The sequence below is a fragment of the Amborella trichopoda genome, chromosome 7 (genome assembly GCF_054954075.1).
Source record: "Amborella trichopoda isolate Santa Cruz 75 chromosome 7, AtrichopodaSantaCruz75HAP2 v2.0, whole genome shotgun sequence".
In the NCBI taxonomy this organism is placed as follows: Eukaryota; Viridiplantae; Streptophyta; class Magnoliopsida; order Amborellales; family Amborellaceae; genus Amborella; species Amborella trichopoda.
In genome coordinates, this window is record NC_142342.1 from 29,910,824 (window position 1) to 29,972,500 (window position 61,677).

Genomic DNA, 61,677 nt, shown 5'->3' on the forward strand with positions numbered 1-61,677 from the left:
AAATATCTTATATAATATTTTATATTATATATAATATATTTATTAATATAATATAATAAATAATAATATAAATATTATATACATAATATATAAATATCTTATATTATACTTTATAGTTTATATAATATATATTATACATTTATTATATTATATAATATTTATATTATTATATTATATATAATATAATAAATAATAATATAAATATTATATACATAATATACAAATATCTTATATTATCCTATATATTATATATAATATATAAATATCTTATATTATATTATAATAAATATTACATTATATGTTATATATAATACAAATATATATTAATAAAATATGTTATATTATATATTATATTATGTTATATATGTTATATATTTATATTTATAAGATTAATATGTATACGTTATCGAACACAGTAGTTAGAACTTTCTTAACATTCCAGTAGGTAATCAAACACAATACCCAAAACTTATTTAAACCTTCCAAAACAAAACATTTCACTTTTGAAAAGATATCTTTCAAAAAAACGAACGTGCCCTTAGTGAGAGAAATTATCGCTCTCAAGGCTCTCTTTCAAGATGGTGGTTTAGATGTGAAATAAAGGTGGGAGAGCAACAAGTGATGTAGGCCAGAAGAGCTAGTCTAGAAAAGTTGTTTGATTGGGTTTTGTTGAGGATTAAAGAGATAACTTTATGTCCTAAATTATATGATGTATGTAACTCTCATCAGTATAATGGATTTCAATATGATATACCGTGGATGTATCCCTTTAAGATGAACTACATAGATCTTTATATTCTTGTTTTATGTGTTTTTTTATTAGTTCCCATACTCGTATTACGTATGCATTCTCGTTAATTTTGTTCCTAGGTAGTTATGTACATAATCTTGGTGGGCTTTTGATGTTAGGGGTTGTTGTTTCTATCTATAAGAGGATGTTTTGAAACTTAACACAATGTCACAAGAGAATTTTTTTCTTTGTCAATAAATATGATATTGAATCTTTGGATGATTCGATTGTAAGTAGATATTGGAAATGGAAAATGAATATTTAGCTTTCTCAGTTTTTTTTGGCTTTTAATGGTTTTAGCTCACGGAGTTCTCAATGTAGAGCTCTAAGGTTATGAGTAAAGAGCGTGTATGCTATGCTTACATTTCAGATTACTCCTTAGGGTCAAAGAGGTAGTCAAGAATTTGAAGTTTAGAAATCCACTTAAGAATCACCAAATGGTTAGTTTTGAAAATTACAAGATAGATTTTAAGTTGTAGAAAGATATGTTGCTATGGTAGGAGGAGATTGTTTATTTGCTCCATGTAGACACCCCCACTCAATTTTGGCTAAAGCGAATTCCGAGGAATATGCAACTCTAAACCCTCGCGACCTCTAGCATAGTAAACTGTAGGACACACTCAACTGTAGTCCACACTAAACCATAGTCCAGCATAGAATATTTCATAGATATTCTAAAAATATTTCCAAATATCCAAGTTAGGAGAAAATAACCCAAATTAGACATGTCCAAGTGTGTATGTGGGAGAGAGATATTATTTCCAACTAACTGTAAACAAAATATCCCGATTTGATTTTGACCTAAAATCTCAAAAAACAAGAAAGCATGAAACAAAATTTGCCGATCAGGTTTGAAAACAACCAACCTTACAGATGGTCCAGATTTAATTCGGGACATTGCCCTCTTGTTTTAGGATGGTTTTTGCTTATAAATATGTCATTTTCAGTCATATTTGGGTTCTCTTCCAGAGCTAGCCCTAACTCTAGTTCCGCAATTTTACAAACTTAAACCCTAGACTTAGGCATCCAAATCTTAGATCTAGTACCTCAGTTCGAGTGGCCATTAAACCAAATCTCAATAAACTACATAATCCCTTAAGAGAGGAACATTTCTCCTAAACTTCTAAGCACTAAATGCAAATTCCAAGGTACAACTCTCCTTTGGAATTAAACAAATACTAGAATTGCAAATCACAAAGGTGAAAGGAAAATTCCTAGATACAACTCTCCCTTGGAATTAAATAAATACTAGAATTGCAAATCACAAAGGTGAAAGGAGTAAGGACTCAATACTTCATCTGATTTGGACCGCAACTCTGGGTGCCAGCCTTAAGGGTCCGACTTCCATGCATTTTTCTTTCTTCTGTATATTTTCTTTAGTTTCTTATTTTTTTCTTTCATCTATATCTAAATCCTTCTAAAAACCATTCCTATTGTTTTTCTATGATTTCTAAAGTTTCTTTACGATTTTACACAAATCTAAGCGGGCCGATGATTTGTTAAGAATAGGTCTTTCAAGCTAATTTCTTTATAAATATAATTTAACATAACCAACTCTCTCTACCCATATTTTAATTGACAAGTTTGGACAAATATTGGAATGGGAGAGACCTCGAGTCTATCTCCACTTAAGATTTGCATGTAAATGGTTTGGAGCCCACCATGGGGTACCTCGAGCTTATATTTGTGCAAAAATGGGGTAAAAAAACAACCCTTGGACTACACCCCCGGGCAATCAGCTTTTTGACAGATCGATAACAACGCTGTCTGAAAAGACAATCAGAGACCCCAGAACTCCCTAGGAGGAACCAAATTGTGTTTGGCTCTTGCCTACTAATAGTGGCATACTGCCTTGCTGAAGCAGAGGCCTCAATGCCACATAATATGCCACTGGCAGAAAGAGTCTTGAAAAATCTTGTGAACTCTGTCCCACCCATATCTTAGTTTCCCCTTTCGACTCCCCTTCTTTTTAGTTACTAAAACTCAAATTTAAAACGAAAGATGTTTTGATGCATTGCATCCCTATCAAAATGATTGAAACCTCACCTCAAAACTCACGAAAAGAAATTTTAAAAGAAATTTTCTCGAACTTTTAAAGAAATTTTCCATTAACTAAGCTCAAACTTTAAAGAAATTTTCTCGAACTTCGTAGCACATCCAAGCTATTAAACTTTACATCAGATGGTTGTAAGTAATTGTGACCGCCTTGTATCAAAGATAAATAGTCTCATTATATACAATCTCTTTTCTAAAAACCCCTAAAACCGACAATTAAGTCACAAGAGACACCTAGCTATTTAGAGTGGGGATGGTTGGGAATCATATAGCCTCACGGTAACAACCCCTCCACTAATACTTTCTCTAAGAGCACCTCATACACTATAAGGCTCCATAGCACTCCCACAAAGGTAGAGTGGTAACTGACATGGGCTTGTCTAAACCAAACAACATTCCAGCTTTTCTATACGTAGCAAGCCCACCTTAAAATGTCTGCCCATTGAACTTATGACAAATTTTCCTATATATTTTATGTGGTGATTGCCTAGATTAGATTAACCCCCATGTCACACGGCAGGGTGAGGGAGAGATCCGGCTCGTGCGCTGAGTGCATGGCCTCATCCCCGTCTTATTCCAATGCATCAAGCCATTGACCCTCGAGGTACCAAGCCTCTATGACCCATGATACAATGGTCGATCATCCCTGTCTTCAAGTCAACATCAGTGCCACTTAGGAACTATGGATCACCAAATTAACATGGCCCAATGCATAAAACCAAGAATGAGCCACTAGCTTGGTCAGTCTAGTCGAGCAGAGGTGCTAACCTTACTACTATCAGCTAGCTCGAGTTGGGTTAACCATGATGGTCAACCATCGTCCAACAACTCCAATCCAACTCCTCCCACCAGCCCTTGCACCAATTGAACCTACAACCATCAAACAACGACTTACTTCAGAGCTCTAGTTCATCACATCAAACCCATAGGCACCATTGCAGTCTTACTGGCTGTTCTCAAACCTCACTTAGTGAGAGCCTTGTCCTATGTGCTAATCTCCATGGCTTAGCAATTCAGGGTTGCATTACTCGAACAACAAAGGACAAATTAATTCAACTCAACAATCTCATATGACAACAATCAACATATCCAGTCCAATCAGTGTTAGGTGATTACGTTGTGGGGTCCAGCCCCATAAGAAGCGAAAAAAAAAAAAACCCACAAAAAGGGCTAGAGAGAGAGAGAGAGAGGTTTTAAAGAGAGAACATAGAGGGTGTTTTAAAAGACAAAAACAAAGGGGTTTTTTTTTTGGAGACACCATTTGCAAACAAAGATAAGGTTCTTTGAAGGCTCTTGGAGAGAAGAAAGTGTAGGTTTGTAGCAAGGTTTTCATCACCGTTTCAGAGCATTTTGGAGGCCATTTTTGCTATCTCTCATGCTCAACACTCAACTAAAAAATCGGAACACTTGGTGTACTCTCCGATTGTGTCTCCAAGCCATTGGAAGACCATTGTTTTCGGGCTTTTTGAGGTGGGAAAGCGATGATCTTGTTGGTGCTTATGAGGCAACTTTGTATCTTCCCCAAGTTATTGTTGTTCTCTCATTTGATTGTAAGCCTCAAGGTTTGGAAAAAAACTTGATCAAAAGCTATATTGTAACCCTCATTTGATTTTAGTGGATTCCTTTCTCGGATTTGCCCCGTGGTTTTTCCCTTCACATTGAAGAGTTTTCGACATTAAATCTGTGTTGTGATTGTGCTTGGCGGAATTTTTTCTTTTTATGATTTGTGATTTCTACATTTCTTAGCACTTAGCAAATTGCCCATTTTCTGTATTTGAACAAACATACATTGTAGAATATGTTTTTATCTTTGATTCATACATAAAAGGGAAAGGCATTGCTTCCCAACAATTGGTATCAGAGCATTTGCACATTAAGTGTTTGTTTTTGTTCGTGTGTGAATAAAAGATAGAGGCAAATACCTCTACACAGATGATTAGTTTGAATGGGGGTAATTGGTCAATTTGGAATGCCAATATGGAGGACATTCTCTATTCAAGAGACCTCTATTTGCCAATTGAGGGGATAGAGAATAAACTGGAAACCATCACCGATGATGATTGGAAGAGGTTAGACCGAAAAGGAATTGCTTGCATCCAACGATGGTTGGATGATACCGTGTTCCACCATGTATCAATGGAAACTTATGCAATTTCCTTGTGGAAGAAATTGCATGATTTGTATGAGAGAAATACGGCTGGAAATAAGGCATTTTTAATTAGAAAACTTGTAAACGTGAAGTTTAAGAAAAATGTGTCGGTTGCTGAGCACTTGAATGAAATACAAAGCATTGTAAATCAGTTGGCGGCTATGAAGATAGTGCTAAATGATGAGCTGCAAGTACTGTTGTTGTTGAGCTCATTGCCTGACACTTGAGAGACCCTTGTTGTATCCCTTAGCAACTCAGCACCCAATGGGATTGTTACCATGAGCAGAGTTACAAGTAGTTTGTTGAATAAAGAAGTGAGAAGAAAATCTTTAGATTCCTCCCACTCACACGCATTAGTAACTGAAGAATGGGAGAGACCGAAGAAAAGAGAAAATCATAACCGAAGCAAATCAAAAGGGAGATCCAAGTCGAGAAAATGAGTGACGTGTTACTATTGCAATAAGCCCGAACATATGAAGAAGGAGTGTCGAAAGTTCAAAAGAGATCAAAAAGAAGGAAAATATGGTGATGGAAACAAAGAACATCAAGAAACCACTGTAGCTGCCTCCGGTGATGTGATAATCTTCTCGATGTGTGGTGAAGGTTGTATTAGTGCAGCATGTGATGATTCAAATTGGGTGATTGATTCAGGAGCATCCTTCCATGCTACTTCACATAGAGATTTCTTTACCATGTACAAGTCGAGAGACTTTGGTTCGATAACGATGTGAAATAATGGAGTATCTAAAATTATTGGAATGGGTGATGTTTGAATTACTACTAATACCGGCTACAAGTTGATCCTCAAGGATGTGAGACATGTTCCAGACCTTAGATTGAATATCATCTCAACATGAATGCTTGATGATGAAGGGTATGAGTCATGATTCGGCAATGGAGTGTGAAAGTTGAAAAAGGGCTTTCTTATTGTGGCAAGAAGCATGAATGTTGCTCTCTCTACAAAACCGGAGCCCAGTTATCCAAAGGTGAGGTGGTGTCTTTGAAGAATCTCTATCGGACTTGTGGCATCAACGACTTGGTCACATGAGTGAGAAAGGTTTGGAGATTTTGGTGAAGAGAATTCTATTCCAAGTCTCAAAGGTACGTCCTTAACCCCTTGTGATAATTGTTTAATAGAAAAACATCATAAAGTTTCCTTTTCACATGCTAAAACTAAACGGGATACTGAAATACTTGATTTAGTTTACTCTGATGTATGTGGCCCTATGACTGTAAAAACTCTTGGTGGTGCTTTGTATTTTATCACTTTCATTGATGATGCATTCAGGAAAGTTTAGAACTTTGCTATGAAGAGCAAAGATCAAGTATTTGAAATTTTTCAAAAGTTCCATGTCATGGTTGAAAGACAAGCATCAAAGTCATTGAAATGCCTTCGTACAGATAATGGTGGAGAGTATACCTCAAGGAAGTTTGAGGACTATTGTACCAAGCATGGCATACAACATGAGAAAACGGTTCCCTCCACACCACAAGATAATGGCGTTGTAGTTTGAATGAATCATACCATAATAAAAAGGGTTAGAAGCATACTTTCCTCAACTAAGTTATTAAATGAGTTTTGGGGTGAAGCTATGAATACGACATGCTACTTGATATGAGTATGGGTTGAAGCAAGCGCCACGACAATGGTACAAAAAGTTTGACTATTTTAGGATGAGTCATGGTTTTATTAGAACCACTGCAGACCACTATGTTTATCTTAGAAAGTATTCTGAGTCTTCCTTTATTATTCTCGTGTTATATGTTGATGATATGCTTATCGTGGTCAAGATGCAAATTTGATTGACAGGTTGAAGAAAGAATTGAATGTCGTTTTTGACGTAGGGAGTTTGATGTACGCTATGGTGTGTACAGCGCCTGACATAGCATATGCTACCAGTGTAGTTAGCAGATACTTGGCAAATCTAGGCAAGTAACATTAGGAAGCTGTAAAATGGATTCTAAGGTATCTAAAATGCACATATAAAGTTTGTCTATGTTTTGGAAAGTCATCACCCTTGGTGGAAGGCTATACAGATGCGGATACGGCAAGAGATTTTGATAGAAGAAAGTCTACTTCAGGCTACTTGTCTATTTTTGTAAGAGGAGCTATTTCTTGGCAATCAAAGTTGCAAAAATGTGTTGCACTCTCGACTACAGAGGCAGAGTATATTGCTGCCACAGGAGCCTGTAAGGAGATGCTATGGTTATGGAGTTAGGTTTGAAACAAAGGAGCATGTAGTTAGATGTGACTATCAAAGCGTCATTGATCTGAGCAAGAATGCTACATTGAGGTGTGGTACCATTGGATTTGAGATGTCTTAGAAAATGGGTTGATGAAGATTTACAAAATTCATACTGATCGGAATCCGTCAGACATAATGACAAAGACAATGCCAAAGGAGAAGCATGAGCAATGCAGAACTTTGGCAAGCATGGGTGCCATGTGAGCATCTAGTATGGCGGAGCCCTCCTCATGGGTCTGGAGGGGGAGTTTGTTAGGAGATTACCTTGTGGGGTTCAACCCCATAAGAAGTGAAAAAAAAAAAAACCAACAAAAAAGGGCTAGAGAGGCAGAGAGAGGTTTTTAGAGAGAGAACATAGAGAGTGTTTTAAAAGACAAAAAAAAAAAGGGTTTTTTTTTGAGACACCATTTGCAAGCAAAGATAGGGTTTTTTTAAGGCTCTTGGAGAGAAAAAAGTGTAGGTTTGTAACGAGGTTTCCATCACCATTTTGGGCCATTCCAGAGGTCATTTTTGTTATCTCTCATGCTCAACACTCAGCTGAAAAATCGGAACACTTGGTGTGCTATCCGGTTGTATCTCCAAACTATTGGAAGACCATTTTTTTGGGGCTTTTTGAGGTGTGAAAGAGATGATCTTGCTGGTGCTTGTGAGGTAACTTTCTATCTTCTCCAAGTTATTGTTGTTCTCTCATTTGATTGTAAGCCTCAATTTTTGGGCAAAAAGTTGAGAATAAATTATATTATAACCCTCATTTTATTTTAGTGGATTCCTCTCTCGAATTTTCCCCGTGGTTAGTATTTGAACAGACGTATATTGCGGGATATGTTTTTACCTTTGATTCACACATAGAAGGGAAGGGCATTACTTCCCAACAATCAATTCCCAAAGATGAACATATGGGGCAACCTAGCCTACATGCCTATCAAGTGTGAAGCAACATTAGGCAACTAGTCCGCTACCTGAGTCATCATTGTGTTAGCAGCTCTGCTAGCCAAGATGGAGCAAAACATGAAATCCCTTCAGAGCACCTTTGAAATATTGGGAATCTATGACTTCTCGACCCCTACAAATTATATACAAGAAAACCTATGAATTTGGAAGATCTCCCAGCCAAATTCGTCATGCCAAAATTCAGACAAAAATTTTCTAGAAAAAGTAATATGAAAACACATGTTTAGGCCTAAATGCTTACAGTACTAGCCCTAAGTAATAGATCCCATCACCTTATGGTGATGTTCCAATACATCCCATCGAAGACCACTTTTATGGCATTGAGAGGTTATGAAAATCATCCTCACATCACCCCCGGAAAGATATTCAGGCACTTTGCTTTGCATTATTGTGGGGGCAAACCTAAACCACTCTCCCTCGACGAATTAACTGCCATGAGACAAAGGATTGAGGAGCCTGCCCTTCACTGACTATGTCGTAAGCTTTAAGAATTCCACTAGAAGGATCATGGGGTGTCCAGTCTATAGTTACCGGAAGCACCACCATAGAGTGTTCTCTCGCTTCGGAATCTTGCTCCAGCGTTTTGAAGCCGAGATCTTGCTCAGAACCCATTCCCATCTTTTTGAGATCTCGCTTCAATTTTTAGGATTCTTGATCCTATTCACAATGGAGCTCGCTCCCGATACTGCATGGAATGTGTTCCTTAAATTTTAGGATCTCATTCCTTAATATCAAAATGACATAGTGATCGGTTCATCAAAAAAATGACATAGTGATCCATGTAGCTTTGCACCCACAAAACAGTAACCCCCTTAAATGCACAGAGTTAAATGGTTCCTATAAGTATCTTAGGACTCCATCTAGCATTTCAGTATATTTGTTGGTCTGGTGCCTAGCATCTCATACGTGAGAGTCCATTTTCCTTGGAAACGATGCCTTCTATGACTACGTGACTCTTTTTTCTCCTTTTAGGCATACTTCTTAACTTGGTATAGTATGAAATTGATTAGGGAAAATAGGCTTGCAATTCTTGCAAAGACCTTACAAAGACCAAAGTCGTTCGACAGGTATATACTGTATGATCCTGATACCTCATACCAGAAACATAAATTGCCTCTATTGGGTCATGGAAGTCAAGTCTTCTGAGATTACAAGGATTTCGGTTTTGAAAATGTGAGCTATGGAAGTGCCGGTTGGCTAACATGTTGTCGACTTTCTTTGGCACACCCACTAACTTTACAATCCTACAACTATTGGAAATGTGGCCTATCAGGCCCTTTTCTTCCGGAATAATGGTACTAAAGCCCTATTGTAGTATATGTGAAATCCCAAATGGTTATACGTGGATCCATTTTTTAGCTTTAATAGGATGTTGCACTGGAGAGAAAACCCAGTGCCAGGGGAGGGAAAACCTAGTGGTGTGTTTGGATTCATTGTAAAAATTGTTTTTTTTATACAAAGTTTATTTAATTTCTATATATCTTTTATCAAATAATAGGAATACTTAGATGACATCCTATTATGTGAGTCACTAATAGACTAATGACAGGTTTAGCTCAGCTCATCACATAAGATTAACAGTTTGATGACAGGTTATTAATCCTGATTAGCTACATTTAAGAAAATCAACGCAAGAGTTACACTTGGATCTCAACTCCTGTAGACCATGAATGAGAAAGTTACAAATCAAATATATTCTCTGTAAAAAGAGGTTAAACGTTCAAGAAATAATAAGAAAAAGATAGAGAATGATGGAAGAGCTATGCAAGGTTAATGAGATTCACCACAATGGAACTTCAAAGTTGCCTGTTAGCGGATGGTTCGGTCTATAGGATTTTGTATGGAACCTTAAGTCCTTTGTGTGATTTAAAGATAGATCCAAGTAAGTTGATCATAAATTTATTTGTTTATTTATTTATGAATATTATTTCTGGTTTTGTATTTTTCTATTGGGACTAACAACAATTCCATTTCACTTGAAATATTACCGTAATCTTTGTTAAAGTCTTGTGGATCCTACGACTATTGCGGATTTATCCATGATCATATGAGATAACATCTTTTGATGGGATTTTGGCTTCACTCACTCTTTCCAAGATCCAGCCTAGAAGATCAATTTCCAAACTCGACGCTACCGAGTTAAACAATACCATGTTTCAAGCATTGTAGCAATCATTAATGACTATGCTTCCTCAAGAATTGGGCATCTTCTATGTCAAGGACTAAGCATGTCATGGAGATTGCAAAAATGATGCTTCTTTACCAAACGCAAGGTTTAGCCCACGAGTCACACTCAACAATGCCAAAAAATAGATTAGGTCTTTCAAGTGTAGAAATAAAGGCCAGGAGGTTCTCAGAATTTCCTGGGTTCGAGGTTTAGAGATGGCATGCCTTTCACAGTCAACTCTTCTTTTGTTTTTCCTGAAACAGTTAACAAAGTTTCATTAAGAAGTGTCAGAATACATATTGAGGCCAAGAAAGCCTCGAGAGAAAGAAAAGGAAAGAGGAGAACAGAAAAAGAGAAAAGAATAAGACTAGAATGAATTATAACCGAGTGTATGCCCAACACATCTACTAAGGAGTTCTTTTCTCTATTGACATGGACGAAAAGAAAAAGTCTCCCCCTAAGAAGTCTGAGAATCTCCACCATCGTACAAGCCAACTTCCAAGGGATAGAAAAAGGATTGTTGCACCACTTAATCACATTTAAAAAGTCCCCTTCAATAATAAAAGAATTATCAAGGTTAAAAACACCAAACTTAAAGCCAAGGAGCTCTGCCTCAGTCACAATCTACTAAGTACCCCACATGACAGTTTCTTGTTTTAGATATTCGGCCAACTATCGCAATATGAATAATACATGTGACTCTCTTCTACTCTACGAAAAAGAGTTCACACTTCACACAAGATTCACACTTTTTCAAATATCTCCTCTAATTTTTCATTTTAAGAATACTCTTAACTTTCTCCATTTGAACACACCCAGTCTCTGGCACAAAACCCAAAAAAGAGCAGCAAATTATATAAACATGGGCAGCAGTGACTGGCTGCCATAAGGTACATCTTTTAAAATTTAGGCATGGGCGATCCAGATCACCAATCCAGCTGATCGGATTGGCTAAATCGACTATCTGGATCTGTTGGGATCCATGCCCAGCCTTTACTTTTCAATCGGCCAAATGGCAGCCATGGTCTTTTGGGCTCACAAGTGAGTAACGCATTCACAGGCTCTTGGGTCACATGAACAACAAATGTGTCCCATAAACGGCCGCATGCGTGCCAATAGAACTTCCATGTTACGTGAAAAAAGGATATAACATTCCAAGAATGCCCCGAGTATAAAAATAATAATATCTTTTAAAAAAGGGTGTGGTTTGCATAAAGCCGAGGCAGACCTTCAAATAGTATCAAGAAATATGGTTTCAATACTGGAAACTTTGTGATAGCCTTCAAACATATTTTTATCTTTAATTATAAAATTTAAAGTTTCAAAAATAGTGTAGATCAAGTAGATCTATGAAAACGTGAAAATCTTGAAAATTGACCGTTCAAAAATGTGTTACAAGATGCACTATTTCCAACAACTGAAATCTATGTTTTTCTGTATCTATGCATCTTGATGTCGAGATGATCAATTTGAAGATATTTGGGCATCAAAACAACCTCTTCTAGTATGGGCTCTAATTTGATTATTTAGAACCTTGGCTTTATATATTCCTTTCAGAAAACACCATGTTTTAAATATAAACTTCACTAAACAACCGATGAAAATAAAAGAACTTTTATTTTTACTCAAATTTTGAAAAGCCCAGTTAAAAGCCATAAAAAGAGTGCCAATAGAATTAAATTCAAAGTAGGCATTCCATAACTTCTTTGTGACCACACCCTGCACCTACAATAATATAACAAACCCATGACCCACAATGCTTTTCAAAGCTATCTTAGGTGCCACATATTTCAAGTTACGTTCTCCAAAGGACAAATTTATGGATCACACAAACCAATTGCTAGAAGAGGAGTGTTTGGGTTTCCTCGAGCGCAAAGGGAGTCCTCTCTCAGTCACATGCACAAAAAGACCCATTTCCGTCCTTCGGTAAAACCGGTCTAATGCAATTGTCGTATGTGTACGTAAGATGTTATATCTATTGGGCATGGTGTTTTCTCCATGAACTGCTTTGAAAAAAATCCAATTGTTCTTTATTGGTATTTTATAAATGACCAAACCACCTCTAATTTTACAGTCCCTTTAGGTCTATGTTTTGTAAAACTTCCTCACATATTTCTTTCTACCCATTAAAACAATATATATATATATATATATATATATACTTTGAAATAGATTTGGGAAGTTGAGTATGATGTACCTCTCATTCTCCTTAAGCATCCTAATTCGCTCTGTCTCACACTAAGCAAGAGATGCCTTAAGCCAATGGTGCATCCATAACCTTGCTAAAAAACATCCTAAGAATCTGCTATGACGCTATTTTAATCCCATCATCTCTCAATGACTCATATATATATATATATATATATATATATATATATATATATATATATATATATATATATATATATATATATATCCATTGTTACTACTCACTCTATGTTTAAGAAAATCGACTAAGGCATTAACAAGGTATTTATACTCGGAGTTTGGTTGTGCCATTATCTACAAGCCCTAGCTGGAGGATTTTGTTGAGTTCATACCACACACCATATTGACCCATTTTTTATACGATTTATGATTAGGATAGAACATGAAATGAAGGATGATAAATTGGTCATGTCTGTAATTTTGGAGAGCCTTTAATTGTAGATATATATCTATGTTCATAATAGTTACGTGATTGAATTATATGTAGTGAAGCGTTTGATAATATTTTCAAGTAGAATTTAAGGAGAGACCGAAACAAAATCTTATTTTGCATTAATCGATGTCAATAACCATCTTGAAATCAATCCAATAATGTCGTGAGCTTAGGCACTCATCTTCACAGGCCACCATCCTACTGCAAAGGTGTGTACTAGTTTTCCCTTAGCCATCCGACAAAAATGTCTTGGTTTCCTCTCGCCCCCTATTGGAAGGAAGTGTTTTGATTTCCTCCCGAGTCATCGTTCACCATAGGATCAAGCCTTCCTCCTCATGAACCATTTTCGATGATGTGCATCGTAGGGACTAGGCTTATTCAGCTCAAGGTAGGGTACATTAGTCGCTAACGAATGTCAACGTGAAGGAGCCCGCTCTCCCCAAATGGAGTCAGATATAACCAGATCTAATGACCTCTGTTATCCAACTAGGACCCTCCCCATTTCGTTCAAGTAGGACACACTCACATGGCCTCTTTCTTTCATCCATGGAGTCTTCTTGCATCCATGGAGGTGGCACCCATTGCTCTAAAAGCCTCTTTAAGTACAGCCAGAGCCCCGAGAGTACAAAATATGAGTATCTAAACACATGGGAATATAACGAGCTGAAATCCAAGATAACCAAGTAGCAGGGCCATTAAAGTCACAAACTCCAACACGTGGGCACCTTGAAGTTCATGTTAGGATCACGTAATAATTACCATGTCCGGTTCAAGAACTCAGTATAGTTCCTCATCATCAATCATTTCATTCTGCAACATTAATCATACGCACTCTGATCCCTCATTTTGATCATGCACTTTGCAATTGATCTGCTAATAAGACAATTAACTAAAGAAAAGTGAAGATTAATTTGCAATAAAATTACCAGCAATTTATAACACAGAAGCTGCGGGCAAACAAAACACTCACCAGGTGCACCTCATGCTCACCAACCGCCCCATTGCAATCATGCTTATTGCAGGAGCATAGTAACATTGGATAAATCACAAAGTTAAAAATAATTGAATAATTTACATGGTTTTTGTCCAGAAAGCAGGAGAGCTCAATGACATAAAAAGACAGGATGATTCTCAGGCAAGTACCTTTTCATGAAATACATAAACCTGCAAAAAAAATGTTTTACAATATGTACCACCTCATATATATAAATATGAAAATATGAAAACAATTCCACAAGGATAAAAAAGGCAAAAAGATGCTTGATATATACAAGAAAACACTATGAACCAAACCATGCCTGAATAAAACCAGCCCCAAAATATATTTCATAATTTTGATGAAGGATTAATTGGGAAGACATTAAGAAGTGGCACTTGGGTCAGCTGGATTGCACACTAGGAATTGGACAGGTCGATATTAGCACGCTCATCTGCTAAGCTTTTCTCAGGATTTTGCCTGCCAACAACTTGAGATCTGCTTCTTTAAGTGCAAGGTGATTTCCAAGCCTGAAACGGAAACCCATTAAGAAAGAGCAATCCACACGAAGATTTTTAGAGTCATCCATAACTGCAAAAGGTGAATGATGAGTGTAGTGATTTTTGTTTTTCACTGCCTGTTGTCAAATGTAGCTACCCAACATCTATGGAATAAATGAAATTTGTCGAAGTTCAAAAAGAGAAAGGAAATAAATATTTTCTTAATTGGGCCACAAAAGCTACCAATAAACTTTAATATCAAGAAAATGGTCCCTAGTTAATAAGGCTTTGTAACAAAAGCCTTATTTATATTCTCAAACAAGCTGCAATGCCCATAAAAGTTGTACAAAACGTGATCATCTTTGACCTTGGCGAAAAGATAACATGGCAAACCTGTGCCTTAACAGAAGTCAAGAGGGTAGCCACCCTTTGTATTCCATAAGCTGAAGGGGATCCCATCCAATCGAGCTCCACCTTTTATACTACAAGCCTGACAGATCCCAGTAGCCTTCTCACATAAAGCATAGAAACAATTTATGTATCATTTGACTAGACACATAGTTCCTTCGAAGTGGTCACAATGGAGAATGTCAAACAAGTTCTACAAGGAAAGCAACAAAGAGTACAATGACAAGGAACAACTATGAACTAAAACATTCAAATTAATAATAAAGTACAGGTTGGATTGTGTGCGAAAATAATGGTTGAATGAGTGATTTACCAAGTGACAGGTTAAGGCCACCAGAGAAAAGACAGTAGATAGCGAGTGTATAAAATGCTATATAATCCTGACAAGTCGATACTTCAAGAAGTTGGGAGTCCTAAGTGAAAACATGTGAGTCCATCAACCAGGGTTCTTCAGAAGCAGCTACAAGAGAAGCCGAACTCTCCTCCCCCCAAACAACCCAAACACGCTCGATCTTACTTACCTACCTACCCATGCATAAATACATATGACATAAATACATACATCCATGACTAAATACATCTATACATATATAATGGTGATAAAAGCCGACTTTACTCGAGGCTCTAGATCTGAATTTGAAAATAAAAAAAGCTATAATCCCCAAATCTGAACCATTCAACATGAAATGAATAATCAGCAACAAATTGGGGAAAGTTATTACCAGATTGAAACATAAGAATTTTTATAAGATTCTTCCACAATTCTGACAGATTAATGATGATTTTCAAACAGAAAAACAGACTTCAGTCTTCTCAATAAACGAGTAACAATCTTATGGACAATTATCATTACTTTTCACACAAAAAGAGTTTCCAATACACAACCACAAAATCGCTTTTGATACATGATGCAAAGAAAAATAAATCTGCATGCTCAATTCATCATCATCATCATAACCTTTTGATTAATTGGGGTCGGCTACACAAATCCTGGTCTGCCATTCAGCTCTATTAAAAGGCATACCCTCAGTGAGGCCATGAGTCCCCGTATCTTTTCGAACTATTTCCAACCACGTCTTTTTGGGTTTTACCCGTTGCCCTTTACATTCCTTCCACTTGAACTAACTCGCGCCTCCTAACAGGTGTTGTACTTGGCCGACACCACACATGGCCAGCCCACCTAAATCTACTCTCTCTCATCTTATCGCCTATTGGTGCCACACCTAAATTCTCCCAAACAGATTCATTTCAAATTCTATCCCTTCGTGTCTCGCCACTCATCTATCTCAACATCATCATCGCTGCTACATTTATTTTGTGGGTATATTAGTTTTTGTCCGCCCAACATTCCGTCTCATAGAACAAAGTTGGTCTCACCGCTATCATATAGAACTTGCCCTTCAACTTCATTGGTATGCAGCAATCATAAAAAATTCTGGTTGCACGTCTCCACTTCACCCACCCAACTCTAACTTTGAATGCAACATCTTTCTCAATCTCTCTATTTTGTACTTCATGGCCGTCAATCTTAACTACTTCCTCGTCTCTACTCCTATTATTATTAAACTTACTTTCTATATAGTATATGCTTTGTCTTAGTGCTAATTTTAAAACCTTTGGACCAATCAAGCCAAAACCAAAGTACAAGATAATATCTAATATTAGTAGCGACCATGCTATAATTAATAAGAACCAATCAATGATGAATCTGTGTATGTACATAAATCAAATCACAAAATTATTCCTGACCAAGACAGTAATTATAGGAGCAGCGTAACATAAAAATTCCTGCAAGGCAGTAGAATGTGACTTTACAAGATTACAGGAGGTGCCAACACCCCAATTAATAGAGAGAGATAATTACCCAAGACCTGCAGGAAGCTTGAAACCACCAATACGAACACGCTTTAACGAATGAAGCTGGAATTTGTTGAAGGTGCAGTTAGCATAAGTAGATCCATCTTTTATCTCAAGTAAAACTGAGATTCATGCACATTTATATTTTTTTTAAAAAAAATTAATGTTCATGTCTAAAGATCAACATTATTCTATTTTCAACAATATCATCATCATTGTTTGATGCTGATTAGACAGTATAGGATAAATAAAGAACATTTACAACGAGAGGAATTCATTCATAATGGATGATAAACTAATGTTGTATTATTCAACTTCAAATGCCGGAGACAATTTTATGCTTTAAGTGCAGCGGCAAAAACTTAAACTCTTAAAACTCTACTTCACCTGTGTATAATAATCATCAGGAAATTGAATTAGATCCTTAATTAACATTACATGATGGGTTGGTGTTACCCTTGCTAGGATCATCTTTCAACCAAATGACATATACAAGAAACATTTTCAAATATCTTAAGACTTTCTAAAACCAGCAGTTGGGTAGTAAATGTGTAAAGGTTGCACTCACTCCACATGGTATCAAAAGTGGAGGCCCCACTACTTGAAATGGAAGGGATCACTAGATCCAAGAGTTGTCTGCTGGAGACATTTAGAGGCCATTACCGGAAGGGTGATGAGAATTTTATCAATAGGATTAATCCAAAGAACATTAGTTTTTACTTTTGTAAACAGAAATGCCTTCCAACTATGAGGTTCCTACAAACATCATGTTGGAACTCTTCAAAACAAAATGGTGATAAGAAAATATAATTCAGCCTTATGTTGCAAACATGTCCAGCACTCTAGGGCTACCTAACATTAAGTATGCTTCTAAGCAAATAATCAGAATGAGTTGATAAGAATGATATACCCAGTTCATGCAATCGACAAACTTACTTCAAGCCCCGCGTTTTTCACAATCTCACGAACTTCACGGTTTCTCCCTTCATTAACCTATCAACCACCAAATTATTTGATATAAGTAGATTGTTTTATTTAAGAAAACTACGCATCATCTATGGCTCCAAGAACTTTTAGAATTACATAATTTTAACTGACCAATAACTCATGTTGAAAGCAAGTACTTCCGAAAACAAGCTTCGCAAAGAGATGAATATAATCATGAACAAGCAATAATAGCTTAAAGGAAAAAGGGGGAAGTCATTAAGTGACTAAGTATCACATGAAAGTGACAAACTCAGAAGTTCTAGGCTGCAGTATAATGAAGAATCACATGCATTATTGAAGTAATGGATGTGGTTGCACGCATGAATCTGACCATCTTTCAAATGGTAAATCCATATTACGAAAAATCAACTATAGATGCTTAGCATCATGAAGCTGTCCTGAAACAATTATGAAAAAAGTGGTACAATACTTCCGTCAGATCAAGAGAATAAGATAGATTCAATAGTTAGAACGATTTCTCCAATGTCGTGGACATCCTAATTCTTATAGAAAAGGAAAAAATTCATTTTTAAAGGTCGAAAGTCAGACACAATTTGCCCTGCAAAATTGAGAAAAACAACTATCGTAATACATGAGCCTCACAAATTTCAAGATATGTGCTACAAGCTGAGACAACCTGACAGGAACAATAGAGAATGCATTTATTGGAGGTATGAAGCTGCAAAACTTGTTCCCTTTGTAAAGCATCATAAAATAAAGCCTTCTTGTGCTGAGCATGAGTTGTAGCACCTAGTGGCTCCATGTGAGGTTCTTCCTTAAGAAGGGCATGGTTAAAAGTCAGTGGAACATTTGAATCACCTATTATAAGGAGGGAAGGAGCAAGACCACTCAATGCTTTGTGAGAGCAAGTCATCCTTGTGAAGGATAACCACAACCTCCACAGAAAATCAGAGGTTAGGGATAGCATAGTTAGCTGATGGACCTAAACCCACCCAAATGGATTAACACCTTTCCTAGTTTCTGAATTGAAGTGCATTTTATTAACTTGGAGTCTGATGTCCCAGTTCAAATCCCTTGCATATTGTGGATAAACCAATGTTGTCATATTCGCTTCGGAGCCTGCTTCGGTTTGGTTTAAAAAATGAAGCAATTCGGTGCTTCGGCTGATTCGGGGGAAGGCTTCGTTCTTATTTATTTATTTTATATAAATAAAAATCTATTTTTAAATTTTAAAAACAATATAAAAATAAAAAATTAATAATATATAAATTCATTACTATACTTAATAATAAATAAAATAGTTAAAATATTATTTTAATACTAATAATTTGAAAAGTACTTGAATAATTCTTTTAAATTTCAAAAATATCAATACTTTGCTTTTGCTTTTGAACCCGGTCAGTAGAATTGCTTCTTTTTTTTACTATCTCTAAACGTGGCAAAGAATGTAAGATGGCAATTTTCCTTTTCGTACTTCCATACGTGCCATTCACCAGTTACACAACTTTTTGGTTATATGTGGCATTCAACAGGTAGACAACCTTTTGGTTACGGGAAGTTTAAAAAAGTTACAAGTATCGAAGGAAGAATACGCTTCTATATTTGCTTCGCTTTGCTATGGAGGGTAAACCCGAAGACTTCAGGCACTTTGCCCGAAGCAAAGCGAAGATAACAACAGTGGCATAAACAACCATATCACAAGTTGGTGAATTAATCAACTTTGTAAATCATAGATTTGATACCTCAATTCACACCCATTGGGTGCTCATTTTTTAAATAATTTTTATTTTAAAAAATCATCAAGTATATTAAATGTATTAAATAGCAAGCTTTGAAAAGCAACTTTAATATCTGAACTTCATGAATTTTAATAGGCAACCATGTTGAGTATTATTCTAAGTTGACTTACACACTTGATCAGGTAAAAAACACACAAATAGCTATCCAGGTTCACTTGCACACTTTACTAGCTTACCATATTGAGTCCTATTTTTGCCACCCTTCTATTTTTTTGACCCAAATTTTTTCACACATGCTTTATTGACCCTAAAGAACATGGCCGTGAAAAAAAAAACATAGACTGATTTTTTTGAAGAAGTGCTAAAAGTGGCAGTTCGTCTTGATGATGTATGTGTGTTTGCGGGCTTTTTGCTTCCCTTTTGTATTTTATTGTTTGGGAGGGGGAGGAACGGAGTCGTTAAGTTGGTTGTCCTTAGGTGAGTTTAAAATCTCTCTTTTTTCTAGGTTCATCTGTAAATGGCAAAGTGGCAAAAATTCGTAGCTGGCGTATTAGGGCTTTAAAGAGGGTCGGAGTTCTCTCTTACAAACGGTATGGTTGATACAACATATCAAATCAGATTTCCTTTGGTTTTGGCCCTCAGCATGCTCACACACTCATCTTCAACCTTTGGAAGAAGATAGATGAATCTGATGATGGTAAGAGGGAATTATGAATCCTTTCAACCACCAAAACCTAAATAGATGTTTCTTCAATCTATGTTTGCGTCTTGGATGAGGTACTTGAAGAATCTTTAAATGTAATTTCAGCATTATATGAAGTGAAATTTTCTGCTAGAAGTCTCGCAATTTTGCCCTTCGCTATACTTTTCAAATTGTGTAAAGATGAAAGAGAAGTAAAATTATATATCAACCCATGAAAGAGAAGTAAAACTAAAATAAGAAAAAATTACTACTTGTCCACTTCAAAATATCAGCAGATCCGTATCTTAAAGTGAGCTCTAGATGAGTATTCCTCAACCAATTTAAGGTCTAGTGCTTCCAACAAGTCATGGAGCTTCTTTATGCACAAGTACATCATCAGAAATGAGGTGAAATTCAAACAGCTGGACAATTCAAATTTCATTATCTGGAAATTCAAATTAAGGTTTCAATTATCATCAGTGGAGTTGTCAGCTGTTCTCAAGTGAGATCCTTTGGACAGGCCTAATTAGAACACTTCTACCAAAAAGAAAAAGCCACAAGAAGTGAAAAAAGAAAACTATTTTCTAGAGAAAATGCTCCATTAGATTGGTTATTACTTAAATATTCATAGAGATATGCAAGAGATTTTTTGATGAATCTCAAGAACAAAAATCCAAAATGTTTATTGTTTCAGTGTGCGCTACTCTTCAGTAAAAATAGATGAGTAAGCCCATTCTGAATATTCAAAAGAATTGAAACTCCTTGGTATCTAAGTTAATTGGAAGGCGATAAGACCTTTTAATGAAGGTATAACATCTCGCCACCATATCCAGAGTTCCTTCATCGTGGGCTAATGTAACCTAGAATGTGTGATCATGATTCTTGGTACAAGTTGACACTCCAAGGACACATATATCTCAGACACTTAAGAACTTAAGACCTTTTTGCATATCTTATTCTTTCAAATGTAATTATGGAAGTACTAAATTTCACTTGACATACAACCTGCCCAACCCCTCTCCATGATATACAAATGCATCATGTCTGAAACCGAATTATGAGAATGACGTTTCTGACACATTCATCTGTGTCAGAGACTGACATAAGTATCCATGTCATTGTACCATAGTCTTGGGCCCTTCAAAAGATTCCTCATCGTCATGTATGATTTGCATAGGAGGAAGGCCCCTACAACTACTTGAATGTTGTAGAACAAGTAAAAAAAGAACTTCGACAAATTAAAATGCCAAGTTCACAAAATGAAGGCATAAATCCAATGAGAAAGAAAAGGAAGATTGTCACAAAAATTAAAGGATAGAAGAAAGAATCCAAAGGAAATAATTGAAGAAGTTTCAATGGTGGTGGTCCAGGACAGAAGTATGGTCAAAGATACGCTCCAAGCAAAGATAAATTGCAACCAGAAGGCCACATGATGAATGTACATTATAGTTTTAGTTTAGGGTCTTTTTTAGTTTTTTTTTTGGATTATAGGGTTTTTATAATTTTCATTTTACTTATGAGTATTATTCACAAGTATTGTTCATGAGTACTGTTCATAGGGTAAAACTGTCATTAAAAATTTTAAGTTAGGATATATAGGTTAATGTACTATTTATTTGGACCCTTTTTGTACTTGGAACATAAAATAATATTATAAAAAGGTGCCTGGGCCCTAGGAGAAGGCAGTCACATGATTTTCTAGAATTGAGAAAAAGAAAGCTCAAGCTTTTGCAACCCTAGCTTGGGTGTGGAGAAGAAACCCTAGGTTTCTTTGAATTGTGCTTGTATTTGGCTTTGTTTCTTGCTAATTATACTATTTCTCAATTTTCCTGCATCACCACAAGACCCATCACCACCACCATCTCCTTAATGACATTTCATTTGTAGCAAGGTACGACACATCACATGAGATCGTAGATTGTGCCAAGCCAGGGGATTCAAAACACCGCTTTAACACCATCACTGCCAGAAACACCCAGTATAGCTAACCCCAGTTCAAGGAAAACTTGAAGAAGTCCCTAAGTTGACTCCATCGTGTCACTAGTAGACTCAGTCTTGGCAACTCCTGAGCCAAAACCTAAGTTTTTCTTTCTGAACATAAAGATACAGCATATAAAGGCATATAACTACCTTGTCAGATAGGTGTTTCACTTTATACTTGTTCTCTATGCTTTTTTAGCAAGAAGAAATCAAAATTCATTGCAAAGGCTAATGCATTATCGCCACATAAGCATCATGGCCATGCTGAGCACATATCATCGTCGACAATGAGCTTGGCAAGGATTCTTAGACAATGTTGTATAGTTTAGAGCATTTGAAACGGCCTAGAATATTTCAAATTTATATCATCTACAGTTGCCCTTTAAATGCTTTTCCCTTAGATTACATTGGTAATATGGCAATTCCTAAATCAAAGCTAGTGTGTATAATTACAGTGCGAGAGACGGCTTGAGTTTGGGATCAAGGACCACGGCACAACTAACAAGGTTCAAATCCTACCACAACCAACCCAACACCAAAAAAAGAAACATGATTTTTTTATCCATCATATCAATATCTTTGACATGGTCATGCAAATTTGAGGATCAATCCAAAATTACTTTTCAGCAATTCTTAAAAGTTAAGAAAGCAAAAGGGATAGTTGATTGCAATATACCCCATTTCCTCAAGATGTAAAAGATTCTCTACATGACGATAGCAATAAAATTCAGGAAAAGTTTGAAACACTTAGAAGACATCTGATTCTAAAGAGTCAATCACAGAAATACCACAATTCGTAGTCGAGATCTTGAACTGCCAGGTTGTGCTGGCAAGTGCTCGACCAAATCCGGCGTACAATGTTTTCCTTCAACAATTGTGCCATCACTGATTAACTGCAAATGTCGTCTATGGACATTACCTTCAATAGCTGCAATATATCTGCATGTACATGGTATTAAATATAACGTAAATGGTAGGAAGTAGTAACCAGTAGTCTAAATAAATAATTAACTAATCTCAAGTAGAAATAATGAAGATATGACCAACTTCAAAAAGAAAATTACATTCAGAACATAATCAATTAAGAGTGTGAAATAATTGCTCGTTAATAAGTGGCAACAAAACATATGTTCACTGAAGTCCAGATGAGAGAGAAACAGTTATATGATATGGTTAACAATTTTCTTAATTCTTTTTTTTTTTCAGGCTATTCATAATTTCATTCATTGCACTAATAGGCTCATTCTTGCAAGAATAGCATGGGATAAGGTCATCCTCATTGAAAGGCAGTTGACACAATGACACGATAAAATTAAGGAATAAGATTATAAAGAATAAGCGGATGATAAAATCTCTTCTTAAGATCTTGATTTTCTTATCCCTCTGAAAAAAATGGAGATGATATGGATGGGGCTAATTCAGTGGCTTTGAATGGTTCCAATGAAGGACTTGAAGGGATTAATCTTAATATATATATATATATATATATATATATATATATATATATATATATATATATATATATATATATATATATATATATATATATATTAAGATTGTCAATAGAAGAAGGATTATTAACAGTACGAAAAGATTCTTCACAGATCACTACGTGTTAAAAACAATAAAACAAAAGTAGATTCTCTAAAGGATAAAATCACAACTTGTCAAATCAACATTGTAAAAATAAATTACTGAAAGATAAGATCATCATGTGTCAACAAAATTATAGAACAATAGCTTTAAATCCTAAGGATATCCTGCCACCTCAAAATATGAGAATCCCTTCTCAATAATTGATGACTCCTTTCGAAAACCGTATATGAAGTTAAGGAAGAAGGGCATCAACTTCTTATACCTCTCTTTGGCTTTATTTAGCTCTCTTTCTCTCACTCTTAGCTCTTCTATTTCATTTCTTTTTGTATTTCCTTCTTGCTGTAACACAGGCTGTAAAAATACTATAAAATATAGGAAAAAGCTTTATGAAAGTTCAGTAAGTACAAAGGATGTGGAGATCCCACCTTGGCTGAGGGAAAAAAAATAACACAGTAAATAATAAGAACTATAAAATAACATAATACAATAACAGTAAATAAGAAGAAGCTAATTCCTAAGAGGACAAATTGATGATGCACAAAATGCCTCAAGTGGAAAAGGCAACGAGTATCATCTTTGGGAGCTTCAGATTCCTCCTAATGTTTGCGCATACTTAGAGGATGTGAACCTTAGGAGGGCTGCGAAGAAGAAAAAGAAGAGCAAGCAATGCATGAGACAATTTTCTAGCCACTTTAGGGTTTTTTCTAGATTATTTTATTCTTTTTATTAGATGGACAATTTGGGGACTTTTTATAAATTTTATTTCACTTAGGATTTTTTAGTCATTTTATTTATAGTTAGTGTTATTTATTTTCAAAGTCACTTAAGTTAGGACTTTTGGTTGTTTTATTTATTGTATGAACATTTAATATCCTTGAACATTATCATCATCATCATCCGAGCCTTATCCCACCTATTTGGGGTTGGCTGCATGAATCATGTTCTGCCATTCCACTATATCAAAGCCCATACCCTTAGTCAGATCATAAGTCACCATATCTGCTCTTAGTACTTCCATCCATATCCTTTTAGGCCTTCCCCTTGCCCTTTTAAAGCCTTCCACTTGAACCAAATCACCCCTCCTAACTAGTGTTGTTCTAAGTCGATGCTGCATATGGCCAGCCCACTTAAGTCTACTTTCCCTCACCTTAACACCTATTGGAGCCACTCTTAAGTTCCATCAATTGTATTCTATGGATATGTTGTTTATTTACCGCCCAGCATTTTGTCCCATAAAGCATGGCTAGTCTTACAGTTGTCCTATAGAACTTCCCTTTCAGTTTCATTAGTATTTGACGATCACATAAAACTCTAGAAGCACATCTCGACTTCGTCTACCCAGCTCTATTTCTATGAACGACATCTTCCTCAATCTCTCCATTCTTGTGGATTATCGACCCAAGATATCGAAAATAATGTCTTTTAGGTAGTTCTTGTCTAGCAATCTTTCCAACTTTCTCATTTCTACTCGTATTATTACTAAACTTGCATTCCACATATTATGTTTTAGTCCGACTAATTTTAAAACCTTTGGATTCTAGAGCATCCTTTCAAAGTTCTCACTTTGCATCGACACTGTCTCTAGTCTCATCAATCAAAACTATGCCATCCGCAAACAACATACACCACGGTACATCATCTTGTAGATATCTAGTTAACTCGTTTATAACTAAAACAAAAAGATATGGGCTCAACAGTAAACCCTGATTAGAGCTAATGTCACTGACAACTCGTCACTCCACTAGTTGTTCTTAGACTAGTTAGCTCTCCCTCGAGTATTATCTCTCACCATGTCAATATATCTTCTAAAGACTACTTTCTTCTCCAATGTCTACCAAATTAACTCTTTAAGTACCCTATCATATGCTTTCTCTAAATCAATAGAGATCATGTAGAGGTCTTTTCTCTTCTCCCTAAACTTCTTAATCAATTGCTTCTACCCCCCTCTTCCTCCTCTTCTTCTACCCCCCTCTTGCTCTATGCAGATGATCCAGAGGCTCTAAGAGTCTTGGCTGCTCTACTTGGTGCCTTTTCACCTATTTTTTTCTTTTTGTGTTTTACTGAGCCCTAGTAGCCTTAGAAACATTTTTACAATGGGCAACATCTCCCTTAATATTGGTACGGTGTTTCTTGAACTGGTAAATAATGATTCATTGGTACATGTGGTCCAGTCTATCCTTTGTCATTCAATAGGGTCTACCATATACATTCAAATCATTGCTCTTGCTTTAGCTGGAGTGTAGGGATTTATGAACCAATTATCCTGCCCACCCCCCACGGTTCCTAACGAACACTCCCCCCTCATTTCTCTCTTCGGTCCCGCTGACTGGCGTGCGTGGGAGTGAGTACATGAGTTTACTCTTGAAGGGTACCGTAGGAAGAATAGCATGACTTCACAATATTACATCTTATATAATTTTAATCATTTGGACATGGGTTATGACCATACTTCCAACCTGAATCACCACTTCTAGAAAACCTTTGAAGATATTTCCATATAATAAGGTGCATTTTCTTCCTTTTCTGGTTTTACCAAATTCAAATATTGTTTAATTTCATCCCAAATAGCTTCAGGAACCTTTTTACAAGAAACAACATTCCCTTTAATGTCGGCAATGTGTTTCTTGAATCGGTTAATACCCCTGTTGGTCGCTTTTTCACAAAAATTATATCTTATACAATTTTTATCATTTGGATTCGGGTTATAATCATACTTCCAACCTGAATCACCACCTCTAAAAGAACCATAATAAGACTTATCCAAATGACAAGTCTCCTTTTGTTCCTTTTTGTGTTTTACCAAACCAATGAACGAAAGCCTTGCTGCCTGGCCAACAAACCGCCTAGGCGGTGGGGTTTAGGTGAGCGCCTAGGCGATCAAGGCGCACTTAGGCGATCTGGGCACCCACCTAGTGCCATCCCTTAAAAAAACAAAAAAAGAAGAAATTCAAATCCACCAAACAAAAATAAGGCCCGGTATTGCCCTTCTCTCTCTCTCTCTCTCTCTCTCTCTCTCTCGATGCACGGCCTCAAGGTCCGTCTCTCTCACATTCTCTCTCTCTCTCTCTCTCTCTCTCTCTCTCTCTCTCTCTCTCAACATATCCTCCAAGTGTTCAAGACCTCTCTCCCACAAATATAGATCCAAAATAAAATAAAGAGGAATAAATAGGATGATCGTTAAGAATTTCATGTGAGAGCTCACACACACACAGATGTGTGCATGCGCATACACATTCACAAAACAACATATGGCCCCCACCCCAACCCCCTTCCCTTAGGTCCGCCCAAGTATTTGGGCGCCTGCCTCGGTGGCCACCTTGGCACTTAGGCGGCCCAAAACCTTGGCCGCCCACATCCACCTTCTTGAACATTGTACCAAACTCATCTATTGCTTAATCTCCTCTCTGATAGCTTCAAGAACATTTTTACAAGGGCAACATTCCCTCTAATAGCGGCAAGGTATTTTTTAACTGGTTTATACCCCTATTAATATCTTTTTCGCAATAATTACATCTTACATGATTTTTGTCATTTGGATTTTGGTTATAACCATACTTCCAACCGGAACACCACTTCTAAACAAACTCAAAGAAGACATTAAAGTAATAAATAAAATCCCAAGAATGAAGAATTTTAACTGACCTTTTGCTCGATCTTCAATGTTTGAGATGTTTTTCAATCTCAAATACTTCCCAAAAACCCTCTAACAAGCTTCAAAAATTGTCAAAATCAAATCCAAACCAAAAGGACGATGTTGGAATAAATTTTTCAAAACTCTGAACTATCCGATTGATCTCTTAGAAATACAAAACAGTTGCGTGACCAAAACCCCCCCTTTTCCCCCTTATTTAGGGGTTAAAAAAGATGAATATGCCCCTACCAAGGAGCAAGGGCATTTTCGCCCTTCAGCGGGCATAATCCCTAGGCGCCCGCCCAAGGACCCCACTCTGAAGGGCGATCTAGGTTTGGGCAATGCCCAAGCCCGCCTAGGCAGCCACCTAAGCGCTAGGCGAGCTGCCTTTTGAAACATTGAGTTTGTGAGTATCAATCATGGGCAAGACGGTGATCATTTGCCCAAGAGGATCTCAAGTACAACCCTGTTCACCATCGCATTCTACATGTAGAGTCAAATGATGAGAACAGCGACGAAAGGCCTAGAAATGGAAGACACCATTTTAGGGTTTTTGATATGAGGGTGGATATTCTCGACTTTGACGGTGAGACTCAACCCAAGAAGTTTATAGATTGGTTAAACACTTTAGAAAGAATTTTTTATTATAACGAGGTTCCCAAAAATAAAAAAGTAAAAATTATTGCCATAGCATTGAAGAAAAGTGCCTCAACATGGTGGGAACAACTTAAGGGTAGAAGGGAGAGAATGAGAAAGCTCAAAATTAATACTTGGGAGAGGATGACAAAGAAATTATAGGAAAAATAACTACCTAAAAATTTTCTAGAATCCATTTATCATAAAATGGATAATTTTAATCAAGGAGAAAAAAGTGTGGAGGGATACACCGATGAATTTCATGAGTTGATGGCACAAAGTAATGTGATTAAACGAGAAGAAAAGTGACAAGTTCACTATATGGGTGGACTGAGAACATCTATACACGATATGGTTGTTTTACAGTGTTACTAGACCTTAGTTGAATCTTACAACCCAGCAGTTAAGGTTGAAGCTCAGTAGAGGTGTCCATCATCAAGGTGGGGTACAGCCCAGGTTGTACAAGTGGTCGTGGAAGCAATTTTAGAGGAAAAATGGGAATTTAGTGTCTAGAACAAACACATGGCATGCTGGTTCATCCAAACAGCAGGATATTGTGGGTGTTGGGGGCAGTTCTACTCACCCAAATCTCTCAAACAGCAACATTATTAAGTGCTTTAAGTGTTCGGGAATCAGGCACTTTCTCGATGTCCAAATAGAAAATTTGTGAACCTTGCTAAGGAGTTTCTTGAAGAAGACAAGAAGCTATGAGGAACATGAGGAAAAAGAGCCTGAAGTAACATTTAGTGACCATGGGGAGATGGGGAGACTTCGGTGATCCAGCAGCATCGTTATACCCCGAGTAGTAGGCAAGGAAAAGGGAAGGGTCCCCGAATCCTTGATGATCTGAATGATATCTTGGGTGATCCAATCTTTGATGAGGAACGTTGTGATGAAGTTAGTGATCCTATCTTTGATAACGATCCCATCTTTGATGAGGATCCTATCTTTGATGGTAATTTGGTAAGTGATATTATCTATGGAGAACAACAAATTGGAGGGAAGGAGGATCAAGGAGGTAACAATGGTAGTAAGGAAGTTGTTTCTCTTGATATCTTGCCCAAATATAGAGAATTATGTGAGAACCGCCCAACAGTTTGGTATATCTTCATATGGACTTTTTGCAAGTGAGTTCAATATAGGATGTGCCCTTCGAATGGTTAATTATGTGATTCCTGATGTTGAGGTTCAACTTTAGCAATTGTTTCGTTTTAAGTAGAGAACCCTTATATCTAATCACTATGTGCGAGTTGAAAGAAATCACAGGGGTAAGGCACCATTAATCTTGAGCCACTTCAAAGTTTGTGGTAGAGTATTCTCTGATGTGTTCAAGACTAAGTACGTTGTGCTTATGTACCACAAGCATGGAAGATCTTAATGGGCCCAAAACATGGTTGATCCAATGTCTACGGGGGTGTAGTAAAATGGTACACCTTAATCTCGAGTCTCATTAATGTGGGAGATTCGGTGATGGTGTATCTCAGGACGGAAAGGCAGTCAGCAGATAAATACGACAAGTTGAATGATTGCAAGACAGGACCTTTCAAGATTTTAAAGAGGATGATGGGCAGCAACCCTTATAAGGTCCTTTTGCCTTCGCATATGGAGACTTGGGTATCATCTACATTGCTGAGTTGTCCAAGAATCATGGGCCAGAGACAGATGGAGATGAAGGTTCTACCACAAGGGCGAGTTCTCCTCGGCCAGAGGAGAATGATGACAAACAAAGTTCCTCAAGTATTCAAGGCGATGAGTATCTTCTTTTGGAATAGCAAATTCCTCCTAATTCTCGCTCATATTTGGAGGATGTGAACCCTACGAAGGCTACCAAGAAGAATAAGAAGAGCCACTACTGCTGGGGATAACTTTCCAGCCATTTTCGGGTTATACTCCGATATTTCATTATTACTTTTATTTGTTGCACAAATCAGGGTCTTTTTATTTATTTCCAAAGTCATTTTAAGTTATTTATTTTAAGTACATTTAGATTTTATTGTTTAACCAACGCCTGGGGCCTATAGGGGTCATTCAACGTGATTTTCATAGTAAAGAAAGAAACGCTTATGCTTTTGGAACCCTAGCTTGGGTGAGGAGAAAACCTTAGGTTTCTCCAAGTCATTGCTTGTGTTCGCCCAAAACTCATGCAGATTTTACAGTTTTCTCAAATTTTCTACATCACAAACTTTTATAAATTTATTAATACAAAAGAAAGTATAGTATGAACTTCCAACAATAGAATCTCCACATCTTTTATACTTGCAGAACTTCACAGAGCTTCTTCCTATATTAAACAGTACTTATACAATCTTTGATACAGGAAAAAGGAAACACATAATCAAAAGGAAGAGCTAAGGGTGAGAGAAAGAGACCTAGATAAAGCCAAATAGGTGGATAAGAGTTCAATGCCCTCTCCTTCTTCCTTCATCTCCTTGTATAGTCTTCAAATGAAGTCCTCAATTATAGAGAAGGGAATTTCACTTTTGAACTTAACAAGATATCTTTGGGATTAAGGTTATTGTTTCATATTTTACTACCACATGATGATCTTATCTTTCAAGAAATCTGCTTTTATAATGTTGATTTGACAAGTTGTGATCTTATCCTCCAAAGAATCTACTTTTGTTGTATTGCTTTTAACACGTCGTAGTCTATGGAGAATATTTTCATCCAGCTAACAATCTTTTTACTATTTGGCTTTTACCTTTATAAAAATTTTATTAAAAGTAATCCCATCCATCCCTTCTTTGGAACCATTCTACATTTGGCTTCGAGGGATTAGAAAATCAAGATCTTTCAGAAGAGATTTCTATCATCCTCCCTTTCTATATAATCTTTTTCCTTAATTTTATCAAACCATCGTGTTTCAACTAGTCTTCCAATGAAGAAGGGTTTCCAAGTTGATAAACAGTCCATTTCAAGATCCAAGGGATATGTATGTCAATGCTAAGAGGCTTCATTTCTTAGACTTGTCGTGTAAGCTACTAAGTAACCTCCGCTTTCGTCCCGATGATCAATCACCTAACCTTTTTGCTTTTATGGTATGACCTAAAGTTGCTTAGTACTTCTCCTGCGGAGAAGCAAGTAAATCATCCACACTTAATTTGATCAGCTATCTGACATTCGATCCTTCATCCAAAAGCATTCGTGGCTTTTGGGCAACAGCAAAAAGCCAGCAAACGACAGCTCGAAAGCAAGAAGCAATGACTAGCCTTGCGCGAAAGCCATTGGTTTAGAGGGATTAGAAAATCAAGATCTTTCATAAAAGATTTCTATCATCCTCCCATTCTATTTAATCTTCTTCCTTAATTTTATCAAACCACCGTGTTTAAACTAGCCTTTCCAATGAAGAAGGATTTTTTTTTCAAATTGATAAATATTCCATTTCAAGATCTAAGGGATATGTATTTCAGCCATTAAGTAATTCACTTTTATCATTTCGAAGTTCTCTATACACATAGTCCTCAAGTTTTGCTCGTAACATAGTTGTTATTGCTGCAAAACCTTCCCACCATAACAAGAACCGATTTGGAAATTTTGGTTAAATGAATTAGAAAAATGATATCAACCACGAATGAGTGAACATTTAGCTTTGGATTAATAAAATATAATTCTATGCATCCACGTAATCATAATAATTATAAGATGCGTATGATCGATAATATATTTCATTTAAGCTTTTCTTGAAAGAGGATCTTTCACCAAATTCTTCTAAACATATGATCGTATTAATTTTTAAAGTTCAAAAAGCATATTGGTTTGACAATCCTCTATAATGATGTTTAACAATAATACTATTCATAATATTTCGAGTGTCTAAGTATTTGTTCATAAAAATAGTAGTCTTTTACAATAGTTCTAATTGAAAAATAGGGAGTTTTACCCAAATATTTTATTTAAATGGTTTCAGCAGCTAGGTTAAATTCTAAGTCTATATTTTCTAAAGGTATGACCATTAGAGTGGATACCATTTTGTACAGGTTAAACCTTATATTCATCTTCGTATGTGATATGCATTAACATTTTTTTGTTTGGGATTCATCCGTGACATTCTTCTACTTTTTCACCTTTAATATTGCTTTCCATCTAGCAAATATTCATTTAGAGGTTACTTTTTTACAATTTTCTAGAATGCTTCTTTAGCAGATTTACAATCTATTCTTAACATAACGTTTTGATCTAGAATAACTACCACTTTGGAACTTAAGGTATAATTTTTACCATGCCTAGAATTTATTTTCTTATCATTGCATATTTTTCTGAGTCAAATTCAAGACTCCTGAAGTAAATTTTGCTCGCATTTATGTCTTTTAAACATTTTTCTTTAATATTCCCTCATACCCCTCCTCAAAAGCATCAGTCTCAATTATTTTTAAGGCTGAAAGATCTAGAATGGATTATTTTTTGAATGGTTAACGTCATTTGATCTCCATTTAGGTGGATTTTTCCCTAGGCATACTATTAGAATTTTTCTATCTTGATCCAAATTATGATAATAATATGAAACACAATTTAAACATCCTAAGAATCTCTATAATTGTTTTTTGTCAGTGATATTATCGAAGTCATCTGCAAATGCTCGCTCTTTCTTCCAGTTGAGCAGTTCCCTCATCAAGTTTATTTCCTATAAATGATATAGTCACCTAGCAAATCGATCTTCTTTGTTGCAAAAAAGAAACCATTAGTTCCTACCTCATTGTAGAATAAAGTATATTGTTTCCAATGTTGCTCTATGGATAGAAAATATCAATACATCGTTTATATAAACAATCAAGAATTTGTGGAATCTACAAATAGATCATTCATTACATTATGAAACTCATATGATGCTTTAATCCAAAACGCATAACATTCCATTCATAATATTTGAAAGGAATTGAAAATGATATTTTATATCTATCGGATTCCTTAATCTTGATTTCATATCAAATGTAGAGAATAATTTTGCATTTTGAATCCTAGAAATGAGATCTTGTTGATTTGGAATAGAATTTCTTATTTATTTTAATACTATTCGAAGGTTTGTAAAACTCCTCTTTCTAATTATGCTACTTTGTCAATATAAAAGGCTGCACAACTCCAAGGAGATTAAATTTTTCAAATTCGAATCAAGTTTTTCTTCATAAATTCTCTATTTCTTTTTGGCAAATTTCTAAATATCTTTGATCCATTTGAATCGCTTGAGTTTTAGTTGGGATCTTCTCTTCTGAAAAGCCTATATCTGTGCCAAAATGCACTAGGAAGATCGGTTTAATTAATAAGTCTTCAAACTCTTCAAATTTCCTTTCTAAATTTAATCTTTTTCTAGCCTCTCTTTTATCATTTTTCAATCTACAATGGTTTTTAATTCATTAATAAAATTAGTTTTTGTATTAAATGAGTCTTAAATTTTGATTAATTTTTACTCGATCTTTTTCACAGATAAGGAAAAGTCACATGTGATTCTCCTATATTCTCATGGATTCTTTGATTAACGACCATAAATGGTTAAATCATTATTAGGAATGGGCTTTCTAAGATGATAGCCATTCGAAAATCTTCAATTAAAACAAAGATGGTTTTCATACCAAGTTCACATACGAACATTTGGGATCTTATATTTTATATTTATTTTATTAAAATTTAGAGTTTACATTTTTTGGTCACTTTCGCAAAGAATTGTCAAGGAATCATTCCTTCCTTCATAAAAATTATGGCTACCCTTGAAACTATTAAAGCAACTAGTTGGAAAATAAAATCGTTTATTTTAATAGTTATAAAAGAATGTCATCTTTGTATGTCAAATTGGATTTGATTGAGAAATATGCTCTTCTTTTTATAAAGACATAGAAGGCCCATCTTATTTTTCTTCTGAAATCTTCATTCTTTGTTTTAATTCTCTAATTTCTTGCTTTGTTTCATTTATTTCTTTTTCCAAGTCTCCAATCAATAGCTCTTTTGTCATTATATTCGTTGAATTAGCTACTTTTAATAGTTCTTTAAAGTCATAAATTGTTTATTATTTTGGGGTTGGAATGGTTTGTTTCCAGTGTTTTAAAAAGCACTAGACGGGTCCCAGGCGGCCTGAGGGTGCGGCCTAGTTGAATAAAAAAAGGTAACTATAGTTATATATTGTATAAAATATATGAACTACGTATTTAGAGCACATCAGAATTCAAAGTATACTACACATTAGCACACACTCCATAAGCATAACCATAAGTCCGTCCATAATCCATATCCAATTAAAACTTAAAATTTACCAACCAGCCAAATTACCAAACCAAAGTTACCAAATAGTACCAAACTAGTGGAACTACAAATCCACTATCCACATATCACATTACAGTATTACACCACCATGAGGAAGAAAACAAAAATAAAAGTAATACTTGAAGACTCAAAAGAATCTTCAATAGACAATAGTTCAATCAAAGTTTAAAGTTTAATAATTATTCAACATTCATCATTCATTATAATAATGCAATTTATACTAGCAATATAAAAAAATCTTCTAAAAAAAACCCCCAATAAATTGATACAAGCAATTTATACAAGCAATAAATTGAGTATGATTGCTCAGTCTCAAAATAATGCATTTTATACAAGCAATAAAAAAAAAATTACTTACTTTGAATTTGATTGCTCAATCTCCAAACTTTCACCTCAAAGATGATTCTAAGGACTCAAAATCTTCAAAAAAAATCCCCCAATAGATTTATAGAACATCAAAAATTAAATATAATATCAATGGGTGATGTTTTGATCAATTTATCATAACTTTGAAAAACTCTTTGATCCTATAGAAATCACCAAAAAACTAGTTTTTTGGGAGCTCTCTCTCTAAAATGGGCTCCAATAAGTTTTAGGTTTCAAATGAACCTAAAACCCTCATGTTTTTACCCTTTAGTATAAAAACAATTGACAAAAAATGCCCCCACGGAAAGCTATTTTCGCCTCTGAGCGAGGCGTTGGACTTGAGCGGCCGCCTAGGCGGTTTTCTGAGCGCCTAGGCGGGCACCCAAGAACCATCGCTTTTTTAGGGCGCCTAGGCCTAGGCGATGTGCCCAGGCCCGCAAATCCGCCTAAGCGGCCACCCAGGTACTGGGCAGTTCACTTTTTGAATCATTGTTTGTTTCTCAGAATATTCTTTTAATAGTTTAACTTTGTCATTAGTTTCTTGTTCTTCTCAACTCTTGAGCAAAGGTTTTCATTCAATGGAAAACTTTTGAGCAAATTACTTTATTTGGTAGTCCAAACATTGCATTGATTAGTTTGTTGATCTTTTGATTCTGAGTCTTTTGTTTTAGATTCATCTTCCCATTGTTTCCATTTAGAGATTATTATTTTGTTTTTTATTTTTTTTATTATAGCATTTATCCAAGTCATACCGAAAGCACAAATGAATTAGTGAGTAGTGCAGAATATGCATGAATTCATGGTAGAATGTATAAATGCAATTCGTGTTCATGCATTTCCTAATCTATACTTCATGAAAAATAAAAATCTAAGTCTAACGTTTGATCGTATCAATAAATGATGCATTGCTTCCATCAATCAAACTTCCATGCCTTCACATTATTCATCAAATTAAATATAAGACTATACCATTATTCATAACCCCTTCAATAGAAGGGGAAAGCTCCTATAGAGGAGGAAGAGATTCCTACCCACCAAGGACTCTTAATCTCGTCAACAGTGATTTAGATCCAACGAAATAAGGTCACACTCCCATTTCCATTGGGCTCGCGATCCACCATCAAAGAGAAGCTCGATCCCTTTACAATGGGGACCACGATCTTTCATCCTTAGGGATTGCTATCCCTCCAAACTACCACCCTAGGAACGTTAGAAAAAGAATCCCAAGAGGGAGCTCTACTCACTCCTTCCATGTCTATAAGCAACGTGTTTGTTTTGGTCCCTACCGATGAGTGGGTTATATATGGCATTGGGATATACCATGGCTTAGCAAAAATCACGATTTCCATATTCACAGATCTGGTTCTTCTAGGTGTTTGAAATTTTTATTTTTCATAATGGAATTTCACAAATGACTAGTTCATAATCCAAAAGATTAGTCCATCCATTCATTTACGGTTTGAATAGGTATGTGAATGTTTTGCTTTTAATGGAACATCGTTGCAAAATTGTATGGACATACAAGCTCAATTATTTTTGTCAAGCTAGATGAGAAAAATAGTTCATTATCGGCTACCAATGGATGAGTGGCAAGACAAGAATGGATAGAATCAAAAAAATTAAGGTGTGGCACCAATAGGTGATAAGATGAGAGAAAGTAAACTTAGGTGGGCTGGTCATATGCAATGCAGACCCAATATAGTACCTGCTAGGTGGTGTGAATTAGTTCAACTGGAAGGCTCAAAAAGGATAAGGGGTAGGCCCAAAAGGACATGATTGAAAGTACTGAAAAAAGATATGGGGACTCATGGCCTTATTGAGGGTATGGCCTTGACAGTGCAGAATGGAGTACCATGATTCATGTAGCCAACCCCAATTAGTTGGAAAAAGGTTCTGATGGTGGTGATGATCGGCTACCAATTAAATATGGTTTCCAAGGGGTCAAATCCAATGGGGTCATTGTGTTAGGACAATTCTAAATCCCACAGAGGAGTAGGTTGTTAACAGTCAATAGTGGTGATAACGCAGATTCTATATTCAGATGAAGGATTGGAACAAATATAAATTAATGCCACACTTTAAAGGATACGTAAAATCTTTTGCAAAAGGTGTATATCTCCAATGATGCATTAAAGCTAGAGAATATCATCTCAAGTGTGGGATGATAAAACTTCATCAAGGATCTAAGAATACTCAACATCTCAAGTGTGAGATGATAAAACTTCATCAAGGATCTAAGAACACCAATAGTATTATCATTCACCCTATCACCGGGGATGGGTTATCTTCAGAGCCTGACGTTCAAGTCAATGATGTTAGCAGACCAAAACAAAACCAAAAAAAGTCATTTTTTTATCAATTTGGACTAGAATAGAATTCTATAGTCAATCTTACATCATACTCCTTTTCTATCTATAGATATTACCAGCTGAAGATAATTGATTGACCACTCTAAGCAGTCTTAGGGCACCTTACAACTTCCTAGTGGAGTAGAATCATGCAACAGTCACCAAGCCATGCAATGTTAGTAAAATGCAAGGCCATGTTTGCAAGGCAATGGAATGCATCACCTCCAGTTATAGGAAGAAGCAGTGAAATTTGTGACCTTATTAGATGCACTGAACCAGTGATGATATCACATTACTTGGCAAATCCCATCAATAAGGTAAGATACATGTTGACAATCATGCACATGAACAGTATTGTTAAACACAAAGGCGATTAGGTTCCCAAACCCCACCACCTCCCCCCCATGGGCTTGATGGTTTAGGTTGCTGTCAACCCCCTCCCATCTCATAATTAAATTCAGGTTGCTTTTACCCCTCCCTTGTCACAATTCACCTCATTCAACAGGGATTCTTTCTTTCACTTCACACCTGTCGAGAAGAGAGCGAGACAGAGAGAGAGAGAGGTTTAGTTGGCCCATGGGTTTCTCTTGGTTGGCTCCCCTATATTCAATTCAAGAAACCTGACACTTAGTCCAGTAAAAAAGTTGGCCCTTTTTGTAATGTGAGGTGCACTTGTTTACTTGTCAATATCTGAGTTCATAACCCCTCTCACCAGTCTCTCTCTCTCTCTGACACACACACACACAGAAGTGCACATTATTTTTTAAAATGGATAGAATAAAATGTGGATTATATTTATAAACGACCAGAAAGAGGGAGATTTTGGCTTATACTTCAACATATTCTTTCTTTCTGCATCTTTTTTTCATGTGGGGTATGTTTTGGGTATAGGGAGGTAAGTCGGTTTCAACCCACAACAGAGGGTCATAAGAAGTGCCTATAAATGACCAATTGGCTTAACCCAATTATTTTTCCATTATATGGACATTACATTGACGGAATTCTGAAGAAATTGTTAATTTCCCCCGTCCAATCCCAACATTGAAATGAAAGTACAGAATACTCATCGTACAACACTATATACGGTACATCTCCAATGAAATGTTTAGGCCAGAGGTTTTGGTCTGTTGATTTTTTATTTTTAAACCGTGCTAACCCCACCCCCCCCCCCCCCAAATCAAATTTTTCCTTTGTAAGGTGTGCTTTAGCTTTTCCACTAAGGCTTGGGTTGTTTGGGGGGGGGGGAAGAGGGGGGTTGCAATGTGTCATGATTAAAAGGGCCTCACTTTTAAGAAGACCATGTGTCACCCTAAAAACCGTTGTAGAAGGCTCAAAACCATCTCACAAGAACAATTTTTAACACCAAAAAGACCACTTCACCCTAAAAATCGTTGTAGAAGGCTCAAAACCATCTCACAAGAACAATTTTTAACACCACAAGGCTCAAAAATATTACACCATCTTTCTTCAATCATCCAGAAAATGAAATATAAACAAAAAGTGGGGAAATCACAGATCTCTCTCTCTCTCTCTCTCTCTCTCAATCTCTCTCTCTCTCTCTCTCTCTCTCTCTTGTGAACTCTTTTACAACTTCATCTTTCTCTATTTGAGTCATACCTCACATGTCCACCAACATCTTCATCTTCCTCTATTTCAGGCCTACCTCACATGTCCATTAACATCTTCATCTTCCTCTATTTTAGGCCTACCTCACATGTTCAACAATTAGCCAAAGCCAAGGCAGCAGTTGGTTTTTCAAGTGATAAGCTGTCTTCCGCAGTTCCTCATGTGGTTGGTTCGTTGATTCTAGTATTTCTACATAATTGATACTATTGTCGTTGGAAACGTCTGTGATTCCGAATCATTTCTGGAATCAGAATCGCGGAATCGCGTGTATCAAAAGTTTTGGAATCTAGGAATCGTTGTCCGTACGATTCGGATTTAAGATAAATGATTATCACTATTTCGGAATTGCGATTCAAAAAATTAGGAATCGTGTTTCCTATTTGCAAGAATCGATATCCCTTCATGTTGGCATCGAATTTCATAGCTATATGGAATCACACATGACTCCACTTGTTTCGGTGGTTAATGGAATCGTGATTCCTAAAAATATGGAATCATGATTCCTAAAAATAAGGAATTATGATTCCTAAAATTCTATAATTGTTGTCCCCATCAACTGGGAATCAACATTCTCATCATTCCGGAATTGTGATTCTCCCCATATTGGAATCGAAATTCTCTACATACTAGAATTGTAAACCAATTCCCTCTGGTATATGAGAGAAGTATTCAAAAAATATATAAATTTACCTATTATAATCGACTTTGGCATGGGGAAACGGCGAATCGAGATTCCAAAACGGAATCGCTACCCTCATAGACGACTTGGGTATAATTGATACACTTCCAAATCAGTCTAAACAATGTTATCAAGGTCTACCCTTAAATTTTTGTATTATCAGTGGTTTTCCTTCTCATCTTGGTAAAATTTCAATTCCTCCCACTAGTGGGTTCTTCCTTATCTCTTGTACAATTAATGAAGTTCTTAAGCAAACAATGACCCATATATTATGGAAAGACAAATATCTGATATACTTCTCTAACAAGAGTTGTATTGTGTAGGACTTAGTAATAGGATTGTTCTAGACCAACTTTGGTGAACCTCTTCCTCTTCAATCTTCTTAATTTCTTTTTTATTGGAACCATCTTCTCAAGAAATAAATCAAGTTAATTTGTTACTGCATGTTTGGCATCATAGATTAAGTCATACTCGATCAAATGAGAAGTTATTTGTCCTCTCTTCATTAGGTTTTTCAAATACAAATGTCATTAAAGTTGTTTCCTATAAGAGTTGCAATGTGGTAGAACACTTACTTTGTCCTTTCCAGTGAATTCTAATGAAAGTACAATTTCTTTTGATTTAGTTCATTCTAGTGTAGGTCCAATTACAGTCAACTCATATGATGGTCTAAAATCATCTAAACAAGGCATGATAGCTAGAACCATCACATGAATTCACTAAATTGAACATCATACACCTAAATAAACCAAACAAATAGAAGCTGCATTTTTATTAAGAGTCGAAAGAATGGGAAGAGTGTAAGAGTTTTTCCAAATTCCAACTCATTCAAGAAACAACTCTAGAAGCATTCTGATTTGAAAACACTGATGGCCAAAATCTAGAAAAGAGAAGAGATAACACCTTAATGGAAAAAAGGTGACCCAATTTTTTATTCCCGCATGCCATAAGCATTTGCTTGACTTATATCATGAGAAGACGATGCCAATAAAGAAGAACTAGAATGATAATGAAGACAAAGAAATTCACCATAGTTACGACGAAACAATCCTCCCACCTTATGACCTCTCCCACTCACTTCCCAAGTAACCAAATACCGGATGGTACAAGGTTTACTACAAAAGCCAACCAAATATGAATTTCTGATGCCTGGTCCTATTAAAATAAGGTTCATTAATAGCTTAAGAACAATAATATAATACTGAAAGACAGAAGAACCGCTGGTGCAAGGGAATGAAACTTTACCAATATGAGCAATAGGTAAAGAATATAATAGTATAAACTTAAAGGTGACTTGGTAAGGTTGTGCACATGAAAGATTTGAAATTGTACTAATCATGTCACCAGAAGCACCAACATCAATGAAGTAGACAAGGAAGACAACTCATCACCTAGTTAGTTATTGATAAAGCTCGAGTCAGCCGTGATGGTCGGCATGTGAGGTAAACTTGGAATAGAACACAATGAAGATGCAAATGATGAGTAGCTCAAAGCAATATTTCCAGTCTGTGACTTGATACCTACATTGTTCCATCCATACATCTTAAACTACTTGGATAATGCTTTCTTTATGCAGCTCAAAGCAACATGTCCCAACTCCAAGCAAACATCGCACTGCACTTTACTAAAGTCATATGTCATAGTACTAGATGTAAAAAAATGAGTCATCTGGGATAGAGGAAGAAAGCTTAACATTTCCTAGCATGATAAACTGAGTTCCTTTAGATAGCAACACTTATAGGATATCACATACGGATGAAAGGTGAATAAGATGCAATTGTTATCCTTAAATACCCTCAAGATACGGTTCTAAAATTTATAAAAAAAACTAAAATAACCTGTTTTTGTCTTGCTAAAAAACATCAAGTGTGTTGGCAAAAACCTCAAGACTCCATCACAGATAACTCGTTCCAGATGATAGAGAGTGCATCATAAGTGTTCCTGGACATGCTTCAGTCCTTGACAAAGTTTCACCATATAACATCAAGATGACATTCCCTGAGATCAGATAGCTGAAGAAACGCCTACTGTAGATTACTTGTAATTCTTTTTGAGGTGTGGAAGTTATTCACATTCACTCCTCTCAACTTCAGCTGAATATAGAATCCACATCATAATGCAAATGTCCATCACTTCCCGCTCATATACTCAAAATTCCCGCTATTCAGGAATTTTATCAATTTTAGTACACAAACTGCAAACGTACACCAAAAACTTCAAGTTGGGTGTCCTGGATTTGCCTGGATGAGAGGACAAAAGCCACCAACTAAATTTGGGAGCAGAGCCCCAATATGTGATTGTACCGATGTTATTAAGACAAGGTGAGATCATCTAGTCCAATGGGCTGGAGCAAGAATCAGACTTATAACTGGTCCACCCCAATCATTGAGTGGGTAGATTGGTCAAAACCGGTCTGAAGTGAACTGACTTGACCCAGCGAAATCAATAGTTGTACCAGTTGAACTGGCACTTTTAAGACTAGTTGGACTGGTTGAACAAACCAGTTCAAACTAGTGTTGAAAAGATCAGCGATGCAAATCCGAATTGTCCAATTTGAATTGGAAGAAGTGGGTTTCAAATTCTAGATTGCAAACAGGAGACTTGTCCAGATCACAATTATTTTTGTACTGAACCAAGCAATTTATTTGTCTAACTCAGCTGATTCCCCACTCTTAACGATTTTCAAAAAACTGCCCATGTCCTACAAAATGCCTTTTTTGCCCCTCTTTTTGTCCAAAAAAGAGATTTTTCCGCCACTTTATCAATCTTTGGTCCATTTTGAGTTATTTTATTCCCAAATTTACAAGATATAGTCCTTTTTGCAAGATCTATAAGATTTAAAGCTTGTTTTTTTTTTTTCCTCAAATCGAATCCCTACTTTTATGAAATCAAAGCTTAAAGACTTGTTTTATTTTTTCGGGGGAGAATTTTAATCCTGATCACTCTTAACAATGTCTGAATAATTGTTTTTTTTAAATGAATTTGACGAATGAATCAATCTTTTTTTGACGAATTTGACAATTGAAACACTAATTAAAAATACAATTTTCAACCATCATTGTTTTTTTTGACGTTGAATCCATTTGAATTTTATTCTTTCTTTTTCTTTTCAACAATTTTGAATTCATTTGAATGAATGAGCATGAGTCTTTGACAATTGTTCTCTTCCTTTGTTTTACAATTTTGAATTATTCAATTTTTTTTACTATTTTTTAATCAATTTTAGTTAAAGCCAAAGTCAATGATTCAAAGTTTTTACTATTTTTAAATCAATTTTACTGAAAAACGAATGAAAATCACATGTTTACAATTTTTTTACCTTTCTTCTCATCGATTAGAGACAGGTCGCCCTAATATACGAGAGGACTCAGATCTCCAGGGTGGACGAGTCGGTCATTGATTATTGGTTTTTAATCACTGGTCCAAACCAGTTCAGACAGTTTTTGGCCACTTTTAACCAGATTTCTTATATTTTTTTTATGTTTTCTCAATTATTTCTGAAAAACAGTTCGAAGGGTAAATCAACCAATCCTACCAGTTTCAACCAGTCTGGTATTCCAAAAATTGGATTATGCAAGTTCACCCAAAAAAAAAATTGGACCACGCAAACACATATGTTGACTCCATAACACATGGTCATATACTGAAAATAATGATGCTGATATGTTCCTTCAAAAGTGAGTCCAGACTCCAGATCTATGATTTTCACAGAAAATAGAGTTTAGATGATCTCTCAGTGACAAATGTAAAAAGGGTTTTGGTTGGCTTTCATATCATGACGAAATGATAATTGTTCTAAGGACTATGTGCAAATTTAAAAGGGTTTATATACAATTATATACTGGGATGAGGGACACGCTTGAGCATGTTTCAAAATCACCGGAGGACAAGCTGCCCAAACAATAGAACTCTTATATTACAATACAGTACCTAAAATCAGTAATTTAAAATTACATGGTGAAAGTTGAACTCCAAAACACTTTGAAGATCCACGCAAGTCTAAGTCATCAAGGTTCCATTACTACAAATTACGGGATTTTCATCAAGGACTCCGAGAAAATAAGTTTCTCTTAATTCACAAAGTTAGAATTACTTCTGGTGCTCTTTGGGTGGCACAGGCACCTAGACCAATCCCCAAGTTTAGATTAGCTAGAGTCATTTTTGCAATTCCTTCTCAAACACCATAGTTCAATGTCAAAGGTTAGACTCATCAAGGAATAAGTTAAATCTCATGTTTTCATAACAGCTTGCAACAATTTCCAGCGTAACTAATTAAGATTTATGTGAACACTTGTCAATTCATTTCCATAAAACAAAAAAATAACACTTATTCCCACATGCAAGAAAGCACTCATGTACATATGAAACTATGGCATCGCAAAGAACAATAATCATCAAGAGTAATTGAAGTTTATGGATTTGACCTACACGTTGGGACTTAGTAAATTTCTTTGGATATTTACCGACGATCAACCTATGAAAACAATTAAATGAAGAACACAAGCATGCTATAAAGGAAAATTCACGTAATCATCGAACAAGTTAATTACACAAAAAAAACCCACCCTCCCTATCATGAGGATACTACAAACAATGCTCTAAAGTACCATCATGACATATCCCTTGGTGAATTAAGAGATAATACTATAGATTTAACATCCTGTTCTAAATTAGATCATCACCAAAGCATGAATTCATCTTTTATGAATGGTACTGAGTCTATTTAATCAAAATTGAAATATCAAGCATCAATTTATCAATATTCTGATTTCGGATTTCGGATTTGGAGTTCTATATCTCTTAATGCTTTTGACAAACTTATTTCTCAGGGAAACGCTTGCAAGATTTCCAGACCACTCATTTCGATCCAGAAGGGTTAAAAAAGGGAATCAAGGACAAAACAGATCTTACTCCTTCTTTAGTCCCGATGAAGGATGTGCTATTCTCTGAGCAAAATCTCCTGAGACCATAGTAGAATTGACAGTAAATTGTTAAAATCTCCAAACATAATTCACATTTTATTTGAATCTTGAAAATACATAAGATCTCAACAATTGAAAGGGAAAGCAAGCCAACCATCATTGGTAACAATTATCAATCCAGTGGTAGCAACATCAAGACGACCAACTGTAAATAATCGTGGCTTTGGAATTCCCGGGTTGATTTTATTCTGACAGTACCACCCATCCAAGTCAGTCATTACAGCAACAATAATTTTATAAACAACATATACGCAATCCTGAGATGCAGACAAATTCATAACAAGGATCAATATCAAAACTGCATAGCCTATTCAAGAATTAATGCCTGAGCTATGTATATCAACATTTATCGAATAAAAATTCATCAAGATTTGAAACAAGTCATAGTAAAGACACCCACTCGAACATACCCAAGATTTCCAATAATCATCAAACAGCATGAGAACAGATTTAGATTCCTTCTCGCTGCTTGAACAAATGTATCTGCATAGATTTCATGTTAAACACTTTAGTTGCAGAACCTATGCCTGCGTTTACAAACAGAAACAAAGAAAGAAAGCCAAAAAAGTAGAGTAACAATTGGAGACTTTATGAAAACGAAGCAGAAAACGAACACTCACCCCTTCGGTTTGTTCAAAGCAAAATATAGCTTTGGAGGCAGTTTCTTTGCAAGGCGGCTCCCATTAACATAAATGACATCCTTGATAGGGTCAACCCTGGTCTACATGAATAAATTCCGATTTAAGATTCTACTTTATTGCCAATTATCCAAAACAAGAAAAAAAAAAAGATTCCACTTTATTGTTCCATGAATTATCTAAGTGACTTACTTGAACAAGGTACCAAAGTTAACAAGTAAAACCTTTAAAACAGGATGTAAGTCTTTTGTGCATGCATTTCCAGCAACAACACCTCGATTTTACAGAAATGGTACAGATATTCAAAAGTAAACAAAGATCAAAATTGCCATAAGACGTATCTCTTAACCACATTCCAAGTCAAGGAAAGTCAGATAGAAATTTCAACAAACTTGCAGTAGATTACAACTATAAAAAGCATTATCTTTTTCCCTTGTTTTTTTTCTTTTTTTTGTTAGTTCAGTAAGGAAGAGGTCCCCTACACATGGTAGAAATAGAACTCAAGATGTCACATTGTGGCATCCCGCCACCCTGACGATGCATTAGAAACAAAGTAATTATTATTTCTGCACAGCGAATGAAAACCACTACCGTTCTATTGAACTCTCTCAATTATAAATATACCCAGACATTCTATATATGACAAATGAGAAAATTGAAAATGCAGCTACCTACGTATGAATCAGCTAGTACTAGAAATGTAAATTTTTCCATTGTGACAGTTGACCATTTTTCATGTTCTAACAATTTAAATTTTGTTAATAGCATCTGACCTGTGGGCTGCCTTCACTCACATCTTGTGAGTATTTTTGTATCTATAGTTTATACACACACACACACACATATATATATATATAGTCAACTTGATAAAAAATAAAAATAAAAAGTATAGAAACTAACAAATACTAAGTATATAAACTAAAAAGCGTGCAAACTGTGGAAGACATTTTCAACAATGATTCACAAGCTAAGCTAAGCTCACGTCCTTTGCAGGTCTTCAATGGCAGATCCTTCATATTTTTAGGGAAGCTAACATGACGGTCGATCACCTAGCTAAGAGGGCGGCCTCCATGGATGAAGCAACAGTGTGGTGCACCCGCCTCCCTGATTTTCTATCTCCTTTTCTCTTACCATATGTTGCTAGTGTTCTAAATGAATGTACATGTAAAATCCTTTTTTTCCTTATTAATAAAATGATTTACCCAAAAAAAACAATCCACAAGGCTTATAGAAAACAGGAATCTGCTAAAGAATTAGGTGTTTTGATAAATACAAAAAACAATATGCAATTTCAAAAGAAAAACAACGAATAAAACTTCAGAAGGTCGAAGGCCAGCATCATACCTGAGGAACATTACACACAGATCCATTCACAGTCACTTTCCCATCAAAAATAAGCTCTTCACTTGAACGACGAGAAGCCACTGCAAAAATAGGCCACTCCATAACCATCAAAAAAAAAACTAAAGGAAACAAATGACCCAAATGGAAAAGAAAGGACTTCTGTGGTTTCAAACCATCTTCCCCACCCAAAAAATGGAAGGAAATTAGAAAGGGAGTCAGAGAGAGAGAAGACAAACAGAGAGGGAGAGATAAAGAGAAAATGAAAATGTAAGGAGATATGTTCCATACCGCCAGCTGAAGCAAGCACTTTACTGAGTCGCTGGGGTTCTCTAAAATTCTGGTTATAAAACCTGCGAGCCGCTTTTGAGTGCTTGGGTTCCGCTGATAGGCTTCCACTTTTTGAACCCCCCTCCTTTTTCTTCTTCGTCTTCTTAGCAGTGGAGGCCTCAGCCATGGCGCTGAGAATATGAGCAGGAGGGGTCGACTGAATTTTCAAATTCCCGTTCTCATCCTTCACAATCCATGGAATAAAGAGAGGAGCAGGCTGAGAGGGAAGTTCCTTTTGAGGTGCTTTAATGGAGGAAGAGGAATCTTGTTCTCCCATTTCTGGTGATGGGTTTTCCTTCTTTCTGGCCCCAAACGTGATGTTGAATTGCGTACTTGCAGAGGAAGCTTTGATGAGAGGGACGTTGCGTGATGTGAAGCTTCTGCAACAACCGCGGTGGTGGTTTTGAAATTCGGGGAGAAAGAAGAGAGAGGAGAGAAATTTTGCAGAGGATTCCCTTACAAAGAGCGAGGAAGAAGCTGCTGTAAACGCCATTGTTTGTGTCCTCTCTCTCATACACCAGGTACGTCTCTGTCTCTTTATCTCTCTACTCAGCAAGCACTTCTTCCTTCCGCCCCACCTTACCATTTCCCCATTCCTTGCTTTTCCCCCTCTCTCGTACAGGAAACAAAGATATGCAGGCGTTTTGCCTGGAACGTGCCTCCCCGCATTAAGAGAGGAAAACAACGAATATATGAGCGGAAAATATCGAATATATAAAATGAATAATGATCCGACGAGACCCTCTCACACCCATAGCCAAAGGATTATCATTAAATTCGGTATTTAATGGTTATTATTGGATCCTACTGGGTGCGGGAGGGTCAGGTAGAATTATTACTGATATGATAAAATTTAATATATAAAAAAAATCGATTGATGACTTGAATCGTCCATCTCGAAAATAGGTCGGGTTGGGTCGGATCAGATTCATAGATCAACGGCTATTCAGATGGGGGAATAGGCTAAATTCAGCATTAAATAATTTCAAAAAATTATTAAAATCTAATATTTTTCAATTTAAAAATATATATATCAAAAACCCCCTCCCAACAGCTTCCATTCTTCTTAAACACTCAGCTCAGGTTTAAAGCTTAGGACGGTAGGCACCCAATTTTCTTTATTCTTTTTATGAATTTCAACATTTTGTTTTAAAATATATCAAACACATCCATTAATTAAAATAATTTCCCTCTGTTTTTTCCCTTTCTTCTATTGTCCAAAACTAAGAAAGGTGTTAACCTCTACATCATATATGGGTTTATTTAAAATAATTTCCCTCCCTCTTTTTCCTCTTTTCTATTGTCTAAAACTAAAAAAAGTAGTAACCTCTACATCAGATATGGATTTATTGACATTGAATCCACCTCCAGAAAACTTAATTTATGCAGAACTTAGAGAGATGAGAGCCATAGTTTTGTTTTTTTATCTAACCTTAATTTTTTAGGATACTTCAGAGAGTGCCATGTTTCTCGTCTACAAGAAGAGAGCGCGCATGGAGGGAGAAGAGAGCTTGGGGAGTGAGTCTACAAGAAGAGAGCGCACATAGAGGGAGAAGAGAGCTTGGGGAGTGAGTATAGAGAAAAGAAACTTGGGAAGGGTGGAGAGGAGAGTTGTGGGAAGGGTGCTGCGAGAGAACCTGGGGTGTGACAGGAAGAGATGCAGGATAGGGAAATGTTTGGGGTTCTCATGTTTTGTTTTTAATTTCAGATTACCATGTCATTTCTTTTGAGAATTGGTTGTTTTGATAAATAACATATGGTGGTTGTTTTGATAAATAACATACGGTGAAAGATGAAAAGGGAAGGTGTTGGTTCTTCTTTTATAAACTTTGGGGGAACTAAGGGTTTTACATTAATTTTAGGGTCTACAAGGCCCAAAAGTCTGGGAGAGGGGGTAGTCGGTCACTTTCCCCGAAAATAGCATTAAATTATAATTTTAATTACTTTACAAAAAATATATAAATAATGAAAACTTTTAAAATCTAAGTTTTTAGGATTTTCAAAAAAAAAAAAAAAGAGTGGGAAGGGGGGGGGAATTACGTATATATCCATTATAGTTTCCGTTATTACCAAAATACCAAATAGTTTCCGTTATTACTGAAATATCTGGAATGTTTGTTTTTTTCACTTCATAACGAAAATTTTAAAATAAGAATTTTCTACCCTTTTTCGGTTTTTGAACAACCGAAATGGTTGGATTCTCGGTTGTTCAAAAATTGAAAATAAGCTAATTTTCGTTCTTGAACAACCGAAAATAGCGGGGCTCGTTTAAGCTTCTGGAATACGCAGTCACATTTTCGGTTGTTGAACAACGAAAATATGACATTTTAGGTTATTCAACAACCGAAAACAAGAATGCAAATTCTAAGCTTCTGTTCTATTTTTTATTGTTAATAGGATATTTTCGAATGTTGAACAAGCAAGGATAGAACATTTTCGGATGTTAAACAACCAAAAATGTCCAGCAAACTTCTGGAATACGCAGTCATATTTTCGGTTGTTCAACAACCGAAAACAAGACATTTTCGGTTGTTCAACAACCAAAAACAAGACATTATCGGTTGTTCAATAACCAAAAACAAAACACTTTCGGTTGTTGAACATCCGAAAAGAAGAATACAAATTCTAAGAATACAAATTCCAAGCTTCAACCTATTTTCGGTTGTTCAAAAACCAAAAAAAAGGTAAAAAAAGTCTTTTTTAAAAATTTCCGTTATGAAGTGAAAAAAAACAGACATTCCAGTTATAACGGAAACTATCGGTATTTTGGTAATAATGGAAACTATAATGGATATATACTTAATTTTTCCAAAAAAAGTATTAAATTATAGCTTTTTGGTTTATAAAATATATATAAATGTTGAGAACTTGTCTCTTGTATAAGTATTTGTAGTCTATTAAATTCTCTTCATAGCCAATAATTCATCTTCTATATCTCAAATATCTAATGGATAAATAAATATGTGACAATGAAAACTCAGTTTGACACTGAAATTATTTCTCGTGCCATATGAATCAATTTAAAATATAGGATAAAAAAGATAGTAGTGTGACTTTTTTAAATTTAGGCATGTTACTATTATCCCTTGGGAACATAATTTATCTACTCCCTTGGTGAGGCTACCTATTTGTAAGGAATTTTTCAATCTGAATTTTTTAAATCATCTAAAAATTAATAGATGATTATTCTCAAAAAAAAAAAAAAAGAATTTTCTAGCGCATAGATCTCACCTTCTAAAAATTGAATGGTTTGTTTTCAATCTTGAGTTATTAATTTTTCCAAGTGCATAGGTGGTACAATTAGGAGATTTTTTATGGATTTTAATCTATGAATTGAAGATGTTATATCCCTAAAAGTTGAGATCCTAAAATTAACCCTTCGTAGAGTTTTCTCAAGGGAATAAAACAAAGAGAGAACAGTAGCAATTAATGGCCCCTTCTATCTCTCTTTCTCTCTCTCTCTCTCTCTCTCTCTCTCTCTCTCTCTCTCTCTTCGTCTTTGCGTTACAGCGTTACCTATATCTCCCTCTCTCACATTATCAACTATATCTCATTCATTCCTATTGCTTAAATTTTATCTCACATCTGATAGTTTTCAAACGGTGACAATGATGCAAATAAAAATTAGGGTTTTCTAATTTCTTATTTTATATTTTTAAATTTTAGAAAATGTGTTATGTGATATTTCAGTTTTCTTTACGGTTATTCTTGTTTTTTTAGTTGTAGAGATTTAAAGGGTAAAATTATGAATTATCTATGAGAGTTCGTTAAAATAGCGGGGGAGGGTTGAGGTTGTTATCTCTTAATTGGTTGTTGAGCATCATGAAAGAAAAAAAAAAAAAAAAAGATAAGGGGGAGTTAGAAAATATATCAAACATCCTTTTTATAAGATATGAGAGAGAGAGAGAGAGAGAGAGAGAGAGATAAAGTTGTTTTTTGGTTTTGTGTATTTATTTATTTTTAACTAAGTGAATTTAAAAGGAAGATGACCCTTCTTTGTAAAAAGAGATTGTTGGTAATTGAGTAAAAAGTTTGATCTTGTGAAAAAATCTTGGGATGAACTCCCTTGCAAGCCTAGAGAGAAGATATAATATCTTAAAATATTTTTTATTTTTTTTATTCTAGTTTGTTATTTTCTACTTGCATCAGTTAGTATCAGTGCCTTGAGATCTGTGGTGATTACAAATAGCTAAATGTTCTAATTATGTAGCGTATAGGTCAAATATTAAGTGATTGGATCAAATATTTGAGAGAGTCAAAGAAGATCTAGTAGAATATATTAGTAAAGTAATAGAACAAGGTCTACAAGATCTATTTAGTATATTGCAGCAAGAGGAAGAAGAATATGAAGATGTATATCTCGATGCAAAAGAAGACGTTGGTAGCACAGATGTGCAAAAAAATCTTGAAAATCAATTGTGAAGAAGAAAATATTTGTGTTGTAGCTTATAAAAAACCATCATGTGAGCCTGAAGGAGAAATCAAGATTCTGTTTGGTATTCTAGATTTCAGTGTCTCAGATTTTCACTACAAATCGTGTTGGATCAATTGTTATTTAAAGAAGAAAAAGTACCTAAAAGAATATTAGTACTGCATCAATAACTTCTGAGAATACCTCTAAAAGATTTGAGTTCTATAAGCTCGAGGTCGAGCTTCTCCCAACCTAGAGAGAATGATGCAAATAAAATTAGGGGTTTTTAAATTTTTTATTTATATTTTTCTTAATTTTGGAAAAGATGTTATTTGAAATTTTGGTTTTCTTCAGGGTTATAATTGTCTTCTTTGGGCTTGTTTGGGTACCTCGAGAAGCCTAACTTAGGGATAGGCTTCTTATGGAATTAGTCTGTCCCTGGGATAGGGGTGTTTGCTGCTTGGATAACATCTGATAAGAAACATAGAATATGCTTGTTTACTCTGAAGATGTGAATCTATGAAAATTCAATTGAAGTTTTTTTATTTTCACCCTATATTTAATTTAATACTAATTAACTTCTCACATTCGTTCCAAAATTTAATATCATTTCTTAATTATGATGAAATCCTTATTTGTTCTTTTTCCTTTCCATTGTATCTTTATATATAAATATCTTACATTCCAAATATTCTATTATCAATGTATTGGAAAATTATCAAATTATATACTTTCCAATTTTGAAACTCATAATTAATATCTCTGATTCTTGTAAGGCAAACAATGTAGCAGTTCATGAGCAGATTCCTTGGGCCCAAGTTTCTTAGAAATCTAATATTTGAGCACCAATAAGTTAATCCAAAATTAGGTTTTATTTGTAATAACATTCTAACTATTAAAGCCAATAGTAGCACAGTCACAATGAGAGGAGGCCAGAAGGGAAGAGAGAAGAAAGAAAGAGTGGACAAAACTTAGATAGTCAAAGTGAGTGTGCATCAAGTATTGTTCCATTCACACCTATTTCATACAATACACTCCAAAATCGAATATCGAATAACTATACAACCAAGCCCCCACATACATAGTAGAAAATACGAGATAGGGAGAGTGAGTTTGCATCAAGTTCTAGTTTAGCTTAGAGTAGTAATGGAAAATAATTCATGATAAATGAAATATGTAATGTGATAACGCGCATATGCATATAAGCATCACTACGAATGTGGTTGTCTTCAATGCACTCCCACTTGTAGGAACAACTAACCTACACGTCCATGGCGACTTTGATAATCTCGAAATCATTGCTCTGCCTCCTCTATAGTGGAGTAGAAGCAATACATGGCATTTTAGTAGCCTAGCACTTGTCTGGATCATTAGGCCTACATCATATATATCCCGGGGTTGCTGCCAATATACACAACATATGCTCTTTGCATTTTCTGTGATATTTAACAATGTATATACATAAACTAAGATCATGTAATCATATTATATCTTTAATATGATCGAACAAATACAACCCAATTTTTTTGACATATTAAATAGGTCCATAGCAGTAAACCTATGAACACATTTGGACAACATCCATGAAAATTATCAACCCGGTATCTAAAATGAAATGCAGGTCTCTATTGGAAAACTCGTAAGAAGAGAAGAGAATATTTGTTAATTCCTTAATTATTATCAACCATACATTTCTAATGTCCCTTTGGGGCAACTTACAAATTCATCTAGCTTGTCATAAATTCATAAGTTATAAATTCATCTAACACTTAAGCAAGAGTGTTATCTGACCCGAAATCATAAACAAAAGATGAGGAAATGAATAGATACAAACTTGTTCAAGCTCTCATAATCAAATACTAGCAAGCTCCATAGTGAATGCATAAGACATGATGCTTATAATTCCATTGTAGTAAAAGCAATCAGCCATAGATCTTAGAATATTCAAATTTTTGAAAATCTAAATAAAGGCATTGCCTACTTTTCATATATATGTATTATATATTGTCCATATAGATATATATATATAGTGTATGTTTGACTACCTGTATTTTAGAACTTTCTAAGATTTAAGAAATTTGACTGTTTGGAAGACAAAATCACAATAAATTAAAGTCATTTTATTAAGCACATATTTGATTTTAACAAACTTGTATTTTCTCTCTCTATTAAAGATAGGCACTCCTCATAAAAAATATGTGTAAAACCAATAATTTACATAAGCACAACAATGCAACAGAGAAGAAGAGAGGAAGATCATCGGTGACATCCAACCTTTATTATGTATAGGATATTAAGATTTCATGAGAGGAATAGAAGGAGACCATTTATTTTGAATTGAAAGTTTATTGGCATTCCATATAAGAAATTTGCTCCACTAGAAAATCAATACAGAGACATGATCCCAAACTAAACTAATAGTGAAGAAGTTATTTATATAAAAAAAAAAGATATATAATCCCATATGTTAAAAAATGGAATATGTATGACCTAACATAATATCATCAACCAACAAACAAACTAGTTTCTTCTCTTACAATAATCAGCCCACATATCATGTGCGATGTTGTCTCGCAATCGACAACCCGCATCATGTGGATTACTTGCAGAATTAAGATTTAGGTCACTTTTTTCTTCAAACTCCTCTAGTCAATGTACTCGATCTTGATTTTCCTTATCATATTCCTCATAGAGCTAGTCATCACCTCCAGAATATATACGAATAAAATTCTATAAGAATTATATTACAATAACTAACTCGACTTGTTTTTAAATTAGGTATGCAGGTGGCCTTGAAAGCATAGCAATACGCTTTTTAAGTACATCAAATATGTGCTTGGTTAGATGCCTCGATCTCGCCCTTCAGATCGAGTTGACCTGGTGGCATGGTTCCAGGTTCGGGATGGATCAGGGACCTGAGACCGCTCTCTCGGGAACCTTGTAAGGAAAATGTGGGCAGAAATACCAACTGGTGAGAGAAGAAACGAGTCATGAGGCGGGACTTACTTCACGTGGGTCCATGACACGCTCGGCCTAGCTCGCATGGACGGCCTCTTAGATCAAGTGGAATGTCCCCCTGGCCTGTGGTCAGCTCAGAATCGCCTCCTTTGACCTATTTCTTCTTACCTGCAACCACACATACACATTAGAGTACATACAAGTGGGTCTGAGGACCCCACCTTGTCATAGGGTGAGTGCACACATGTGTGAACTCAAAGGAGAATGAAAAAATTAACATAATGAAGTCCGTTTCAATTTGACAGCCTTACCGTGTCTCCTTGGCAAGGGACTCTTAGTACATATTTTACGGTGAAGGGAAGAGAAGAGGGGTTAGATAGAGAAAGAATATTTAGAGAGAAGATAAAGGAAGAAAGAAAAAGAGATGAAGGCTAGTTTGGCTTTCACCCAGCACTTCAGAGAGAGTAGGGAAAGAAAAGAGGGACGAAGGTTGGTTTGACTTTCACCCAGCACTTCAAAGAGAGAAGAAAGAGAGAGAGAGAGAGAGAGAGAGAGATGAAGGCTGGTTTATTTTTCACCTAGATCCTTCAGAGATAAGATGTATTTTAGGATGAGAGAGAGAAAAGAGAAACGAATGTTAGTTTGGCTTTCACCCAACTCTTTAGAGAAAAACATTTTTGAAGAAAAAATAACAAAGGAACGAATGCTAGTTTGTTTTTCACCCAACTCTTTAGAGAAAAACATTTTTAGAGAAAGAAGAACAAAGGAACGAAGGCCGATTTGTTTTTCACCCAGATCCTTCAGAGATAAGAGGGATGAAGGTTGGTTTGACTTTCACTCAACACTTCAGGGATAAAGAAAGGAAAAGTATTTGTTTTAAAGAGAGGAATAAGAATAAGGATAAGAGAAGGTGAGTTTGGATCTCGCTAAACCTTCCAAAAGGGAGAAAGACGAAAAAAGAAGAAGAGAAGAGAAGGAAAGAGAGAAGTGAAGTGAAAGAGAGAGAAGAAGCTTGACCGAGTGGCTAGGCCGGCACAACGGCGAGACTGGTGCGACGGCTGGTCTGGCACGACAGCTAGACGAGCTCGGTAACTTGACTGGCACGATGGCTAGACTACTCGGCGACAAGACTGACACAACAGCTGGTCTGGCACAGCGGTTAGTCTGACACGGCAGCTAGATGGGCTTGATAACTTGACCGTCATGACGGCTAAACTGCTCAACGACATGACTGGTACAACAACTAGCCTGGTGCGGCGGCTGGTCTGACGCGGCAGCTAGACGGGCTCGGTAACTTGTCCAGCACGACGGCTAAACTGCTGAGCGACAAGACTGACACGACACAAGGCTCAGCTTGCCCCCTGGTCAAAAAAGCAGAGGAGAGAAAGAAGAAAGCGGAAAGAAAGATGTTGCACTCGGTAGTATGCACTGTCGTGCAAGACGGAGAGGAAAGAGAGAGAAGGGAGTGTCATTCCTGATAGTGTTCATCGCCATGCTAGACAAAGAGAAGAGAGAAGAGAAAGAAGGTTGCGTTCGGCAGTGTGCACTACCGTGCGAGGCAGAGAGAAGAGAGAGAAGGTCGTGCTCGGCAGTGTACGCTGCCATGCGAGATAAAGAGAAGAGAGAAGAGAGAGAACGTCGCGCTCGACAGTGTAAACTGTCGTGCACGATAGACAAGGGAGACATGAGAGAAACGTCATGCTCGGTAGTGTATGCTGCCATGCACGACAGACATGGGAGGCATAAGAAGAGAAAGAAAGAGAAAGAGAGAGAAAGGAAAGAAGAAGAGAGAGAAAAGAAAGAAGAAGAGAGAAAAAAGAAAGAAGATGAGAGAGAAAAGAAAGAAGAAGAGGGAGAAAGGAAAGAAAAAGCGAGAAAAAAGAAAGAGGAAGAGAGAGAAGAGGGAGAAAAGAAAGAAAAAGAGAGAAAAGACTGAGAAAAAGGACAGAGAAGGAAGAGAGAGAAAGAAGAGAGAGGAAGAAGAGAGGAGAGAAAAATAAGAGAAAAAAGAGAGAGAAAGAAGGAAGAGAAGAGAGAGAAAAAAGAGAGGACAGAGAAAATTACCTTTGAGGTCTAAGGATACCCATCCAGATTTTTTCTCTCCTATCTCTCTCTCCAAACCGTGACCCAAGACTCAAGCAAAAAGTTAGAATTTTTATTGATTGAGGAATGATGAAGAGGGTACGTGCTTATATAGAAGTGGGACTCAAACATGGGTGTATAATTAAATTTTGACCTAATTGTTTAAAATTAACAATTAAGTGATTTAAAGAAAATTAAGAAAATATGGGCAAAATGAAGATTTTGCCCCTTACTCACAAATCCTGAAATTCCAAACAAGTCCCTACCATGGCCATGCATTCTTCTTGATCTTTCAGGATTCGTTCAAGATCCTTCCAGTCTTCTTCTGGCCAAAAGATTGTTCTTTTCTTGATCGTCTTGAGAAGACGGTTGTTTTGATACCCGTTTCGAGCCATGGGTCGGACTCTCGGGTCATGATCACGTCGCAGTAAAACACAGGAAAATGTTCAAACCTAGAATTAGGATTCGGCCTGTTTCTCAGTATTCTTCGTTGCTTTCTTTGCTGTAGCGTGATGAGCAAGTCACGATGATCATTCTGCAAAAAGAATGGCTCGATTTGGTACCCGGATGATAGTTTTCCAAATTGGAAAACTTTGACCGGAATTTGGATCTTGGTGGCCAAAATTCGCCACTATTTATTTCTAATTTCTGACGAATCCGATCGTTGATCACGCACGAGGTTCGACCCAGAGGAAGTGGTCGTAACGGGTCTGACCTTTCTTCGATCTGACGTGTGAGCACCGTGATGCGGGTGTCTGATTAAGGGAACATGTTGCTGGAAATTTTCTACTATTTTTTAAACTTTTCGATGAACTTCTCTCTTCGATATCTCTCGGATTACGTCATGTCATCGTGTGTGCCGCATATCAAATCAAATGGGTCGATGAGACAAATATGCTTCAAAAATTTGGGCTCGATACGACCCAAGATGAAGAAGATACGGCCATGGAAAGTTTGCCTTCGAAATTGTGAAGCACAGTTGCCATTAATGGAAACTGGTTCACTGAGGGTGCATCGTAATAGTGTACAACCTACCCATTTTGGGTAATTTGGTCGTAACGTGCTCCAGAAGCATCTGAATGCACCAAAAATTGGTACTCGATGGTTTTCGAATGCTCTGAATCCAACGGTGATGGTCTGAAGACCATTTGACTCTCCAATAATGGTGATGTAGTTCAAAGTCCATTTTCAGCACGATAAAGGCAAAATTTTCCAAAACGTTTTTGTCGTCTGCACTGCCTTAAACTCATCGGGTTGTGACGAAACTTGGCAGGTGTTCTTAAGAGACCCTTAGCCACGTCTTTGCATATTCTTGAGCCATTCTGGGACTGTTGAAAATTTCACTTTCGAATCAGGGCTTATTGACCTACGGCTTCCGTAGTCCACATGCATTTTGGTACCTGCGGGCCTAGGTCGTAAACTGCTCTCTCCTTATTTGCACCAGGGATACGAGTGATGGAAAATAACCTCAAACAACGCTCTGTAATATTTTTTAGACAATAATGTGTCAAAATGAATAACTCCATGTAGTTTTATGGAGCATTTTGTCCACACCTTATTCTTTGAGGTGGTAATGAATTCCACGATATGGGGCAATAAAATTTGGGGCATTTCCATAACATGCATGGACTTCGTAATATTCACCTAGCTCATTGAAAAAGATCTAAATGATCAGTAGTATATTTACAAAAGTATTATTAATTAAGTCACAAGTTAGAAGCACCTTAGGTGACATGGAAGCCATTTTATAAAGCTGCTTGGAGAACTGTAGAATCAATAGCAAAGGCCTCCCACCCTACATAGACATATGTAAATAAAAGATTGAATGAACATGTTGTCATAACATTCTGGTAAATAAACCTTTTCCGATTGCGATAAGGGGATGGTTCTTAGCATCGAGTGTCACAAGGATGTGAGTTTCATCAATTGTTCCAATACAATATTTCATTATATAAAATTTTTGTGAGATATTGATAATAAATAATACAATTTTAAAAATAATGTTGTAAATATCACTATAACGGATCTTTGGAGGAGTATTTGTTGATGAGAGGCAGATATAGTGAGGCATTAATGTACACATAGCTTTAAGAACACGTCTAAAGTACCAACTAATTGTTTGACCAGAGTGTTGGAATCTTTTTTTTATGAGTGCCAAAGTTATGAGCTATGGTGTATAGAAACATTCCCACTTATTCCTCGACGCTAATATACTTAGAATCTTGGATGAGATTTTTCCTTCGTAAGATATTACAAAGACTCTTAAGGACGTGTTGCTCCATGTGAAGATTCTTCTTACAATGGATGGCATGTTCATTAGCAGCTCCTGCATATATTTAGCACCATGGAGACTAGATGTTCAACAATGAATCTTTTCTAAATGTGTTAGATGGTACCATGCAGTAGCAACAACAACAACCACTGGGTTAACCTCATGTTGGCTTTCTTCTTTAGATTCGTAGTCCATGGATACAACTTATCAATTCATATTTAAGTTCACCCTAATCAGAAAATCATCTCATAAACATGAAACCTTCTTGCAATTATGTCATTGTATAATAACAAGGAGGACAAAACAATAATAACTTTGAACATTTCTAGGGAATCAATTACAAATGTAATTAACAAATCTCAAATCCAACTAATCACAAAATCATTATCAATAAAATTAAACCAAGTTTGATGTTGTTCAGAATATTATGTTCATGTCATCTAGAAAATAACAACTAGGTTATACCGTTCATTAATTTTTTAGCATCACCAAGCATCACAAATTAATCTTTTTAGTTTCTTAAAGGCAGCTGTATTATTTCCATCTTTCAAAATTTCTACTAGCTCCACCATCTCAACGCAAAAATTTCTTGTAATTCCTGCAATTCCTCTAAGCAAGTACCATAATAACAATCTTCTTTAGTAGCTTGCACCATCTTCTCTTAATCACAATTGGTGTTTCGCTCTATTATCTTATCCAAGGCATTTGCAATACGATAGCCAACACCTAAGCGACTCTTCCTTTTATGGTGAGGGATGGTCGATATGGTGGTAGCCCGTTGCAAGTTAACTTTGAGAAACTTCCTCCTCGATGTAGTTAATGTCAAGTTCATCATGTAAATCAAGTGATAGTGGCATGAATTTAGATGGGGAATCTGGAGCCTCAGATCCATTTCTAGATTGCCTTTTTTGCTCTAGTTGAATAGTTGACAATGTTTCTCTTCCTTGTGCAAAAGTACCTATTAAAAGTTTGGGTTTTTCTGTAAGTTTTTAAAATAAAATAAAAATTATAACAAGCCATATAGAAGCACATATTACAGTCTAACTTTGAATATGTCGGCCAAAATGTAAAAGGCTTGTTTCTATATTGTTTTGCTTATGGGTTTGCCTATATATATATCACAGTAGCCTTCGTTGTTCATTATAAAAATTCTAAAACTTGAGTAATGGAAAAAAAAACAATCAAGAATAAATAAATTTATACAAAATAAACTTACTTTGATATAATCCTCCCAAACTTGCTTTGAAGCGAACATGAGTGGCACTGCATCATTCCACCCAAAGCCACTTTGTCCTCGGAGTTCCTTGACCATCGAATATTATTTTAATAATTGGTTCTTATGACTCTTTTAACTATTGGATATATTAAAGGTACCATCCAGCATCACATCGTTTGCCAAGATAATGTTGATGTTTAAGAGCTTCAACCCAAAACACATCACGTCCTTGTGTCCAATCGACCCTGTTACGGTCTTCAGATCCAGTAGCAGTAAACGACATATTTTGGCACCTAATTTTTTGTAATTTTCATCATGTTAAAAAACATATGGAAGCATCTGGTTATTAGACAATGTCACGCGCTATCATGCCAAGGAATAACTAGGAGATCATCCAATATGTTTATGTATTGTGATCTAACTTGCCTTGGCCATGGCCTCAATTTCAATTAAAAATAAACAATTATAAAGAAGCAGTGTTACGACTGAATGCATAAGAGCAACTACTTCTACATCTACCAATAAACGAAGATGAGCATAATTTAAGATGTAATTACTTTAACAATACCATGCCAACACCTAGGCATTCATATTATTGCATTCTACCCAGGCAACACTTTGATTCATATTACTGCATTTTGTTATATATATATAAGTGTTCGCAAAACCGGCCGGTTAGATCGCTACCGGTGGGGCGGCGATTCTGGTTAGCACCGGTTTTGTGGTACACATGGTAAGATGGAACTCTCCAAAAAAACTCGGGCCCAAAACCACTCGGTTCAATGTTAAACTGATGGTTTTTCTTCAAAACCGGCCAGTTTTCCTAACCGGTTCAGTTTATCGATGTTTTCGTGCGTTATAACGCCGTTATAACGCATAAAATAATGGTCGTTATTTGATACAAGCCCATTATTTCCATATATAGAGATTTTGTAACATTTTTTTCTTCCATTTTGTAGTTTTTTTTTTAGTTTTTTCAATCAAATATTGATGTTATACATCGTAAAGTTTCTATAGATGATCTATTATTGAATCAAAAGTCGAAAAACAAAGAGTTCTTAGCGAATTGAAATGGAGATTTTTGAAAATTAGAAATTTCCGCCATTCTATCAAATGCAGCTTTAATACCTCATAGATTTTCATATAAATGTACGGCTTTGATTTATTGTTGAAGGATTCAATGTTTACATATTTCAATTTTTCCAAAACGATGAAGATTTGAGGTTTTCTTGGGCCCGAAATACTGCTGCTCGAAGAACTGTTTTTATCCAAATAAATTGATTTCTGATCGATCAATTGATTGAATTTTATTGAATTAATCACTGAAGTTTGATTATAAGGTCCTTATCTATCAAATCAACTAGTTATTTTGATTTACTATTGATTAAAGTTTTTTATATCGATTTTTTTTTTGCTGCGTTTTTCCTGAAATTTTCGTGAAGTAAAAAATTCACAATTTTTTGAATAAAGATCTCAATAGTGAATAAGTTTCCATGAAATTTGGTGCATTTGAATCTTAATTGAAGTATCTATCATATTCCCATATCAATTTATTCAAAAAATGAAAGGGATGATTTCGACTCTAAAGTTTATGTCTTCTTTGACTCGATTTTAGGGTTCTTAAAACAATTTTTTTAAAATAAAATTATGTTTTGTTTTTATAAAAATATGAAATTTGTGATGAATATGAGGACAAAAGAATTTATTCTTTTTTTTTTCTAAATATATATATATATTTGCTGAGCTTGTTGGATTGTTTTTAATGCTATATATTTTTTTACAAAAATATGTTTATTTGTGATGATTATGAGGAAAAAATTTGTTTCTTTTTAATGTTATACATTTTTGGTGAGCTTGTTAGATTGTTTTTAATGTTTTATATATTTTTTTTATAAAAATATCATTTTGTGATGAATATGAGAAAAAATTTATTTCTTTTTAAGGTTATTTTTGGTGTATGTTACTGATGTTTGTGTTCTTAACTTCTTGTTTAGTTGTGACATTTTCTTCAAATTTGTTTTTTTATTTGTTACAAGCTATCTCTTATTTGTTGCAACTTCATACTCCTTAAATTTGTTTATTAGCCTCTATGAAGAAAAGAGGTAGAAACTAAAAAGTGTTTTACTCATCTCTCATGTTTCTACATGTTGAAATGGATGAAAACTTAACCTGCTTTTTTTTAATATGCATCTTAATTCTATATTTTAAAGTTTCCATCTTATATATA

General features: G+C 35.7%; 1 protein-coding gene across 32 annotated transcripts; it reads right to left on the bottom strand.

Moving 5' to 3' along the window:
• Nucleotides 1-14,127: 14,127 nt before the first annotated feature.
• LOC18438664 (putative ribosomal large subunit pseudouridine synthase SVR1, chloroplastic) lies at nucleotides 14,128-47,176 on the bottom strand. Of its 32 annotated transcripts, none has more exons than XR_016059421.1 (13): nucleotides 46,473-47,176; nucleotides 46,185-46,264; nucleotides 44,823-44,923; nucleotides 44,613-44,685; nucleotides 44,297-44,390; nucleotides 44,132-44,180; nucleotides 22,878-23,028; nucleotides 17,677-17,733; nucleotides 16,748-16,803; nucleotides 15,197-15,408; nucleotides 14,869-14,965; nucleotides 14,298-14,505; nucleotides 14,128-14,163 (listed from the first exon to the last, which is right to left on the bottom strand). XR_016059421.1 is itself a non-coding variant. In XM_011626799.3 (10 exons), exons 1-10 carry the CDS (start codon nucleotides 47,095-47,097, stop codon nucleotides 14,433-14,435), a joined length of 1,359 nt encoding a protein of 452 aa, XP_011625101.1. In that variant the 5' UTR covers nucleotides 47,098-47,176; the 3' UTR covers nucleotides 14,128-14,432. The 32 variants fall into 32 exon arrangements, 5 of the variants coding, with proteins under 5 accessions (XP_011625101.1, XP_020525762.1, XP_020525764.1 ...); XR_016059419.1 differs by having other exon boundaries at nucleotides 14,869-14,983; XR_016059420.1 differs by having other exon boundaries at nucleotides 14,869-15,076.
• Nucleotides 47,177-61,677: the final 14,501 nt, after the last annotated feature.

Bases quoted from the DNA above. Each gene is read 5' to 3' on its own strand.
- LOC18438664 (XM_020670103.2), bottom strand. From the start codon at position 47,097: ATGGTAAGGTGGGGCGGAAGGAAGAAGTGCTTGCTGAGTAGAGAGATA. The intron at 44,924-46,184 runs GTATGATGCTGG...TTATTCATGTAG, and splicing joins CTGTGTGTAATGTTCCTCAG to ACCAGGGTTGACCCTATCAA. The intron at 44,686-44,822 runs GTGAGTGTTCGT...AAATCTATGCAG, and splicing joins GCTTTGAACAAACCGAAGGG to ATACATTTGTTCAAGCAGCG.